This window comes from Takifugu rubripes, chromosome 12, assembly GCF_901000725.2.
Source record: "Takifugu rubripes chromosome 12, fTakRub1.2, whole genome shotgun sequence".
Taxonomy (NCBI): Eukaryota; Metazoa; Chordata; class Actinopteri; order Tetraodontiformes; family Tetraodontidae; genus Takifugu; species Takifugu rubripes.
This window is the reverse complement of record NC_042296.1, coordinates 12274192-12345561: the sequence shown is the minus strand read 5'-3', so window position 1 is coordinate 12345561 and position 71370 is coordinate 12274192. Positions and strand designations below refer to the sequence as shown.

Here is a 71370-nt window from a genome sequence, read left to right as displayed (position 1 = left end):
GCGGGTGTTATCCATGGGCTATTGATCGGGGGAGGGGAGCTGCAAAAGCTTCTCCACGCCGCCCGTGAGTGAGATGCCGTCTGGTTGCGGAGACGCTGCTATTGATCAGCGTGCGGGGGCCCTGAGTGGCCTCTCCATTCTGGTCCCTTGACTGCAACATGTTTCCCAAATGATGCTAATCAATGGAAATGGTTAAATGACCCCGCGCGTTTATGAATTGCCCCGGCATGGCGGATCTATCTTCCCAGGCTATGGGGGTCTGTCTGATGTATCGACCACCCGTGAGGCCACTTATCCTCCCTCAGGATCAACACGGCGTCCAGCTACAGCTGCGCGTACATAAACTATACTCCCAGCGAATCGCTGAATCTCTCGCTGAGCCACAACCCCCATGATGGATTAGCAATATGTGAGCCATTTCCCCCTCCTTTACAATCCTCACTGCTTGTAATCCAGACACATTTTAGTGTGATGGTTGTCAAATGGTAGCTTGTAATCAGCCGCAGACCAAAAATGAATAATGCATCACAATATGTCTGGCTATCATCGTGCTGATTAGTGCCAGGACGAGTCAAAGCGCCATTGTTGAAAGGAAAAAAAGGCTCCGGTCGTACATCCATGATCAAAACACGCGTTTCCCTTCTTCTTCTAACGTTCTAATTTCCTTCAGCTGGTGTCAGAAGTTAGAAAAGCCAGAATTGCAACTGTAATAAAACACAAGAGACGCAAAAGTAGTCAGGTTATCCGTCAGTGCGCTCTGCCCCAGCGGAGGAGACAGCTTGACAAACGGCGCCACGCCGACGAGCGGGATTGATGCAACTGTGAAAGACACCCAGGAAAGCTCTGGACATAATAAAGCAGACCCCGGCGGCAACTGTCAGCACACCACAGCTCACACACACAGCAGTGAGGAAGAAGTAGTGGGAAAAAACCAACAGAAACACACACGGGTACAAATAATCCGAATAAAGAAGTGTGGGATGAAGGGCGGAGAAAGAACTCCCAACCATTCCTCCTCATTCTTTGTGACAGGAACTTCTCACGTCAGCGAGAGTGGCAGAGACGGAGGGTGAAAGGACAGAAGGTGAGAGACGACAGCGGCATTTAGCCGGCGAGCTCGGCGTCGACCCCCCCGACCCCCCCGTCCTCATCCGTCCGGGGCTGCACATGTAGAGATTAAAGTGAATTAAACGACAGTGTTACGGATTCGGAGTGGACACGGAGGGCAAAGTGGTATCAATGTCCACAGCTTGCACATAAAAACCATAATCTGTCCTGACAAGAGCTGACATTTTCATCACTGCTGCTGTAATTTTCCAGAGCCTTATATAACGACAAGTCCTCTTCATTTTTATCCCAGCCTTAATGCCTTTTAGCCCCCACTCTCTGAATTAGCTGTCATCCGGCGCTGGGTTCTTTCTCGTTGCTCCTTTGGAGCTGAAATGAATGAATTAGTCCCTACCTTTAAAGATAATTGCTTAATTGGGGTCTTTTCATATATGGTTCCTAACAGGGAAGCCAAGAAAGGCTCTGATAACTCCATAATTATGCAGCCGTGGTGGATATGGACTGAAGAATGAGGCGACAGCCTTCTGCTCTCTGCACGTCCATTTTATCCACCAAAGAGTGAAATACAGCTAAAGTAGGACCTTTTTCCATAAAAACACATGCAAATTTGTATACTGGGGGGGTCCACTGGGCACTGCTAGTCCTGCAAAGTTCAATGCATCATGAAAAAGAAATCCCTTCAAATCGTGAAGCTTCATAAGTGGCACTTTAAAAAAACCATTTTTACGCCGCAGCGTGTCTTCTCTCTGCACGGGTCCTGGAAACAAGGTGTCATCTGAAGTGGATTCGCCTCAGATGTTTGCAGGAGGAGACCTCATACATGTCGGAGGCTTCTGGGGAGCCTTTTATCCAAAGGCTTAGCTGTCAATATAAGTTTGCTTGTACAAAGGATGAGTGATGCGCGGTGGTGGGGAGAACGCTGGGAAAGAGGTAAATATAGTTATGGACCGAGGTGAGTAACAGAGGGGCATCAGGGGAAAAAGTAGGAGGTAGAGAGGGAATAAGAGAGAGGATAAGAGGCTACCACAGTTAGAGATAGAGAGGGTGTGTGTGTGTGTGTGAGTGTGTGTCTTTTTCGGGGGATTAGTTTTGCTCTGCTAACGACAGATCATAAAAACACGAAGGGAAGCAAAGACGAGATGAAAAAGGGGAGGAGGGGGGATTACTGCCACTACAGGAGTGGCTGCACAGGGGGGTGAAGGAGAGAGGAGCGGGAGGGGAGATGGGAAGAATCCTGGGAGTTCTGTTTGGATTAGTTTTGCTTCGGGGGCCGGGGGATTGAATGGAGAGCAGGGAGCCGTGCGATCCCGCTGGCGTCATGAAAACAAAACCTCTTATCAATCAATTGCTGGCGAAGTGAGACGCAGAATACTCGCTGTCCCCCCTCTCAGCCGGCTCTGGGAGCATTCTGGGATGTGTATATTGACTGAGCATCACTTCCTGCATGCTTCCTATATTCAGACCTCACCGGTGACCTCGTCATTTTCATGTCAAACATCTAATACGAGCAAGAGAAGAAGAACAACTTTGTTGGTTTATATGAATTCCTGAATGTGGAAGGGAACAGAAATACCTTCAGCTGGTAGCACTGTGGATGAAGCATAGGGTGAGGGATTCAGGACATTTACATTCTAATGGAAGCAAAGAGCACAAGATTTATTAGACCTCAGTTAAAGTCAGTCAGATTGAGAAGATTTGGCTACTGGGCGTCTGGTGACACCTACAGCAGGTGGAGCAGCAGTTGACTGTCTGAGGACACTGATGGATCTGAGTGCTGCGTCGCGGAGCATCATTTAATGAAGAACCGGAGTTGTGGGATGTTCTCTGCCTTTACCTGGGAAAAGGTCAAAGCAGATCTGTAACGGTTGGTTCCCTGCTGCATTTAGCACAAACGTGATCAGCAGGAATCTGTAAAAACCCTCAACTGACAACTGTTGGATGAAAAAGCTGTAGGTCTGTTGGTGGCACCTGATCTAATCTGCTTCTTTTGTCCATCCCCAAATCATAAAAAGCCCCCGGCTGTTCTTCTTTTATTCAGCAGGAAATCTTAGAAATTAAAGCTTTGCTGGAGAGATATTTGGTTATTTTACCCAGATTCCCTGTGATAAAGGAAAGGAGTTATTTCTAATGTGCAGACAAACAAGAACAATTAAACTACACAGCAAAGCCTAAAGCGCTGCCAGACAAGAACTCCAAACACAAATGTCCGCCCTTCTTTTTTAAGCCACAGGGAAAAAAACCAAAAACAGGTGAATGTTTCTCTGAAGCGAAGTTTCTTTCTGCTCCGTCCAGACAGGAAGTGATGGGGCATTAAAGGAAAAACAGAGACTGCGAGTGAAAACAGAGCAGCGGGTAACTGCGACTGGCCCATTAGCGGCGCCGGCTGTCAGCAGGCTCGGCTCAGCGTCTGTGGACACCCGGCAACAGGAGCTGCACAGGAATATTGTTAAAAAAAGGAGCAGCTCTGTCAGATCTGGACGTTCTTCAAAGCCTACACGGCTCGGGTCACAGGGCGCATCGTTAACACTGGCAAAAGAGAATAACAAGGGCGGCTCTTTGTACAGATTGACTCTGAAGACCGTCCCAATGTGAATATCAAACCTCCACCATGACGAATAGGCGAAGAGGGCGCCAGATGACCTGGCGGGAGAGAGCTGTGACGGGGGGAGACGCGACTGAAATGATGGAAAGAGGTTGCCGTGAAGAGAGAAGGGTAGTTCCAAATGAGAGAGAGATGTAACGGAGATGAAGAGAGGTGACAGAGCAGAGAGGAAGAAGGTATGAAAGAGACACACAGAGAGGAGGAAGGTTCGTCTTTAATTAGTGGCCCTTGAGAGCTTCTTGTTTGAGCCGAGAAGGAAGACGGGATGCTCTCTAATTGGCCCTGTCTGAGGAGGAGAAGAGAAAGGAGACAGAGAGGGGAGAGAAAGAAGTGGCTGCGCGTGTGCACGAACACTGTCCGGCTGTGTTGTGCTCCAAAGGCCTCCTGCACCCACAGATATGGTGACGCTTTGGATTCAGGTTTAAACTGAAATGTTTGCAAAATTCTTTGATGTAGATTGTTTCAGCCGTGAGATCTCATGCAATAATCTGGCTACAGTTTCAGAGGCTCGTAGCACGTCGAGGAGTGTGGCCTGACGCCGCTCAGCTCGCGGCTATTTTAAAATGTTGGTACACTTCATGTGCATTTGGCTGCGTGGGGTCAAGGAGAAACTTGGTTGCCTTGATATGCAACGGAGAGATGTGGAGAGAAAGCTCAGAGGATATGAATAAAGAGGCAGGAGAGATGGATGAGGGGAGTGGGCAGCAGCGCAAGAGAGACAGAGATGGATGGAGTGAAGTGCCGGGCGAGAGACAGAGAGAGACACAGAGAGACAGAGAGAGAGAGAGACAGAGAGAGACAGAGAGAGAGAGACACACACACACACACACACACACACAGAGGTGGAGAGGAGAACTGTGAGAGACTTCACAAAAAGTCGCGTTAGGAAGTCGGTGGAAGAGGGAACATTATTTCCAAGCAAATGAGGTGCAGCATCAACAACAGATTTAAGCCGCACGTTCGTCAGCATCATTAAGACGGCGGCATTATTCTAACCACAGCCCTGATCAATACCTGTGACAGCATATTGGTGATCAATCAAAGTGCCAGGGCCAAAATTGATGCCACTCAGTCAGCTGTGACACAAACAAGGTCTTATGGTCGATGGGATGTTGGCGATGTTGCAGTGGGAGACAGGCCCTCTGTATCTCAATTAAGGGTTTGATCCATTTATGCACGTTTAAAAGGCCGCTGAGTGACAAATGCGACGCTTTAAATGGTCACGTTGAAAAGAAAAACACCCCGAATGTGGCTTGTCTTTCAATATTCCGAGGAATGACGCGCGAGAGGCGTCGCTGCCGTCTGCTGCAAACAATCGGATAGCAGAGAGCCAGGAGAGGTGCCTTAATTATAGGTGGGAGCCAGTTAAGGCTGAAGCTGCGCCGCGGCACAGATGTCGCCGGTTAATCAGACGGAGCGGCGCCGGGGTCGTGACGAAGGTGCAGGAGGCAGTGGACCCACAGGTGGCTGCCGAGGTCACGCCGGATCCAGACGCTCCTAAACCCTGCGGTAAAGATCCGGTAATTGTGTCGTCGGTGGGATGTAAATGAGGCTGCTGCGATCAATACCCCCCCCCCCCCCCCCACATTCTGCTGGGTGTAATAGACAAAAGTGTAATGGTGATACATGGTTCCAACCATGTTGCCCCGCATCATGGACGACCCCCATAACCCCGTGTTCCGGCTGCACCGGCAATTAAATGCTAATGCGCTCCACAGATGCTTCCAGCGCTGCTGAATTCCACTCGTCTGACCCGGGGGGGTAGCTAGCCGCGGCACACGGGCAGCTATCGGCGCAGTGATGCACCATTATGATATCGAGCGTCCCATAGATTCCCCGTTTTCCCGCCACGGTGCCCCTTCCCCGCCAACTTCCGCCCCCTCTGTTACGATGTCGGTGGAGCAAAACCCAGAGGAAAACGGCAGAAGGGCTGAATTGACCAGATTACCGCCACTAATTGGAGCGATCCCGAAGAAGCGGCTCGTTTAGATGTGCGAGGTGTTAAAGAACGCTGTGGGATGCAAAATGTCGTGTGTGTGAGTCCACAACAGGAATCCCGAGGAGATTTTTATTGGAAAATACATTTAACTGCAATACAAAGGCAGCTTTTCTCAGCTTCTCCTCAATTTTAGTTTTAGGCGACTGTTGTTCTAAACCTTTGAAACAATTATTCTCAGTTCATAATACACATCAGGAAAAGTTTATTCGTATTTTGATGATTACGATGGCTAAAATCCATCATGTCGTGATCTCGCTGGGCGACTGTGCCCGGACCCAGTTTTGTGTGTAACAAACGGTATAAATAAAGTTGAATTAATTCAAGTGACTGAAGAACCCGGAGATGCTTTGGATCGGGTCGGCGCATTAAGAAGCCGCTCACGCGTGAAATGGGCTCCAGGTCACCTCCCGATTCTATCAAATCAGCCCGAAAGCAAAGAAAACTTCAGACGTGATGACCTGGACCGTTGCTCATGGCGCCAACGTCCCTTTTAAGATTAAATAATTTTGCGTTCCATTTGAAAAAATCGAGGTGCAGAAGCCTAAAGGAAGAGCGCAGCGGTCCAAAATCCAATTTCTGTGCAGTTCAGTGTCACCTTTTCACAGCAGCGGAGATTTCCGGTGCCACATTGTCGGCTTTATAAGGACGATCAACGAACATCTCGGGCGTTTTCTTCTACATCTGTTCTAAAAACACCCCATTTCCCCCCGACACTGATGCAGGATTAAGTTGAGTTTCTATAACTAAGTTTTATGACTGCTCACATGTGGCTGCAGCATTTCTGCCGTGACATAAAACAGCGTTGAAGATGTTTAACTTAAACAGCAGATCAGCATCAACCAACATGAGACGGCTGCATCCTCCGCCTCCACTTTGCTTAATTTCTGCACGAGGATTGACGACATAACAACAATCAACAGTGTAAATAAGTAACAATGCAAGATTCAGATTTATACTTTCTATTGACAGAATCATTAGATGTAATCACATCTTTACATGTTAATCTTTGTGCACTTGTGTGTCTATTGTGCCTCTTGTCCTGTTTAAATCCTGTCTTGTAATTGGGCAGTTTGGGTCATGTGACCAAAAGTGTCACGACGCGTGATCCATCAACCACCAAGGAACCTCCCCTCACAACAACTTTTAAGGTACTTTAATTGGTTCCTGAAGCATTAGAATGCAACGATTTGCATGTTTCCAACGATAACTTTGACGTCTTTGGTTGCTTTATGGAGTATTATAATAATTTGTTTGAAACAAATGTGTAAAATAAGCCTTGTTCATCCCTTCGCGCTCCCATTCCAGCAGTCTGGGAGACTTTAGGTTTTTACTGTGCAGATGAAAGCAGCCGGTGGAACCACTCGCGTGTCCATCTCGGCTCCGTCACCCGCTCACCCCTCACGTCACCCCTCCATCACAGGGTGAGGGAGGAGGAACGGACAGCGGTGTCGAAAGCAAACGGAGCAGAAGAGCGAGCAGCAGAGAGAAGAAAGAGGGGAACAGCAAAGACTGGGGGTGGGGGGGGGGGGGTGGGGGTGGGGGTGGGGGGTGGGGGTGGACCAACCCAGGTGGAGGAGCGTTGTCTCTGTTATCCCCCATCACCCTGCCTGTGTTCTCCCTCCCCGTGACTTCCTTCATGGCCCCTTGGTTCCTTGACCCTGGTGTCTGCTGCCATTTCTCAGCCCTCCCCTGTCACTCTTCCCCGGGCCCCCGCTCGGCCCCCGCTCGGCCCCCGCTCGGCCCCCGGCTGTCAGTGGAGCTTGGACCTCACACTGCTGTTGTTCGACAGTGCAGGCCCTGTGACTAAATGTGACAGTGGAGCTGCTGACCTTTGGTCCAGAGATGACGGACAACAACCAGATGCTGCCGTGGCAACACCCGTTCACACATGGGTACTTCACCCCCCCACTGACGCGTCCAGAAGCAGCAGATAAACAGACTCTCGGCTAAAACCGTGCCCGATTTTTTTGGTCTTCATGTTTGGGGTCTCGAACCGATAAAAAAATCTCTTAAGATTGAAGAGCTCCTCACGTGTTGACCCTCCTAATGTGTTTAGAATTAAGGCAACTACAAGCTGCTGTAATAACACATGAAACTAGAGGGAATAAAGGTGTGTAAACCTTTACACAATTTAAACCTTTAAACCTTTTTGACCATGTTATTTACTATTTCAGTGAGCACGAACTCAATGAGAAAATGATTTTTAAACTGTAAATGACGACGCCGTGTTAGCCAAGACGAGCTGCTGAACTTTCTAACTTACCACAAAACATTTGGAACAATTGTAAAAAAAAAAAAAAGAAAAAAAAAACGAAGTTTGTTGCACAGTAAAAAAAGAGAATTTGCTCGAGCTGTACAGCTGAAACACCGCAAGTCTTCATTGGGCTGTAAAGCCACAGAAATAGACCCCAGATCCTCGTAAACATCTTTAATGTATTGTCAAAAATTCTCATCGGCGTGAAAAAGACAACATCTTTTTCCGTATGGATTCTTTGGGGTATCTTTGTTAGCATGACAAAGAACAACAATTAAACCAAAGCTGTCCTACTGTATTTATATTATGTCTGCTGAGTTTCCCTCTCAGCAATAAAGTTCATGTTTAAATAAAAAAACATACTGTTAAAATGAAATAGAGGGATGGTTTTTGTAGGCAGCTGGATTCTGAGAGGGAGATTTTGAGCAGATTAGGGTCTTAAGCTTCTCAGGAAATATTAAGAATAACATTAAATCGCTATGACACAACATTAAAAGGCCATTGTGGAAACCTTACAGACATCTGTCTCAGAGAAAAGGCAACTGTGTAGGAAGCAGGAAGTCACGCTAAATACGAGACAGAAGCCAGGACGGACTGAGGAAATGTCAGTTCATTCCACTGGAAAAAAGCAATAAAATCCACTTTGGGATACGGAGAGTCGCAGAAATCACACGAGCCTCGAAGTACCTTTAGCATTAGCTAGAAAAATGTTCGGCCCCAGCCATGAACCTATGCACATGCACGAGTCGTGTGCTGTGCAATAATAAAACGCGTGTAACGAAGCAGGTCATTAAAAGCAGCCAGAATTTTATAGCTCTGCCAAGTTTCTCCCTGCGAGCCTGGCGGCTAATGCTAGCAGGGTGGAGGTCGCGTCTCATCGCGCGTTGGGCTCGTATGGCGAGAGGATGAGCTGCTGCCCTCGGGAGGACGTTACGCCGGACCCAAAATGTAGGTTGTGTCACTCGAGACGCCGCATCGGTGCAGTTTCATGAAAAATATGCAAAACACCCCGAACATGAGCAACATGCTGAGTAGCTTTAATGCTTTTAATAGCTCATTTAAACCCAACTGGACTTGTCGCTCTCCATTTCAGGGCGTTCCTTTGCCGTGTTTGGTTTAAACCCGCGGCGGCGGCGATGCCGGGGCCGGAGCCGGGGCCGGAGCCGGGGCCGGAGCCGGGGCCGGGGCCGGGGCCGGGGCCGGGGCCGGAGCCGGGGCCGGGGCCGGAGCCGGGGCCGGGGCTCAGCTCCCTCCGGGGGCAATCAGGTGTAGGCGTCTCTGCTGAACCACGGCACTGAACCACCGTTTGTTTTTGTAAATGTCAATTAATATGAATAGGGGGTATAATCCCTGCAGGGTCGTGGCGGCGGCTCCTGGCAGCGGCGCTGGAGAATCCAGAAATGACTCCTGGTGTTATGTGACTCTGCGCCGGAGCGGTCCCCGGGGCCCCATCCCCCCCTCCGGCAGTCATCGGTTCTGTTTCCATCCACTTGCCTGCCTCGCTCATCTACCAGCGCCTCCCTCTCGCCCTCATTCTGCCTTTTATTTCAGCCACATTTCACCTTCATTGCTTCCATCTTTTCGGCGACCCGGTCTCGTTCTTGGTTCTGATCCATAATCGGGCTCTTCATCTCTCTTTGGTGACACACACCATTTACCTGACGTCTTTAACCCCTGCGTCGGCCCTCGAACCCTTTGTTTTTCCCGTCACCTGCATCTCTCTCGCTATCGGATGGGTCACCTGCTCACAATAACTCGTTTCCCCGTCGCCGCGCTTCCTGGCCCGCGCTCGCCACCGCCCCCCTCGGTCCGGCCGAACGGCTTTGTGTTTGTATGCAGCTTTTATTTCTCGACATTTGGTAATTCAGAGTTGCTTAACGGAGCTCGCAGCCCCTCCTTTTGGACCCGGGGGCTCTTTAGATCCAGGAGGAAGCAGGCGAGGAAGAATGTACATCCTTGAACTGCGACCGTCTCGGAGACAAAGAGATCGTTAAATAAAAGAAAGATCCACTCAGGCAGCTCGCAATTATCAAACGAGATGAATGCCCTCAATGGGCAACTTAATAACCTGGAGAGGGCAGGAACTGTAGGATCCCGCTAATGTCCGGGGGAAAAAGCCTCGTTAAGGAGCTAATCTATTCATCTCAAGTTCTATATTCATATTTCTTGTGTTAATAAAAGCTGCAGAAGGACACAGGAGTTCTAAAGTGGCCCGTCTCATTCACGGTTTTCACTTTCAAAGGTAATGAAATTAAATGTATCGTAGTTGAAAAACCTGCTGGAAAATGGGAGGTTGAGAAGCGACGTGAGCGTGTCAGCGGCAGGAAGGAGCTCCAGCGTGTAAAGACGCCACTTTTGTGAGGAGACGTTTGTCCTCGCTCGGGGGAAAAATGGATCTTGGCAGAACGAGTTACGAATTAAAAACAAGATGTGGCTGTAAGTCGCTTCTAAAAATCCCCAGCGAGCCTGTGGGCGGCGCTCCGCTCGTGAGCTGGACGCCGTCAGGCGGAAACGGCCAAATGGATCCGAATATATTCCTAAATACATCATGTTCAGAACCGACAGCTGCTCTGTAGATGAACACGCAACGGCCACGTTCATTACGGAGGAGGCGTCACGGTCAGTGACATGGAAAGGTGCTCTGAGCGTTTGGGCGTTCGGTGACTTGCTCAAGGGCACTTTGGCAGCGCTCTGAAACCCCCGGTCAGTAGGTTGCTCCCATTTCAACACCATCCCTCCAGGCTCCCCAGAACCAGCCCTCCCTTCCCCGCACGAGCGTCTCAAAATCTGCCGACCACTCGTGAAAAGAGTATTGACGTGAAAAGATTTCATCCTAAAGTTAAAACGTTAAAGTTGACGTCTGACCATAAATGAACCGGCTCGTTACTGAACGACTGTTTCACATTTGGCAGATTCAACCTCATCTGCAAATCAGCGCCACCTACTGAGGATTTAGAGAATAAATGGAGCTTCTTTTTGCTAAGTAGCTTAGCTGCAGCATGAAGCGTCTTCTTTGGGTGGTGTTGATCGGGCCGTGTCAGATGAGGTGACGGTTCTCGTCATGGCAACACCCGCCCCGTTCACACAGACCAGGACCACTGTGTCCAGAACCGCTCCTACAGGCCCGGTGACGGCCCAAATCCTGCAGAACCGCTCGAGTTCTCCTCGTTTTTGATCACGTTCCAGGGCTGCGAGCGGCAGGAAACGCGCCGCCGATGACAGTAATGTACGCTCACCCTCCTCCCAGGCCTCTGTGGATCCCCCCACCACACACACACACACACACACACACACACACACACACACACGCTGCTGATGACTCCACCACCCACCCCTTTATGATGCGTTTCCACCCGCGCTGATTCCATCTTCCTGTTTTTATTGTGGGTTAAAGCCTTTTTCTCAGGCAGAAGAAATGAAAGCAGCAGCGTGAGAGGATCCAGCGTAATAAAGTCTCATAAAACTGACACTCAGATTATGGGCTGTAGAGCCAAATAATGCCTAGATTACATTTCCACTCTGAAAAATTGGATTATGCGACAGTAGTGTGATTTGGATTAAAGAATATCAGCCACCAATTGGATGAGGCTTTTTTTTTATAGCAGAATGTCCCAAAAAATAACTGGATAAACGTTGGAATTGATCACACTCATAAGAGCAAAACAATAGCGTGGAATTATTTATTTCTGCTTTTACGATCTTATGGAAAATAACCAAGTTAGTTACTGAGGAAACTAAGAAAATGGACTGTTTGATTGTGTGCAATAAAATCTGCAATATTTTTGCCCCATAGTGATACTTATTATTTAGGAGAGATAGTGAAGGGTGTGTGTGTGTGTGTGTGTGTGTGTGTGTGTGTGTGTGTGTGCAAAATGCTTTTGTCCTGATGTTTATGATGTTTTATAGCAGCTTCAATTTAAAAGTTGTGTTTTTTCACCCTCTCCTATCAGCAGATGTTCTGACGGAACATTTTGACGTCTTCATCGTGCTGTTTGTGGTCAGGTGAAGGTTTGGGAACCGTCGCCACCACCTTCAGCGTGCATGAACTGTTGCTATGGTTACCGACCTGAGGGCCTTTCCTGCGCTCGGCGCTCCTTTTAGACACTTTTGACATTTTCTTTTGCTCAGCGTGATTTTCATTGACTGGTTGGTGTCTGAGTAAATCAGCAGACTTGTGACTCACTAATTAAGAACATTTTCGGTCATTACTCTTTAATTTAAATAAAATCACTTTCCCCGTGACAGCGGAACAGGGGGTTGATTTGGGGATAATTTGAGGACGTCTGCTGATCAAAATAAAAGTAACCATTCGACTTAATTGCATGAAGACTGATTAATTGATGAATTGACGTCACGCTAATCAGCTACCTGCCGGCAGGTGTTCATGTGGGATTTGTAGATGGTGTCGGATGGACGGTGTCCCGCATGGATCACGCAGGAATGTTCAAGCTCAGGAATGCTGGCGTCTTTGTCCCGTCCTTCATTGGTGCAAGTCTTCCTGCCATCCCCCGTGTCCCCCGTGTCCCCCGTGTCCCTCGTGTTTGTCCTCCAACAGCAGATGAACACGAGGTGCCCATACAGCACCTTGATCCACTCGTGGAAGCTGGAGTCAGCGTTCCGTCTGCGTCTGGGGTGAATCCGTCTAGCAGGGACACTCTGAAACTAATGACTAGATCCCGTCCACTCGTCCCGGCTGCACTCCCGCTCCCGCCCTCTGACTTCTCTCTCTTTGTCCTCCTGTTTTTCCCGCGTCCCTCCAGCCCTCCTGGACATCGTCTCCGCCTGCACAGATGGTTTCAGCGACTCCTCTGAGTCTTAATTATTCCATCAATTACTGTGGGAAAATGTGCAATTAAAGTGGACAGCTACTGTGTGCTGCCTGGCTCCGTAGTTAATAGTGTTACACCTGATTTCAGGGGCTTCGCGCCAGCTTTGCTGTCGCCTTTCGCTGTGTTAGGGGCCTCTTGTGGGAATTAGATTTTATTTCCCTAAACTTTTCCTCGGCACGACTCCACATTAATGGAGCGAACGTGAACATGTGGCCTATTTAGGTGTAAATCTGGGTTGATTGTGGTGTTTCCTGCCTTCATATGGATTCAAGCCTGCGTGATGTCTATGCAGACATTGATGTGCCTTCCTGTCTGTTCTAGTTCCCTTTGCTGGCGTCGTCATTTCCCTGGACCGATTCAGTCGGATCACCAACTGGGCGGCGCCCAAACATTTGCGTGCTGCGTTAATCCATTGGAGTGTGGCTCAAACCCAACCTCTGGGCTCACGCGTCTCCCTCAGCGCTTCATTATGAGGCCTTAATCCTGACAGCGATGTTTGACACACAGCAGCGAGGAGATGGACGAACAACGGGAGGCCTGATTACTTCCGACGCTTCCACGAGTGAGTGGCGCTACAGCTTTCAGTGGCCCAGAGACGCGAATTAGCTTTAAGATACAATCTGGTACAGTCCATCAAATGGCAGCATTTATGTTTGAGTGGTCTCATTTTTAAATAAAGTGAAGCAATGAAAACAGCTGGTCCTGCTATCAATCCTAATGCTAATACACACGCGCACACACACGTGCTTATACTTCTATCATTGTGAGGACTCTCATCACTATGACCCATTAACCTGCCTCTTAACCAACCTTAACCAACCCTCATCTTTACTCAAACCCAATCCCAACCTCAGTGGTGTTTGAAGTTGTGACGACCAGCCAAAATATCCTCACAAAAACCCAAGAAGAAAAATCTTTTTTTTAAAAACATCAAAGACCAGATGGTTAAAGATACGGTGCAGCACGTCTTTAACTCCCCATCTCAGCACAGCTCCACCCTTGACTGCGCCCCCCCCACAAACATCCTTGGCTTCCTCTGATCTTCCCGACAAGACTGCAGATAAGGCGGCCGTGCACGACAACGAGGCCAGCGTCCCGTGCACACCCCCAGAGACCCAAGAGACGCCCTCCCAGGGACGAACGGGGAGCGCAATAAATAGCCGGACTCTCCGGACGCCAGACGGGCGGCAGAATTAATCACAGGTTCCTGCGGACCAGATGAGCTGCTCCCAGCTACCACCGGCTCTCCGCACGCTCCAAATGAATTCACACACACACGCGCTCGGATTTTGGACGAGCCGGACGGAGATGAATACAGACGCGGCAGCGTTCAACCTTGCAGGGCTGCACAAACATGCGCGTGGCTCCGGAGCTGCGTGATGGAGGCCGCAGGTGAGAGGAATCTCACCAACTCTCCTGTGCTGTATGTGACACCAGCACGGCTAATGACTTATTATCAGCCCCCCCCTCAGTCACAGCTCCATATCCCTTCCCTCTGTGCTGCCCCCCCCTTGCATGCTCTCTCTCTCTCTCCCCCTCCATTGATTCCTCCCTCTCTCTCTCTCTCTCTCCCTGCTGTCACCTCTGTTACAGGTGCATAAAACACTCTGTGGGGAAGTCTTGAGGGAAATGGGCGCCCAAACATATAGTGATGAATACGTAGGATACGTGCTGCTATAAAGGATTTACGCTAATTAGGTTTGCAACAAGGCGTCATGTATACATAATGTAAAGAAAACATTCAAATGAGGGCAAATCTCTGGTCCTCAAAGGGAAATAGATTAAATCAACACAGTGTGAGGTGCCATCATCAATGCAGCCACCCAATCCAGCACCGTTTCTATTTACCATCTTTTCTATATTCTGTACATGTAGCGCAGGGATGGATCGCCGTCTTCTCGGTACCCTGTCGGTGCACCGACTTTCTGATGCACGTCTGAGCGCCTGACCCACATGAGACGAAGAAAATGATGGCGAAAACAACAAATTCTCCAAAGGAATAGGGGTGAAAGACCTGCGTACGGGCACAAACTGCAATTTATTGTACCTGGCAAACAAAAGCGCGGGAGCTATATCAACGCTGAAGTCGTGTGAAAAACGACGGGGGGGGGGGGGCTGGGGGTGGGAGGGGGGCAGCAGATGCAGATAAACTGGCAGCGTTTTCCCTTCCAGTCCAGCCCAGTGCGGCGCTGTCACAGACCAGTTGGATCAAGGTGTGTGGACGCCTCATGTCTCCCCACCTTTGACTCCGACTTGCTGCAGTCTCACCCGTGTTTCTATGGTACCTTGGGTGAGGTGGGGGGGAGGGGGGGGGGGGCAGACGGAGATTACTGTATGACTTCCAAGAAAACCATATTGTGATTTTAATGTGCGCTTCACCCTATTTACAATAATATTACGTCACCTGCGTGTAGATAGGGTGGATTTAATGAAGAGCGCTCAGTAACCACCTGGGTTAAAGGGCAAACATCTCTTTAGATGCTCTCCTCAGCATTCGCGTTATTTCTTTAAATGCCTGCATGCATTAACATTTGTGTCTCCAGGTCCAGTTGTTTGCATGAATGCCTGCAGAGGTGTATGAAGGACCCGTGTGTGGGCTAATGGGCGCCTTTTCAAACGGCGCTGCAGGGCTGCGATAAGCCCGAAGATCTGATTTCACTTCCCAGCGTGGCTCATTTTCATAATTAATTAAAACGCTGGTAAACATTACATCATGAGGCTGATAAGGATTCCCATTGTTCCCTTTTGCGTCTCTCTTTAACTCACCACAGACCATCAGTAGAATATACTAAAGTAATGTCTGACCCCCCCCCCAACCGCAGCAGAGAAAAGGCCCCTCGCAGCACGTTTCCCTAAACGTTCGCTAAAATGTGGCTTTAAATGATGATGATTTCCTGAAAACAGCGAGAAATACGTTCACAATCATGATTCACTCTCTGCTTCCCTCAGATCTTTTCAATAATGGGCACTAGCAGCAGCAGGAGGAGGAGGAGGTGGAGGAGAGAGGAGGGGGAGGAGGAGGGGGAGGAAGAGGAAGAGGAAGAGGAGGGATAGGAGGAGGGGGAGGAGGAGGAAGAGGAGGAGGGGAAGGAAGAGGAGGGGGAGGAGGAGGGGGAGGAGGAGGAGGAAGAGGAGGGGAAGGAAGAGGAGGGGGAGGAGGAGGAAGAGGAGGAGAGAACAGGGGGAAGAGGAGGGGGAGGAAGAGGAGGGGAAGGAAGAGGAGAGAAGAGGGGGAAGAGGAGGGAGGAAGAGGAGGGGAAGGAAGAGGATGGGGAGGAGGAGGAAGAGGAGGAGGAGGGGGAGGAAGAGAGAAGAGGGGGAAGAGGAGGGGGAGGAAGAGGAAGAGGAGGGGGAGGAGGAGGGGGGAGGAGGAGGAAGAGGAGGAGGGGAAGGAAGAGGAGGGGGAGGAGGAGGGGGAGGAGGAGGAGGAAGAGGAAGAGGAGGGGAAGGAAGGAGGAGGGGGAGGAGGAGGAGGAGAGAAGAGGGGGAAGAGGGGGAGGAAGAGGAGGGGAAGGAAGAGGATGGGGAGGAGGAGGAAGAGGAGGAGGAGGGGGAGGAAGAGGAGAGAAGAGGGGGGAGAGGAGGAGGAAGAGGAGGGAGAAGAGGGGGGAGAGGAGGAGGAAGAGGAGGGGAAGGAAGAGGAGGAGGAGGAGGAGGAAGAGGAGAGAAGAGGGGGAAGAGGAGGGAGAGGAAGAGGGGGGGAGGAGGAGGGGGAGGACGAGGAAGAGGAGGAGGAGGGGGAGGAGGAGGAGGGGAGAAGAGGGGAGGCAGAGGAGAAGGAGGAGGAAGAGGAGGAGGAGGGTAAGGAGCGGGAGGGGGGTTCCTTCATCAGTCTGCAGATGGGAAGACACAGCACTGTTGTGATGCTTCCTTCTGCTCCCGTCAGGTTATTCCCAGACGCTCCAGCCTGTTCCCAGCTGAAGAGCATCTGAACACAGAGCTGCTGAGCGAAGCCTGAACGAGGGGACGGAGGAGAAAAGGATCCGAGGAGGAGGAGCGATGTGCCGGAGCTGCCTCCTGTCAACAAGCAACATCCTTTAGCAGAGAGCCTCCACCTCCGCCCCCCCCATTAATCCCTCACTCCTATTCCTTCCCTCACTTCCTCTTCCTTTCCCTCTTTTCATTTTCCGCTCTCTTCCGCTTCCTCTTTCCATCGTCTGGCTCTTTTCTTCCCCCCGTCTGAGCGGGTGGGCGTGTCCTGAACTGGACGCCATCCCAGATTAGCCCCCCAGTCTGTCTGCTGTCAGAGTGGGTTAGGGTTGAGTCCCTCAATAACCTGCGTCATTAGATTCATTTCACTTCTGTCGTCTGTCATCACAGCATAAAACCATGTTTTGGAGGCACAAAAATCCAAACTTTCAGATCTGTTCACCTCCTAATTTAGGCGTGTGTATATGTGTGTGTGTGTGTGTGTGTATATGTGTGTGTGTGTGTGTTTAAGAGGTGAATAATTATTGCACAGCACACGTCTGAACCATTAGTTAAACAGTTTGATTGGCACAAATGATGGCGATATGGAATACATTAAAAAGCAATGACCTTTGACCTCTGTGTATTCAAGGCCTTGTTCCAGTTCACACCTCCGAGTCCATGTGGGCGGAGCTGTGGGCCTGTTTGAGGCGGAGCTTCAGTTTTACTCACTCCACATTTTATTTATATATGATAATCAGATTCACATTCATCATTTACATTTTATTACACCCACACACACACACACACACACACACACGCACACACACACACACACACACTCTCTCTCTCCCTCTCTCTCGCACACACACACATTCTCCCTCTCTCTCTCACACACACACTCTCCCTCTCTCTCTCTCACACACACTCTCCCTCTCTCTCTCACACATTCTCCCTCTCTCTCACACACACTCTCCCTCTCTCTCACACACACTCTCTCTCTCTCTCACACACACTCTCCCTCTCTCTCTCACATTCTCCCCTCTCTCTCTCACACACACATTCTCCCTCTCTCTCTCTCACACACACTCTCCCTCTCTCTCTCACACATTCTCCCTCTCTCTCACACACACTCTCCCTCTCTCACACACACACTCCCTCTCTCTCTGTAATCACAGAGCTAAAGGCTAATTTAGCATCGCAGGAAGTGCTGCGTCTCTTTACCGTATGTGAAGCACGTAGTGCTACAGGAAAAATGACCTCTATGTTCCATGTTCAGACTCACCCTTCCCTGTCTTATCTCTGCCAGCATTATCACCTACATACACCGACTGTAGGGGAGGCGGGCCCGACCTGCTCGTGTCTTTACACGGCGAGGATTTAAACACTGTGAAAAGTACCTGCAGTAAAAGCAAAGGATGGAAGCCGCCTTCCAGTGCGGTAAAACTCCGGACCAATCACAGAATTATGGCTCTGTGGGGAACACGACCCGGTTCCTTTCCTGCATGTGAGCACCGGCCAGACCTCTCGCTTCATCCGCATTTGACTAATTTCCCTGTTTCATTCCAAACAACCTCTGATTCTGCTCTACCTTTAATTTTTCCTGCTTCTCCCAGTCTTTTCCTGTCATAACCAGGCTAATTGCAGCAAATGGTCACCCAGTTTGCACTCCGCCTCTGAAATTACCAGTTGGTTACTATAGAGACGTGTTTGTAAATGCAGTGTATGCTTCCCTTTCCCTCTCTGCTCTGTCCTCCTCATTTTCCATACCTCTGCTCCCGTCTCCTCCAAATCTGTCCTTTCTCTCATTCTTTTCTCTTTTGTCTCTCTCTCCTTCCATTTATTTCTCTCCTTTCCTTTTGTCGAAAACCTCATTATTTTGTTAATTCCGCCACCAGACGTGGTTTGATTTGCAAGTCTCATAGCCCAGAATTAATGCCTAATTTAGCCAGATGCCCAAATGGGCTCCATTAAAACAGCTTCCAATCTAGGTGTTTACAATAGCACAGGGCTCCTGCCATTGTCTGGCTCTGGGCTTAAACTCCCTTTCTTTTATGATAAATAACTGTTAGCTTCTTTATGATAATTCTGTGTGGGAATGTGCGGCAGGCCGCCGCTTAGCCTTCTACCTTCTCATCCACAGATATGAGATGTAAAAGGAAGTAGATAAACTACAACAACAGAAGCTGTGGGCTCCCTCCTGAAGGTCTAATGGAGAGCTGATTCACGCTCGCGGTTGAAAAAGAAGACAATGGATATATAGGTGTATTTATACCACTCAAAGCAAAGCGCTGCTGAGGCTACGGTTCTACTCCTACCAGGTTCAGGCGTGGATGGGAGCTGATGCACAACAACGGGTTTCTCTTGATATAATGACGCAACATGCCTCGGCTCACATCTGAGCAGTTATTATTAAGTGCACGACTGTTTCTCTGACAGGTTCTGCTCAGCGATCGCTGCCTTGTGACGTTCCGTTTCCCAGCAGACACGGGGAGCCGCTGCCGTGGCGGCGCCGGCAGCATCACGCGGGGTCAGTATGGCATAACTCAGCTGTCACTTTAAACAGCGCATTATCAAAAGAAGAATAAGTTTAGAATCTTTAAATATGAGACTGTGATTCTCCCACAGGTTCTCCAGCTTCCTCTCACAATCCAAAGACACGGATTAGGAACTGGCAAATTCCAGCCATCCCTTTCACGGAATGGGGCGGGGCTTATCCCCTCCTGGTGGGCTACACCCTGGAGAAGGGTGTAACCCACCATCCTTCTGTCCCCCATATTCATGTGTTCGGACTGCAGGAGGAAGCTGGAGTACATGAGAGAACCCACCCAGGAGCAGGCAGGACATGAAAGCGCCACACTGGAAACCGGAGGTCCTGGTTGAGATGTTTTCAGACCATCTTTAGGGGCTCCAGGACGTAGTGGCGCTGGACACAACCACCCATCAAGGGTCAGATAACTCCTGATACGCTAAAGCACATCCCATGGACATGGAACCCCATTCAAACTGGACCTTATACGTGGGGCCTCTGCTTCTACTTAATTATAATGTAAAATCTAAAATAAAGATGGAATTTAGGCAAGCGTGCGGGCGTCTGGCGCCACATTTAATCATCTCAATTTGTTGCTTTCAGCAGAAACTGGAGAAGTCGGTTGTGAAATTGAAAAATGGTGACAGGAAGATAATGTCTCTAAATCAAACATGTTGTCTGGGCTGCAGACGTGGGTCGTTTAAACGCGCGGCTCCATAAATCCCACCTTTTCCTTCCCTGGAAACGGACAGATGCTGCACCGCTGATTGATTCCCTCCGTGACGCTTGCAAATGTAGCGACAGTCTCAGGCAGCGTCCCGACGCCGTCTCCATTTCAGGGGGCGATGGCGGCGAGCCGGCTGGTTGATGAGAGCGAACAAGACAGCGAGACGCACCGCCGCGGCGTGGATGGCGCGACACGTGTCGCCCCGCCGCCGTCTCGCTGCCATTTAGTGACGTGGCGCTCTGCCCTGGACCCTCGCTGTAGTTCTCTGCCTCTTCTTCTGGGAATGTGATGAGGCGCCGTAATTTGTAAAAGACTTGGCGGCGACTCATCGAATATGATTTGTGTGGGAGCTCATAAAAGCTCGCCGAGCGTAACTTAAAAAGGAGGGAAAAAAAAGGAAATGGAGGAGCCGCGATCCGACTCCTCGTGTCGCATTGCAGGGACCATAAATGTGTCCCGGAAGATCCGAGCGGGGAGAATTTTCTGTGCGTTTCTAATGACAGACCCGTTCGGTGGCCAACGTGCGACAGCTCGTGTGGGCCAGAGCCCCCCCACCCCATCCCCTTCCTGCCCTTCAAAGAAGTAAATAACAAATACTTTTAATCCTTTTAATCGCTCCAATTGTGCTCCCATTTAAATACGTTTAGATAAATCCGCCACTGTCTCTCTGCCATGAAGCATTTAGCTGAGCAAATGCTAATAAACGGTAGCGCTTGACCTGCCGGATCAGCGGGGGGGATCTCCCCAGCATCACACACACCTACGTGCACTACCACACTCCAAACACACACCACTGAGCCACACCCTGACTATTTTCTACAATAATTACATCCTTTTTGGATTGGGGATCAAACTCAGAGTTAATTATAGCAGTTTAATGCGACCACGGCCTGCTGTGCGCAGGATAATGTGATGGAGTTTTCTGGCTTATTTATCTTCTTCCTCGTCCACCGTTTGTTCCGAGGTTGGACAGTCCATCTATTTGTCCCTCCGTCTGCGAGCATATTAGTGTGATTTGATATCTGACGCTAGTCTTCATCCCCTCGTTGCTTCTCATCTTCTCACCTCTTCTCTCCACTTTCACTCTTTTTAAATCTCTGCCTGTAAATGAAAGCCAGCTTCATGTCTCTCAGGGATGGAATAACCACTTTTTTCCCTTTTTTTTCTCCCCAAAGTGTGGATTTAATTGCGAGTTGAAAGTCTTTGAGTCTTTGGCTGTTCTTGAACTGTGCTGCTTTGACTGTCATTTGGAAGTCAACGTTCTCTCCGTCCCTCTTTCAGTCTCCTTTTCTCATTAGTGAAATTTTTCCTTCATTACCCTAATGTCACAATTTTGTCTCTTCTTGCTCTTTTCAGAAGGTTCTAATTGGGCCTTTTTGCACGGCGGCGAACGTCTCCGTATCTGCGGCTTATCAAATAACCACTGGGGAAATTTCACTGGTGGAACATTTGAAAAAGGTTGGACAGCTGGAAATTCTTCTACCCTCTAAGTGTTTCTCAATCTAATCCGGTCAGATTGGTTCAATATTCTGCTCTGTGTGTTGGAACCAGTCGTTATCTGGAGCATCTGGTGAGAATCCATGTGTTTTTCTGGAGGCGTCGTGGAGATGGGCTGTATATGTATCGGTGGCGTGGTCCTCTTCCGTGTGGCTCCAGGCGCAGCATCTGCACACATCTGCACACATCTGCAGAGCGCCGCGTATCCCCCGTTGCCTCGTTATCTTCTCTAAGGCTGCTTAGTGATTTATTTACCTGCTCACCACATGCCGCTCAGGCAAAAAGGATGAGGGGAATAATGGGAGAGAAGAGGGTGAAATATGGGGGGAGAGGAGGGAGGGAGGGAGGAAGGGAGGAAGGGAGGGAGGGGGCTTCGTTTAGGATGGGTGAGGAGAGACAGAGGAGAGTGAAAAGAGGTAATAAGCGAGAAAAGAGTGTTGGGGCGTTGATAACATGCTCATGATGAGAGGAGCAGGTGGAAAGACACATCCAGCCGTGGCTGACAGACTGAGAGAGGCAATGAAGGGCCGGAGGATGAGAGGAGGCAGGAGGACCTCTGAGGACCGGGGACGCTCGTCCTAATCCCCCCCCCCTCCTGTCCTGCTCCCCTCTCAATTCTAATAAGGAGATTTGGTTTGGAGGACATAAACACAGGCCAACCTTTAAGTGTTGCCAGTTCACATTAGATCAGAGATCATCATCTCTGACAAGACATGATGGAGAGACGGCAGGTGGCCGAGAGCGAGTCAAGGAGACGTGACTGTGGAGTCCAGGGAGCGCAGACGTCCGCTGAAATGATAGCGTCCATGATTAAATAGATATTTAGAGAGAAAGTAACGACAACCCGGCATAAAACACACGCCTTTGAGTACACGGCGACCTTACTGCGCCTCTTCATGCCGTGACTCTCAGTCTCTTTTAGTTTAACCATAATTCACTCCTGTTCTCCTGAAAACATCTAAAATGGAAATGATCTATATGGCATCCATATACGTGGCTCTGTATATAGGGAGTCCTTTTATTCAGGTTCATGTACATTTCCTTTGTTGCTAACCGACCTTTGCAATGTCACGGACTCAACGATCGAACTCTCAGGTGAATAAATAGCATTTTCCATATTGCTAGCTTGCATTTGTTAACGCACATGCTTTCCATATTAGTGGCACTCAACCTGTGTGATTAGAATAAATATACAGTTAGGAAATAAAACCCAGAGTGGTCCATTTCGAGGTCATTTTCTCTCCATTTTGTAGTGACGTGTTTACCGCCATCACCGCGTCTATAACGAGCTGAGGTGTCGGCCAAGGTCAGCCCTGGGGTACTCAAAGATACCAGCACTTTTATCCACAGCCAAGGCTCCCGCTGCTCCCTGGAGCTCTGGCTCTCCACCCCCACCCCCACCCCCGCCCCGCCCCCCCTCCCCGTCCCCTCTGGATCTCCAGGCTTAACTAACTCAACCGTATAAGCACATCTCCCTGAACCAGTGGAACCAGCCTCTGTGGGAGCCCTTGCTTTGCTTTGCCACACAGTATGCACCTAGCATGCCCTGCCGGTTTTACTGGAAGCCAGACAGACATTTATGAAGAGCCCCCCCATCTCCCAAATCCCCCTCCTGTGCTTTCAGCCCTTTCCCAACCCAGCGTGCCGGTCTTACCCCGGAGCTTTGGTGCCAGTCATGTTGCAGCCAAGCCCAAAATCGTCTGGGGTTCTTCCGCTGATTTCAAACGGGTGCTTTCTTTTGGTAAAAGGGTGAGGCGGGGGGAGGGGGGGGGGTTGTTCAAACCAATCATGATTTCCAAAGATAGAGCACTCAATGGCCCCTTTAATGCCACCGGGGAGGAAAAACGGGCGATCTCTCAATTTGGCGTGAGCCCGTCTGCGGCGGCGAGGTAAGAAGTTGATAAAGTGTGGAGGTTTTTGGCGGCAGGAAACCTGGTGACCTTTCCCTGTTTTCTGACGCGCTGACTCGATTGCCCTTTTGAAAATGCTAATACCAAATAGTTCCCCGCAAAACAGGTCCTCCGAGAGAGCCCTTGGCATGTGGAATAAAAGGGTGGAGGAACAGCGAGCGCAGCGTGTGTTCAAAGGGCACCGTGTCAACTGGAGGGGTTAGGGCGGCCGTAATGGGGGAGTCGGCGTGCGATTCCATAGCAACAGCTTTATTAATCACGCTAAAAAGAAGCTAATTTATGATGAGGTCGCCGTGGTCCAGGGTTGGGGGATGTATTTGTTCGTCCGAGCTGCATTTGGCACATTGCTGCTTCGTTTTGTGACGTTTGCCGACTCACAAAATCAATGACCCGAGGAGTAACTTAATTATTTGCGATTTTATTCAGTCAATGGGCCGTGGAGGTGTGCACAAGGCAGGAGAAGGCATAATTATCTTAATGGAAGATTTAGATGCATAACCTTTGTAACACAAGCACCTCTTCACAGCCAAATCGGTAGCGTGCTATTCAGCGGTGCCCTCAGCCCCAGAGTGGATCGCCTCCGTCTCCACTATTGAGCGCTGATCATCATAATAAGCTGCTTTGATGCGAATCACATCGCCACAAATAATGAAGAGGAGGGACCGCCGTTACCCTCCTCCCACCCCGATCCCAGCCCTCACATCAGCCGGTTTCCCCTCCCGCTGTTCATCAGCTTTCCAGCAAGTCAACACTTGGACGTCTGACCGTTGGCAACGCGGCGTGTGCGAATACGTCTCTTGTCTCCCGAAGTGCGGGATTTTCCTTTCGAGATGGCAGCTATTCGTTTGGGTCGCTCCCCCCCGTCGCTAAGCTTTGGGTAACAATGCATGGCGATGTCAGCCGTGTCACCGCGCCATGAGCGAGTGACACCGATTGCTCGCCCCATTACCCCTCCTCGCTGCTACTGGCTAGCGTTAGCCCACCAAGAAGTTGTCATTTGTACGAGCGCTCACAGCACAGCGGACTGTGACGCTCTCAACGACCCCCCTGTGGCTCGTACTGGCGCCAGGGGAGCGGCTTGAGCGAATTACCAGATTCAAACAGTGGCGGAAATGTCCTCGACATGTGACCAGGGGCAGAGCCCAACGTGTGGCTTCCTCAGATTACACTCGCACACTAGACTTACCTAACTTTTTTTTTTTTGCAGCACACTAAATATTTAAAATGCATTTGACACACACAAAGCAAATATTGTCTTTTTGCTGGCATCCAGTAGTTGCATCTTCAATAATTAACTGGTTCTACAGGATCTCTTGGACGGCTGCCCTGGCCTGAGATCACTGAAGCAAACGCAGCAACGGAGGCTGTTGCATTCAACCCTGAGCTTCCTGCAGCAACCAGTGAGACATGCTGGAATGTTTCATGTCCTCCCAGCGACTGACCATCTGCTCCTGTAGTCACCCCTCTGTTACACACACACACACACACGCACAGGCTGCATCATAACACACACACACTAACACGTATGCATCCAGATTAGCCAAACTGGTGTGTGGTAATTACTCACACAGCTAATTAGGTCAGTCAGCTCCTTTGGCTCTGCAGGTGGAGGACTGTGCAAGATGGTCAGACCTGGCATAGTGACCTAATGTTGGCACCACGAGCTGCGCTTGGTCCAAAGCCAGAGGATGAGCGACCCAATCGCTGGTTGGACTCATGATTGAAGTCCTAATCACCACGTACAGACCTTCTGGACACCCTGGCACGCGTCTTTGTGATGCTCTCGGGCCACCACAACCTCTAGCGTCCATCTTGAGGAACAAAAAAAGGACATAGATACAAATGTGACGAAGCAGAAGCTCCGTCTAGTTCTGACAAGGCTGCTGGCAGACAACCACCGTTTCCAGGTCCAATCTCATGGAAGAATGAGAAATGGGATGGTGCGTTCAGCTCCAAGTGAAAAACCCAATAATAGTCGATGGGATATTGTTGTAATCTTGAACCTGAGCTGCAGGAACGTGCGTGTGGGACATTTGGTGAACGTTCTGCAGCAGCTGCTTGGTTCTGCCTAAGAGGCTGTAATAGCCTGTAATAACCATAAAACCATTAGATATGATCTAGAGCTATTGGTGTCACGATCCATACGCAACCTCTCTTCCAATTCATCCAGGTCAATGTCCACACTGTTAAACTCTAATCCCCTTTCCCCCCCAGTCTTTCATTCCCTAAAACCGCTCACGGCAAAAGGTCGATGTCCGACACTCGCTCCAATACTGATTGTGACATTTCTCCTTCTCCCTCTGGGGCCTCTCCTCTCCCCCCCACCTCTTCTCTGGGAACCCTCCCTTCCAAAATGCTCTGGTTCCTCGGGACCAATATCTCCTGCTCACCGAGAGAGAGGAACAAAGGTCACATGCTCCATTATTTCTGCGTGAACTTTTGACCCAATATTTACGGAGGAGGCGGAAAATAGCTGTCGACGGGAAGACGCAGCAGGTTTTAGCGTGACTGTGTATTTTGGGATGAGAGGTACACGGGTAGGTGAACGGGCGTGGTGTGTAAGGATTATTGTTGCTGGATAACACAGAGCTCCATAGAGATGAGGGATCACGCACGTGGTCACACATTGATGTGAGTGTTCCAGCCACATGGACTGTTGGAAGCGGTGCTACGCTAATGATAGCTTTAATCCCGCCACATTATGGAGGTTGAACATGCAGCATCCAGCCAACCCTGGAGGCAACAATGCTGCTGACTCAGGATTCGACCGGGATTCGCCCTGCGAGTGGTGCTGCTATTCCACCTTTGCAGCTTCTTAGTAGAGCTATGGGGAAAATTCTGATGGGATGCAAACCCAACATGGTTGCCCATCAGTGTGTGGGAAAAAACCAAAAAAGGCGGGTTATTCTCAGTGGTCGGTGCTGATGACTCCAGCCTGGTTATTGACTTGTGCTGGTAACAAGTTAGAAGTGAGAGTTCTTTTGGAAGTGGTCACAGATGATGTGCACACACATATGGCACATCTAGCCATATGTCTTAGCCTTTACGTCTTTGTTAGCGTCGGGAGTTTGATTTCTGTACGGACACTATTGTATCACAGTTCTGTTATTTGTCTCTTTGCCTTCCACCATGGACATAAGTGCATGCTAATATTTTCGCCGAAATTATTTCACAAAAATGGGTAAAGTGACTTAAGTCACTCGAGCCTGGATGGAATATTACCAAAACTCTGCAGGAACTTTTCAAATTGCCCATTAATCTCATCAGCATTTGAACCCGTTGCTCTCATTATGCACTCATGTCTGCTGTTTTAAGTGTTTACTTGCCTTTTCCATTTTGTAATGACGCATTTCGAACCCTCTCACTGTGGTCTGCACGGCATCACTTTCTTTCCTGCTCACTTTGAGTTAGCTGGAATCAAACAAACTGACATTCTGCTTTCACAAACCATTTGATTCCATCAGTCATTCAAACAAATTGACCATTTTAAGAGCAAAAAAGAGCTCCCTCCCTTTGAGCTGTAATAGCTAGCATGTGGCTGATTAAAACTGGTGATTCCAAGTGACTCAACTTCTAATGATTCTTTCATCATTTGGACATTTTTATGCAAAGTGATCCATTTAATTATCAAAGTCTGTCAGCCGTGCACAAGCTGCCTATAAAAATCCTGAAATGAAACAGTCGCGATAGTAATGAAGTAGCAAATTAGCTGCAGGTGACAGCGACGACTTTGGAAGCGCAGCCAATCCCAAGATTCCCTGGCTCCTTAAACACGGCATCTTGACACTGAATATTATCCTGAGCAAGTTTTGCTGTGACACTGCAGCCGGAAAAGCTGCAGAATAACAGTCGGTTAGCTCAGCAAGTCAGCGAGTTTTATTGATTTGGACTGTTGGGCGACAGAAAGACGCGTTTAAAAAAAAGCAAAAGCAAAACTACTTTCCTGAACCGTGAGTGGAAACAACGGATTCATGCGGCCGAGGCATCGCTGAAAAACAGTCCAAAAACGAAACGTGGATTAATAAGGTGACGTTTTCACGAGGGATGTTCTGACCCGAGTCATCTGTCAGAAACTAGGAAGGTTCCACAAAGGTTCTGGGGAATATTCCTCTCAGTCATGCTAATAATTTTACCCTCTTTGCTCATCAGACACACGCTGCTCGGCTCTTGTCTTCCCTCTCCTCTTCTCAATATTTCATGTCTCAGAAAGTGCATCTATTCTCGGCGTTCCCGCTTTCCCGCCACCAACTGGCTGTCAAAACATAATTTCCGAACATTCGACGCCCCGCAGGTGCCGACCGTTCCCTTCCAAGCTCCTCTGCCTCGTGGCCGCGGCTGCGGGGAGGCCGATAAGCCGACCCTGGGTCTGCTTCTCAGCTTAATATATAATAATAATACGGCTTAATTCACGACCTCTCATATCGTCTCACCAAATCTTCCACCGACACGTTAATGTTTCAGAGAGACGTGAAACCATGAACTCGCTGCGTAACAATAACAATGGACATTTTCCTCTTCCTCTCTGAACTCAGAAACGTGCTCATAATCACCCACTATTCCCTATATAGTGCACTAACTAGGGTGCCCTTTTGAAGCGAGGACTGCTCTACCCTATATAGCTCACTCATTGCTATCCCATAATGCATTGTGAAAGGTTGTCGATGACACCCGCTAATTAGAAATACATCCCATTATTCTTTCTGGTTGCATGGCTCATAACCGTTATGTGATGCTGTGATGCTCTTCAAAGCGCCCGACTGTGTCCGGAGGTGGTTTCGGGTGCTAGCGAAGCTCACTGAACCCTGCTCCCTACCTAGTGAGTAGGGAAGAGGGAACCAGCTGTGATCTTGGATGAAAGGATGAAGGCAGGAGTCTCTTCTCCGGTGTTCTGCTTGCATGAGAGCAGCAGCTCAGCAGGCGTCTCTGGACGATCGCTTTATAACTCGAGTCAAGACCGTGGTCAGGAAATAGAGCAACACCAGGGGCGAAGGATGGCGGCGCCGGCACAGCCGTGGTGGCAGCTGAAGGACACAGAGAAAGGAAGTCTATTTGTGCCTGCTCTCTCCTGGTGAGGCCTCTGAGCTCCACAAACACTCCTCCAGTTTCCCACCTGGCCACATTTCCCTCTCCAGAGGCTTTGTGCCCCCTAATCCAGGCCATCGTCTTCATAACATTAGTTTGTCATTCAATCTCTCTCCGCTCCTCTAAACAGATTGTCCTCAGCTAATTTCCTGGCTCTTCCGTCCTCTTACGACCATTTGCTCCCACTTCTCCGCCGTCCCGGACGGCTCGGCCCTTTTCCCCGCGTCTGTTTCCCGCTGCTCCTCTTTCATCATGTCTCCACACAGCAACATTGTCCTTGATTGCTCGGCAGATGCTATTATCCTGGGCTTATATCTTTGCAGTCACATTAGCCATTTGCACAGCTTGGCACTTAGTGAAGTGAGACAGGTGAGACCAGGCTCGGGAGGGGGGGTGGGGTGGGTGGGGGGCAACTGGAGCTCAGGTCTGGAATCCTCTCAACACCATTAACAAAATCACCGTCCTCCATTTTAGCTAATACTCGCGCGTCTCCTCTGATCCCAGCAAACTCTCTGAATTTTCCTTTCAACACGGGCAGTTACGCCAATGTATCGATGTCCTCATTCATAATCCAGCAAACCAATCCTCTGAAGACATATATAAATATAGAGATCCCCGACCTCGGAGCCAGCTAAACCTTCTGTCTTTAAGATCTGTATTTAAGGAAGCAGAATGTTCACGTCAAAAATATATTCCCACACAGCAACGGTTGTGCCGCTACCACCCGTAACAGCAACGTTAATAACTGCAATAACATAAAAGGGGGGACGCGTTTGGTCCACGGTGCCAGGGCAGTTACATTTTACACATTTGTGGGGTCTCTGCAGCCTCAATTTTCACTCGCTGTTGCTGCTTTTGTCACATTTGCTTTGACATTTCACTGAATTACCTGCTAAATCAGATAAATCCTTGTTTACAGCCACCGCCACCGGACATTAAACTCCATCAACACAACGTCAGCGGGTGCCATTAACACTAAAGCTGCGATTACTCCAAAGCAAAAAACAAAAAAGGTGGGAAAAAAAGAGAAATGAGATGTTTGCGAGAGCAGCGTGGCAGCCAGGAGGAAGCCACTGGAATGGTGCCTGTAAATGAATAATTCCAGAGTTATCCGAAGCATCATGAGCCTATAGCTACTGTTTATGAATTAATCAAAAACAGGAGTGAAGGTAACGAGCCAAGTTTGGTCCAAGCGATGCGTCGCCTGCAGCAACGCACAAACAGCAGCGGCGGCGCGGCGAGCACCCGTAAACAGATGATGGAAAGTCAAAAGAACAAATGTGTTCAATAACTTATGACACTGGGAAGCTTCACTCTGGCACACGCCTCCGTACGCGCGCACGTGGAGCATAAATATGCACCGGTGCCTCTGCTGGTTCGGATTAGGACCTGGAAACATATTAAATGCCACTGCCGGTATCTCCATCTCACTGTTATTGGCAGCGTGGTCGGAGCGCACAACAGGAAGTGAGAGATTCAGGTTATGAGGAGTGCACTTCCTATATGCACCCCCCCCCCCCTGTAAGACGACAAATGAAAGACAAGTGTGAGGCGAGATGGAGGGAAGTGATTCATTGGAGCCACGCAGAAAAGGTGGTGGGATAAAGAGACGGAGACTTGGGAGGACGGAGGGAGAGAAAAAGGGATGCTGCTCGTTCTTTCATCCGCCCCTTTACTCCAGTCGCCAAGGCAACGTGCCTGCAGGGCACCGGCGCATAATCACGGGCAAAACAACCGACAGGGAGGGACGGAGAGGGAAGGAACAATAAACACGGCGAGGAGACGAGGAAAGAAGGAGGCAGCGGATCAGCGTCCTCACTGAGGGAGGGAGGCGTGTGACCTTCAGGGACCCGTCTCAGAAGTGTAATGGAAACTCATCCGTCAGTGGACCTGGCTCAGATTAATGTCGGAATCCCTCCGCCGGAGTTTTACCGACAGGGCAGCAAGTGCGCTCACGGCTGCGAATATCGCTGATATCGGCTCCAAAAATGACGCTATTAGAAGATATGAAATTGGCGGAGTTAATCAAACCCAGGCTAACTCTTGATATTTGGAATTACCTCAGCCATTAATACCGCCGGCTGCTGTTAGCAGAGATAGAGTGGTTAAATCCACCGGCGGCAAAAATTAAACAGGTTAATTAAAGTCTCACATTTCCCCCGCGCTCCCATTCTGCCTGGCTTTCCTGTTCCCGTGCGTGCTCACGTGCGCTCAGGACCTGTGGCTATATCGAGACGTGTTCATTCTCACCACTGCCCTCTTTTTACCTCTGTAGCAACATTTCGCTTCGCAGATCAAAATTTCTTTCCCCTTTTTAACCGAACGATGAGCTCAGTCGCCCTGGTGTCACGCCCCCCCCCCCCCCCCCCCCCCCCCCCCCCAACTACACATTTGCTTGCTCAACCCCCCCTCCTCCCAAAGAACCCTCATCATGCATTCCTCAGTTCATGTCCTGATTACTGTAATTCACTCTTCTCTTCAGCAGACTTCTACACCCCCCCCCCCCCCCCCCCCCCCCCTTTTTTTGGTTTGGGTTTTGGGATGGAAGTGACCCCTGACTGCCGTAATGGTTGTTTAATCACTTCGAAGTCTCCGTGTAGCCGCTGATGCTCTGGATGCTGCAGTTACAGATGCAAAGTGTAGCTAAAAAAGCAGGTCGGTGCCCTTTATTACCGCTGACGACGGCAAAAGGTGGATAAAACTCTTCCGCAGCCGAATCACCTCGAAATTGAATGTGAAACCCTCTTCGCTCCGTAATTCCCCCGAATTTCACGCCAACCTCAAACCCTTCATTGGGAACTTTGGAGTGACCGCGGAGTCATTTCTTCCTGAGATCCGTTGAGCGTCTTTTGCAGCCCTGTTTTTAATCCTCTGCGCATCATCTCAAAGACGAATCCTTTGCCATTAAGATCCTGGAAGAGTCGCCGGGGCTCCCGCGGGTCCACCGGTACAATCAGCCATCATTTCCTTTCATAACGGTTGACATCACATCAGCGCCGGTCGAGCTTAAACACACCGGCATCGATGAAACAAAGCTTTTCCTGGTCGCTATCAAAGCTCGGATTTGCCTTACATCATTGATCGGATCCCTCCTGGATGAGACACCGATCCGAAGGTGCACCTCAGCCTATTCCAGCAAAATCCCAGACATCAGAGCAGCTCTTATGGGATGGCACCATCCTCACGTCTGATGCGTCTTTCTACCTTCTCCTTATGTTCCTCTCACTGATTCGTCGTGGGTCGGGGTAACTTCCATCCCTTCGCCGGTTTAACGATGAGCCTTGCTCCTCGTGGCCTCGACTCTCCCACTGAGCTCACCGGGTTGTTATGTTTGCCTTTGTTGGTTGCTGAAAAGGTTTTTGTGGATTGTTTGTCACAGAACGCTCACATCCCATAAGCTACCGGCGTCGGCGTGACGATTCTCAGCCTCCCGCTGCACATTCGTCCCAATATTAGTAGCTGTGCGCAACATCCATCCCGCAGCACTTTACCAGACACTTCTGAGCTTTCTTGGATGTTCTCGACTGCCTCCGCGTGTACCAATCCTCTTTCATGTCATCCTTAAAAGGCCGCGTCTCACCCAGCCGTCTGCGTGTTGCTGTTTGCTCCAGATCTGCGTCTGTCATGGCGAACGATCCCAGCATCAGAAAGTTCTCTCCATCAAAATCACGTTGATCTCGCCTTTGTCAACCCATTTTCATATCAAACAACTTCTATTTTTCCCCCCACGACTGTCGGCAGAAATGCGGATCTCGTGACTGTGTAATGTGTAATGATAATAATGAACGTGTGCGTTCGTCTAGTAAAACCAGAAGCAAAGAACAGAGAGGAAGAGCAAAATGTTGCGTGTCGCTGCGCTTCGCTCCGCAGCTTTCATGAGTTTTGAAGCGCAGCCGCTTCAAACACAGCTTTTAACTGCAGTTCCCACCTTCATCCAGGCGCGCGATTGTTCTTAATCTGCCTTTTTGTGTTGTCATGATTATTAGACCTTTCTTCGACACCGGGGTGCCGCGCACACGCACGCGCCTTGCAGGTTTGGAGGAGGCGGGGCAGGAAAGTGGCTGGACGTGGGAGCGCGTCTCCTCCATCAGAGGGCGGGCTTGTAGCGCCGTGCGCGCCGCGTGTGAGCTCGCTGCCGCCGCCGCTGCTGCTGTTGGTGCTGCTGAGGAGGAAGATGACGATGATGAGGATGCTGATGATGAGAGGAGCGGCAGGGCCACGCAAACCTTTCAAAGCGGAGCCAAAGCAGCAAACGCCGCCCTGAGCCGTCAGTTGTGAATGTGGGAGCCCGCGTTGCCTTATCCAAGAGCTGCCTGACACACACACGCGGACACGCACTGTTAAAAGTGCGCGAAGGAAAAGAAAGTGAGGAAAGAAGATGCTCGTCGCGATGGGATTTGAGCTGAGCACCATCCAGAAGTCGCCCTGATCGAGCCGGCTGCTGAGGCGAACGGGGAACTTTAATTACAGGACGCCACTGACCGCTGGGATGTTGTGATCGACACCGAGGAGCTGGGAAGAACGGGACCCGGAGGGACGATGGCTCTCGCGACGCTCTCCATCAGCCTCATCACCCTCGCGCTCTCCAGCGTGCACCTGTCGAGAGGCAGCAACCGGCATGCAGTGTACTGGAACAGCTCGAACATCCTGTAAGTCCAGCAGCTTCCTCCTCCTCCGTGTTAACAGCGAATTCACTAATGCGCGTCTCTACTGACGCGCACCTGTGCGGATCAACTCGCGCGCAAGTCGCCGTTTACGCAGCAGGTGATGGCTGATGTTTGCAGCTGGAGCTCATGTGAGCACATTATTCAAAAGAGGCCCTGAACTACCTCGAAAGTGAGTAGAAAGTGTGTCTGATGCGTCCTGCACGCGGAGGCTGTTGCGTCTCCGCACCTGCGGTCACGTGATTCTAGCTGAGCTTGAATCCGTCTTTACTGCGGCCACGCACCGAATACTTTCCCATTTGACGTCCACACGCGCAAAGCACCACGAGTGTGAATGCTTATCTGCGGATAAGGTAGCAGCGCACTCACGCGCGCACGCACACATGTGGGCCTGTTTTAGGATGCTGATTCCTCCCTGCAGCGGCCAGGTTGCTTACCTCAGGTAAGCGTAGCCGGGCCCGCTTTACCTGGGAGCGATAAAGCCGCAGCTTTGTGTGGGGGCAGAGATCGATGTGGGTTCCGCTGACTTTGTCTCCTCATTAGCCAACAGTAAATCCATCTTTCTCCCATTCTTTTATCTCCTCTCCTCACACAACCTCCCTCTTTGTCCCCTCTCTCCTCCTCCTCCATCAGCATTACTCCCATGGCCATTTGTATTCCGCTCAGATGTGGGTCTCTCCTATCGCCTCTCTCTATCTCGTACCTGGTTATTTTCTCCCCCTCACTTCTTTCTTTGCTTGCCCCCCCACCCCAGTTTGCTTTTTCACCCCCCCCTCCTGCATGTCATTACTGCCCACCCCGCCGCCTCGTCCACCGCCCACGGCTCCTGACTGCGGGTACACATACAGTCGATGATTGGAATTAAAATGACATTAAAGTTATTTCATCGTATGGGGGTGTGGGATAATTCGAATATTTGAAGGTTTCCTCGTGTCAAAGAGTGATAAAACTGCAATAAACGCTGATGGAAACGGTCAAGGCGGCGCTGCAGCGCCATCACGTCATCATTAATAATAATATTCGAACGGCAGAATCGCATTTATTTTACATTTATGCCCGCAGTTATTCATCGTAGTGTGATATGAATAATGGGGGGTGGGGGGGGGGGGGGTATTAATAGACGCGTTACATGCATTTAAACACTGCAACAACAATTGCCCTCTCAGTTTAATTAGACTTTCCTGATGTGCTCCTCATTAAATGTTTCTCAGTGTGGTTTCCACTCAGTCTAAACCAATGAGGTGGTTTGTGTGTTATGCGTGTGCACGTGTGTCCAGATGTGTGTCCACATGACCGTGCGTGCAGATCTTCCCTTATCGCCACGGTCAGATTTGAAAAAAAAAAAATCCCCTCTTAAATAATGCAAAAATTGACCCAGTTTGCAGGTAGCAGGCAAATCCTCAGAGGCCATGGGCAAGAATACTGATGGTCATCAAGCTTTAAACGGCCCGAGGCGCTCGGCCACGTCTCCACCACTCAGGGAGGAGCAGCTGTAGGTCTCGGTTCTCCAGCTGGAGTTTCACAGACACGAGCAGAGGACCAGAGAGCGAACTGGTCCGAGGGCTGAGCGTCAGCGCGGGTGTTTGCGGTGCAGCTGCGATTGTGTTCTGCTGCAGTTTGGACCAGACGGTGGCGTTTGTTTGATCTTTGCAGGGAAGCGACATCAGCGGGCGGACGGGCGATTCGCCCCACTATGATGAGGCGTCTCGCAGTAGCTCCGGGTGCTTTGATTACAGCCCCAAACCTATCCCGCCCCTACTGCCCCCCCCCCCCCCATTAGCTTGTATCAGTCTCACCTTTGGTTCCGCTCTCAGCGGTGCGCCTGGCCAAGTCATTACAGATGTCCCTGCTAATGGCTCGCCGAGGCAGGAGAAAACAGGCAACACGCGGGCCATTAAATCATCTCACATCTAAGGCCATCTGCCAATTAGAGGGGGGAGATGTGGAACATCTTGAGAGCGCGCGGGAGCAGCGGTGCACCGCGGTAGCCTGGCCTACCCAAAAGCGGCGTCCCTGCGCCTCGCCACGTCCTCCCGTCGGGTGTTTTGGCCCCTCGTCAAACACGTTTCGTCTCCGTAATTGGACGCCCCCACGTTGGCGTGATCAAGACAACTGCGCCGCTTTTCCTTGACTCTGCCGCCCCCCCTCAAAGTGGCAGCAACTCAGTAATGGCTTTAGCTTAGCAGGGGGCCAGAAAAGCGGCCTCAGCCAGGCGTGGGGGTGTCGGCTGCGTTTATTCGCTGAAATCCGGAGGCCGTTTGGCATTTTTCGCTGGGGTTTTTGGGGTTTAACGATCCGGCTCCCCGACCAAATGAAAGCGAAATACGACACGTTCTCGGACTCACAACGTCTCGGGGTGCAAAACACGCGATCACCTTGACAAACAGGTTCCCTGAGAGCTTGAGTCACTGAGGTCTGGTGATCAATGCCGCCGCCCCCCTAACGGGCTCGTTAACCGCCAGGTCAGCGCGTGTGGGCGTGTGCAGCAGGAGCTGGGGGGTGCAGGCGGCTCCCTCCAGACGCAGGCGTAAATTACCTTTGTATTCCCTTTCTCTTTAACCCTTTCGTGGTAAAGGAACGCTGTCCTCCGGCTGGAGTGGCCATCTTGCTGCTTCTTGTAGCAGAAATCTGAATATGCGAGTCTAGATTGGAAGCTACACATGTGCGAAGCATTGCCGCTCCTGCAGGCGTGTTGTCAGGTGGCCCCTCATCTCCAGAAGGAGCGACTGTCACATCTCGACCCCCCAGGAAACAAGATAAGTGAAGGAAAGCGAGCGAGCGATGAAACTCCGGCTGAGAAAGTGTGAAAAAAAGGGGAAAAATACGATCAGTGTAGGGAAGACGTGGGCGTAAGGACGAGATTATGGAAGAACGTGGCGGGAAGGTGAAGAGTGGAGCAGACTGTCGGGAGACCGACGGCGAGCGGGGTGAGTGACTGAGGGGGCCAAAAGCCGGGAGGGGGGGGGGGGACCGGATGTGGAACGCTGCTGTTGCTGAGGAGATGATTCCACGGGGAGTTGATCTGTGTTAAAGTGGACACGGGCCGGGTCATCGGTGTGGACCGCTGCCCACAGACAACAGCGTTCCACCCGCCCACGTGCAGGCGCGGCGTGCAGGCGCGGCGTGCAGGAGGGGCCGTCGGGTGTCACGTTGCCCGTCTGCTAGGGTCAGGGTTGGGTCTCCGCCACTTCTCTGGAAATCAAACTCATTTTGTTCGCTGCTATTCAATTTCCTGCACTCACCGAACCACAAACAGCTGATTGTGTTAAATGAGAGTTCCAGAGTTTTCTCCTCCGTTGAACTGCTGTTTGGAGGCAAGAAACAAGGAGAGGCCTTTCAAAGAGGCAGTTAGCGTTATCGCCAGGATGCTGTGTGGCTGCTAGAGTCCATTCAGAGGTGCGCTAAATCATTTTTAGTTCCCGGGGATATGCTGCGAGTCACATGAACTGGCTGAAAGGATGTTTAATGGCTTACAAGGATCCGGGCGTGGGCGCGCGGATCGATTCAGCAATACGGCCGCCACACGGGAGGAAGGTGGAAGGACCCTGGCTGGACAAAAACACAGCGATCAATCTGCATCCATCCAGAGATCAATGTCCAAATGCATTTTTAATTGGATTTGACGGGGTCTGTGAAAGTGCGGAGCGGCATTTGGCGCTCAGCTCCGGACGCTCGTCCTCAGCGTCGCCTCGGATCCTGAAGAATTGATTTCAGACTTGTCAAACACTGCTCAAGGGCTCAGGCTCCTCGGAGACCTCAAATATGTCATTAACCACGGCCTTGGTTTACTACTGGGGGGGGGGGGGGGTTCAGAAACCCTCTGGATGCTGATCACAGGACAAATACAGCTTTCCAAAATTTGGAGGAAAAAAAAAGCGTGAGCCAATGAAATGAGTCAGTTCAGCATGAAGTTACATAAAATGAGTTGGTGTCATTTGTGACCCAGTCTAAAATGACACCAAGGAACTAATCAATGCATTTCCTGTGCACTGAGGCGGCCTCTAATGCGAATTTAGTGTTTCGCTTTTTTTGTAAAAAGAATCCCCCCCAGAACCCCCCCAAATCACGCTTATTCTCCTCTTCATGCATTAACAAATATATGTAACTTTGCACTGACATGAACCGAAATTAAATTAAAATGTCAGGGTCGGGGAGAATTCACCAAGATCAAAACTTAATGGAAGATGGGAAAATATTTGACTAAAGGCTATTAGGGGCCATTATAGCCCATCACAGGCTCAGGAAAATGCCAGAGGACATGCAGCGGTGCCCCCGGGTGAAGTGGAGGGTTACTGTTGTAGGAGTTTAAAGATAAACATAGTTAAGCCCTTCATCACAAGATATTAGCATTTCATTAGCTGGGAGGTTATGAAAACGCCTCCTAAAGGACAGGGGGAACCCAGAGGAGGGGGTCCTCATCCCAGACAGGTAGAACCAATTTCAGACTCCATGATTTCAATGCAAATTCTTACCACAAAGCGGGCTTTCCAACTTTCCAGGGGTGGATCCCCAGAACATTACGCTGGGAGGCTGCACCGCGGCGGCTCTCACCCACTGGGAAATCACATTACGGAGATGATGGAACCGGCTGCCACGTAGGGAAAAAAGATCAAAGCTGTTGATAGGCGGATGGTCACCGGCTAAAGTTGGATTATTCCAGAAGTGGATCTCGTTACGCTACACCTCCCGGAGAACGATGCGGTTCTTCTTCAGAATAATTCATTTTGTTATTGAAGCAGGTCTGAGGTGTGGTGATTGGGGGGGGGGGGGGGGGTCGTTTTGAGCATGGCAGCACCTCCAGGGTTATCAGTGTTCCCACACAGAAAGGGCAGCAGGTGAGGACGCAGGTTAGTGCTCCGTCATATCTCCTTATCTCCTTCCCTGTTGGCTCCGTTCAGGTGTGGAACCGTCACAGGTCGTCGGGGGCTCAGAGAGAAACTGTCTGGACGGGCGAGCGGATGATGGGGGGGGGGGGGGTGTTGGAAGTGAGGGCGATTTCAAGAATCGGTAACGTCATAATTAGGTGTTCTGTCATGATTGAGATTTTTTCCCCTCCGTTTTGAATTGTAATTACATGAAGACGTGAGGCCCCTTCAGCAGCCGCCATCTTCGTAATGAGGCTATTTGAAGTAAATTGAAATTTCTCTTCTGTGCAGTGCATCCACAGGGGCTAAAAATAACCCGCCCCTCGAGCGGCGGCCCGCCCCTGCCTTAATGTATCCCTCCTATAATGTCTGAGCGGACATTTAAAAATCTTCAAGAGAAACGATTCAGCTGGAATTGCGATAGCAAAGCCCTGAGAGAGCGAAGAGCGAAGTGAGTGGATCAGATGAGCGGCTGGCGGTAATAAAAGGACACATATGCTGCGCAACCATTCGCAGTTAAAGACGAGGGGCGACGCAACACTTTGGGAGGAAGCTCACAGTTGTTGTAAACTTTAGTGCCCCTCCTCTGCATTTGCCAGCCAAGTACCCCCACAAGTGCGGCACTTTGTGACCTCGTGAATCGGGTTGATTCGGGCTCCCTCAGCGGGTCAGCGGGTCTCTGTTCTCGCTCTGTCTGTCTTGTTTCTACAAACTCCCCAGTTTCCTCTCACACTCTGGAAACACACTTTTTCTTGATTGGAGGCTCAATTTGGAGCCAAGCGAGAGTTAGTCGGGGGGGGGGGGGGTCTTGGGGGTGCTGTGATGAGCAACAGCCAGGACTGGCTGACCCCCCCCCCCCCCCCACACACACCACACCAAATGTTACAGTTCCTGCATTGTTGTGCAATATATTTATAATTTATTATAATTATAATACATATTTATAAAGCACCTTCAACACACCCATGAAGGGTCCATCTTATAAAGTACATCATCTTTTTTTTTTCAACACGACCTTACAACAGGTATTAATTCATATTTAGCAAACAAAAAGTGTAATTTCCTCTCACTAAACGGCTACAAAAGTATTTCACGGCAACAGACATCAGATTTAAGGCGTTAGGAGACGACCGTAATTACACAAACCTCAGAAAGTCGTTTAGGTGCGTTTATGCTTTACGTGAACGTCATCAAGGTTAATCAATCCAATTTCAGCCCTACGATTATATTTCATTATATTTCACCAAACTGGGGGGCAGCATGTATGGCGTATATACTGTGTGTTTACTTATCTCTGTTGCTAGTGAAGCTATAGCATGGTGCTAAGAGGTCTCAGGTCCACGTTTGTCTGTAGGACATTGAGTCGTCGTTAGAATCCTAATTTCTGGAACACTCGTACGCAGTCGCAGGGATCAGAGCCCCCTCGGTGGTTACCGCCCTCCCTTTTGTCTGCTCATTCAAATCTTCAACCTCATCGTTTAATCCAGTCCCGTGTTGGTCCGCTCCAAAAGTCCATTTGGAATTCATTTGTTGCCTTGATGTGTAAATTCAGCGATGGTTAATACATGAGCGACAGCACGCGCATAATCGCGTCTCTGTGCTCACACCATGCAGCGGCTTTTTTATTATTCCCCCTCTTCCTGCCGGGGGTTCTCACCCATTGATTCATACAGACAATTCACGACTCGTCTCGCTGCCGGCGTCCTCCATCAATGGGTGCTGGTGCTGGTGGGGGGGGGGGTGTTCCTCCCCCCACCTCTTCCTGCCTCAGCATGCTGCATCAGTAAGAAAACCAGGTTTACACACATAGATGTCGACAGCTTCACTATTAGTAATTGGATAACAGAGAGAATAAAAGCCAGTGGCCAACACGTGCCCCCCCCCCCCCCCCCCCCCCATTAAACCTCCTCTGGCTATGTACCAAACGGCTCCAGCGCTCTGTTTGCTGAGGTATTTATTGGGTTGGTTCAGCTGTGTTTTGGAGCTTTGGGCTGTGTACAGCAGGCATCTGTGAGTGGGGCTCTAATGAATGTAAAGCTTCACTGTACATGACACGTACTCCGTGTCTGGGATAGGTGCTGGGAAGTGACTCCAAACTGTTGTTCCCTTCGTCTTCTTAACACCCTCCATAGTGTGCGGAGAAGAGTGTAAAACTGGGAGACACACAGAGACAAGCCCAGATCCTCACCATGCTGTGTGTGGGTGTGCAGAATATCAATGTCCTGCTGAGCCCTTTCACTGTACGTGTGTGTGTGTGTGTGTGTGTGTGTGTGTGTGCGTGTTCGTCTGGCCAATATTAGGTGACATTTAAGGCGTTTTCATGCCTGTCTGGGTTGGTGCTTTACGTCTCATTGATCAGCGCTGAAAGCGGAGATTGTCCCCATCTCACGTGAGGCTTCTCGGCCTCTTTCGGCTCCAACGTGATCTTTTTCTCTCCGAAATGCCGTTTGAAGTGTTCCCACTCGACCCTCCGTCCCTGCTCCGCTCTAACCTTGTTGGGAGTCAATGGGAAGTCCCAGAAGGCTGCGGATGGGGTGGGGATTGCCGGCTGTTTACCTCCTCTTAATTTAATGCTCGATGGCTGTGGAAAGTGATTAGCATGTCTTGTATTTTGGAATCTCAATCACTCCCCCGATTGTGCTCCTCCTCCAGTTTAAGAGCACGAGCGAAGCTCTTGTTTGGGCTTTCCAGAGTCTCTCTCGCGATAGAGGTAAAGCGAGATGCTTATGATGAATAGATTTGCTTTCACAGCGTATAAAGTGATTCTGTGCCACTTCCCAGGAGGGAGAGGGGGAAAGGGGGGGGGGGGGGGGGGTTCTGGGAAAAGTTACAAATATAACGAGAGGAGCAGGGCGAGAGCGAGGTAGGGGGAAGGACACTTTAAAAAAAACATAAGCAGAAGAGGGAGATATAGGATACAGAGATGTAAAGGCAGCGGATGGATTGGAAGTGGGGCTAAGGGAGATGGAGGCGGTCCGTGGAATATTAATGGTGTTTCAGGCCGTTGGGAACGTTCAAAGAGGTTCGGCTTTCTCCCGGTGCTCAGGTCTATCTATCTATCTATCTATCTATCTATCTATCTATCTATCTATCTATCTATCTATCTATCTATCTGTCTATCTGTCTATCTGTCTGTCTGTCTGTCTGTCTGTCTGTCTGTCTGTCTGTCTGTCTGTCTGTCTGTCTGTCTATCTATCTATCTGTCTGTCTGTCTGTTGTCTGTCTGTCTGTCTGTCTCTGTCCGTCCGTCCGTCCGTCCTGGAAACAACCCGGTGGTGGAGTTCTGTGCCACAGGTGAGATCCAGTGACAGGAGCCCAGAACCAACCTGTCAGAGACAGAAGACGTGAGGAATCATGGGAAATTAACCCGAGCGTCCCCGTATGGACACGCCAGAGACGCCAGAAGGCGCTACAGGCAGCTGGGACGTTAGCGAGCGTGTTGCCGTTGCAGCGAGCGCTGTGAGCAGGACGAGAGGTTTGAGGAGTTTGTAGGTCAAAGCTGGGGGGCGAGGTTGTTGACAGCTTCTGTCAGTGGTTCTGATCCGGAATCTGGGGTGATCCAGGTGTGGCTCCTGCCATCAAACGCCGTCCCTGCTCGCACAACCTTTTCCTCCAAGTCCTGCTTTCGTGTAACAAATTCTGACTTGGCATTTGCGAATCATCTAAATGGCAGTAATCCCTAATTAGCCCGATTTAATTTCCCTAATGGGGATGAACTTTTTGACAAATTAGCGTTTCCGTGAAGATTTGATTCGTGCCTCCTGCGCCTGCAGTACGGAAGGTAAATGAGTGTCACGGAAGCCGCGTCTCTAACTCATCTGCAGTGCCGCGGAGATTGCAGCCATTTCAAAAATGCCAGGGACATTAGCATTCCTGCGGCGCGCCTTGTGCACGAGGCCTCCGTTTTTAAATCTAGAAAGAAATAAATAAATTGCCTTTTGTCAGCAGAATTCCTCAACGCCCTCCTTTTCATTAGACATCAGCAGGCTGTGTTATTTACCACTCGAGGCCAGTTTAATTGAACCACTTTAAGTCATATTTTGGTGTTAGCGTCAGTCCTATTGTGAGTGTGACACACAGAACATATTAAATCTGCTGTTTGCCCCCCTTCCCCCCCCCGAGCTCCTGCTCGCTGCCTTCTATGCAAATCTCAGCCATTTTTCAATCAACCTCATGGTTCATTCTGAGGTGTTAAATATAGATCTGGACTTCCACAAGGTAAATTACCCACAATTCATTTGACCTCTGGGGTCACTTGGTAGAAAGACACCTTTAATCACTCGCCTTCTCTATTTTTGTGGCCTGCGGAGTCACAGAGGAGGTCACTGTACGTAAACTGGCTGCCAGTAATGGCGGTTCTGGTGGCACCCTGGAGCCGTTGGCACTACTGTCTGCTGGGTAACAAGGAAACACGGCACACAGGTTGGTAGTTTGAAATATTTTTGCACTTATTTTTGCACTGAATTGGTCTAAAGAATTCAGCAAAAAAAAAAAAAAATCTTAAATGTCAGAGGGGAAGGAAGTGAACAGGAGAGCATACATTATAATAATGCAGAGGGCCAAATGAGGCGTTCGCTGGCACTATAAATCCTCGGAGAGCTCCAGTGACACACGCATTTGCATGCACAGATAAATGAAATAATCTAATTCGTTCGGTGCAAAATATCCAAGCGACCAACCCGTCAGGGGGGACGGGAAGTGTGTTTTTGCTGAAGTCGGAGGGAAAGCGAGAGAGGAAATAAAGGTAAATGGGTGTTGGGCGAAAATGTTGCCTCACTCGTTAAGGACACAAGTGCAGAAATCAGTTTAAAATAAATAGATACCAAAGCTATAAAACCCAGATTGGCTGGAAAATCCTGGCCCGAGTCCGTGATTAAAGCACAATAAAAAGGCTTAAAAAGATGCTCACGAAGCCTTGAACGTGGCATGGATGAGATGGAAGTTCCAAGTTCCAGAGTGTGCTTGGAACAGACGTCAAGTCAAGTGTCAGTAAAGTCACACGTCACGATTTTATCATGGAATTGAAATGTTACGTCAGTTAAAAAACACGGCATCTAAAACAATGTAACCATGTGAGGAGCAATGCAAATATCAATCCTATGTGATTCAACAACCCATTTTCAGGGTTTTCTTGTTCACAAATATACGATGTTCACCCCCCCAAGATGGTCAAAACAGGTTAAACTTTGCTTTCAAAGACAATATACCCGCATTAGAACCTTAGTTATGTAAAATGGGACAACAAAAAGAGGCTTTTTTTTTTTTTAAAAGGCTGTTGAACCTTGGCAAACTGCGTTTTCCGATGCTTTTGCACACTTCCATGCCAGCACAGGGGCTGGCCTGTGTACATCAGGGGCGCTCTGAGCCGTGAAGATAGAAACCGTACACAGAATAATTCTTCCCAGCCTCTCTTGACACAGGTAGCTTTGCAGCAAACAGAGAATTGTTAGCCAGGAGGTGCAATTGTACACAACTGCGAGCTGTAATACGTCCCATCCTTCTCAGCCGGTCGGGAAGCTCCCATGTGCTAGAAACACCTTAAATTTTCTTTCTTTCCTTTTTAATCCTGATACTTTGGTCAAAGTTTCGTCTGTGAGCTTTTTTCTAAATACAGGTTTAACTACAGTAGCATTGATTAGCAGGCGCAGGGAGACTCGTACCGCCAGTGTGGTCCATCCCTCCTGCGCTCCAGCCCATCATTGGTATTCATTTCCATCGCCTGATCCCCCAACAGTACCCCCCCCCCACTTGACAGAGGACCGTGGGTTAAACACCGAGGGGAGTGCTCCATCACGACTAGATCTGATCCAATTAAATACAGATTTAATCAGCCCTGCAGTCAGAGAGGGAATAGAAAATCTTATCAGGCCCGTGGTGCACGGTGGCCCGGCGGTGCCGGCGCCGGGTTGCAACTTCCAGTTGGACCTGGGACTAATCCGGTCGGATCCGACCCACCCGTCCAGCGGTATCACAAGGTTTGGGTTCACCTTTCAATAAGGTGGTAGCGAGTGCGGATCCGTGTTGTCTCATCTGTAACTTGGCTCCCCCCCTGCCAAAGACTGAAGACCCCCCCCCCCATCGGTGGTCCCCACTGGCCCCAGCTGCTAATCGCTGAAAGCTTTTCCTCAGCACAGGAAGCGTCCCTGAGATATGAAGCAGGGCTCCCCAGCGCCCCATCAAAGTCCAGTGTAACTGCTGTGTCACCTTCAGAGTTCCAGAGGAGGGTTGTTCACCGAGCTGCTGCGGCCCCTTCTAATGAGAAGTCATTGGATTCTTCTGATTATTCCTCACAGAGCTGGGGGGGGGGGGGTCATTTCAGTCACAACATGCGACTTAATTACAGGTGGGGCAGTTTCGAGCGGGGGCGGTTTGATTCTGGCTCGTTAACGAGCGGGTTTGATCAGCCCGCCACATAGGCGTGCTAGCGTAACGCAGCGTGGTATTAATTGCAGTGTTTAGAGTGTGAGGCTGAGCCCCCACGCGTGCTCCCGGGAGATGAACGAGAGGAACGCCGTTCCGTGCGTCCTCCATCCCTGCTTCTACCAGGGAATTATGCTATCGGATCATCTGCGTTTGTGGGTTATGCTGTTACTCGGAAAAAGCATTTAAAAGCCGATCCTGAGAGAGCGAAGAGGCTGGAATTTCCGTCAGGCATCTCAACGTGTTTCTTAATGAAAGAGGTGTCATTAGTTAATTACAGTGTTTCCTGTGAGCGTTTCAGCCACGTCCTGCCCCTGGGATGGACATCTTCTCTGTTGCGCAGCCTCATTAATTGCGTCTTGTGTTTGGAGGAAGACTCTCCTCTCTTTTGTTATTTCCAGGCGTAAATGAGATGAGGAGAAAGGTTACCCTGAGCCCCACAAGGCTGTTTAGCCATTTTGGGCGGTCTAGCGCGCTGACACCTCCACTGTATCTCTGTTTTAGAGGTGCCTGCTCACTTCCTGCCCTCATCCAGGCCAGTTCTGGAGCTCGTTCGACTCCAGCAGCTCCTCTCTTCCCGCTTTTGTATTTGCATACCGAACAAACAGGAAATTGTGTTCATTTGTATGCAAATGTGTTTGTCCCCAAGGCTGAGGTTTTGAATTAAAAGTTTTACCATCCCATTAATTCCAAATTACACACAGGCACTGACACGGGCCTCTCCACTGGGCAGGAGGGGGATCCGTCTTCCCATCCAAACGCATCTCTGTCAGTTTGGGCTGTTTAGTTTTGCCATCTGCGAGACGGAGAAGGATTTTGGATTTAATCTGGTCCGCTGATTTGGAGATTGATCGTCTGCACCAGGCCACAATCTCCTCTTAATTATCTCGTGGAAATATGCAGAGAGTTTGCTGTGATTGATATTGGAGGATACCACAACAGACAGACGCGCGGAGGACTCGGAGTGCTTGATTGGCAGGTTTGTGAGGAAGGAGAGGCTGTCCACTCGTGCCCGTGTAGCACACCTCATCAGCCCGGCTCATTAAAATACATGTGCCACCTTATGAAAAATGCATGACCCCCCCATCAGTGGCGACTGGCATGTTTGGCTTGATCCTGACAGGCAAGGAAATGTGATATATGAGGAGCTGCGCGTCTTTACGGGGACCTGAACTCCAACTCACTTCCATTTCTTATTTGCTCTCGTTCCTGGAACACGCGACCAGCTGGGATGTGAGGCGGGAGCAGCGACTGGTAATTACAATAATGCTGCAATAACTCTGGATGCAGGAAAAGATTGATTAATTGCACACCGCGGTGATGAACGATCTGATCTAAATTAAGGCCCGCCAACGTATCTCCAGTTAAAAAAAAGGTTGGGTTTTTTTGACGATGAATAAAGTGGGTGGGTTCCAACCTTCTGGTGTAACTGAGGTGTAATAACAACCCGAAGCCTTTCCCTTGGTTATTGAGGCTGAATCAAATTTGGCCCTGGTTTTGCAAAAGTTTTGCATTTCTTGACATGAACATCACAACCTTTGGACAGATCACACATACACACGGTGCCGCTGACAAATGCATAATGCATGTGCACAAGATGTGCACATGCAGACTTTTGGCAGACGCCCGATGACTCTGAGTGATGAGCCAAGGGGGACACATCATTTTTGTCTCTTCCAGTCAGAGAATCACGGCGGCTGAGTGCTCGCTTGCCAGGTTGGGTTAATGAAAGGAAGAAGAAGAATTAAGCTTCCTGTGTGTGTGTGTGTGTGTGTGTGTGTGTGTGTGTGTGTGTACGGCCTCTAACTCCAAGGATCTGGTGGCTGACAGAATTTTAAAAAATGACTTTGACAATGAGGCCGAATCACAAATGTTGCCACCTCATCTTTTTTTCCTTTTAAATTAAGGACACTTTAATCGTCTTACAGAGTTGGAATTAATTGGCCTCGGGGAAAAAAAGTGTCTTGTTAAATCTTGTCGTTGTCAGTTTTGTCAATGAGGCTTGTCGGATAAAAACATTAGGATCATTTTCGACGTTCTCAGATAATTCGCTTTGCATTTTCTATTACCTTAATAAGAAAATGGACTTAAACATGATTTACAGTGACGACGCGTGTGCAGTGACTGATGGGTAATGGACTTTGAAAAACCCTCTTTGTGTAATCTCCCTCCATCGATTTTGCTCCATAAGTGTGTCTAATAGTGAATTCGGGCTTGTTTTTCTTGTATCTGGGTGCAGTCGGACCTGAGACCGAATCTGTCGGCAGACGCTGGTTTGCACATTTCAGCTGACGTGACTGGAAAAATCGATTTGAGATTCATTAAAAACAGACGGAGGCAGGATTGTTTTGCCCCTCGGCGAAGGCAGACGGCTTTAGACGATGTCACAAACCCCAGCTGACGTGCACGTTTAACATGTGACACCATGTTGCTGTTTAATTTAAAATAAACCTTAATTATTGGTACCTCGATTGTATCCAATATTTAAGCCATTGCTGCAGCAGATGTTGGAGGACGAGGGCAAAAGTTAGAGATTAAAGATTATGTAGATATTACCACGCAGGATTAAGTCCTAATTCAAGTGGGCTGTCTCTGAATTTGAACAGATGTCGCCGACAGGCCTGCAGCCGCGCACGTTTGGGCAAAGACGCGCGGAAAATAAGATGCAGCGTGAATCAATCAGCCGGCTGCGCAAGTGGCAGCTGATTAATATTTGTCAGAAGAAAATCCTGCTGTGTGCTTCCAAATCCAAAAGTAACTATTGAACTCTTTTCAGCGCCCGTGTGCGCCGCCGCCGCCGCTGCGGGGGTCGTTTCTACCGGCCTCTCGTTGAATGAAATGTCAACAACCGGAAGCTTTGGAGGGTTTTTCCTTTGAACCCTCGACACCCTGATCTGTCGAGGGTCACTTTTCCTCTCTGAGCCAGTTTAAACGCATCCGCCTCGTCCGGGTTTGGCAGCGCCGCTTCGGAGAACACGGCTGTAATTTGCTGTGGAATCACGGTAATGGCTCTGGTATCGCCGCCGGTTTCATTATCTTTAACCACAACCAGTCTGTGTTGCGAAATAGTGAGCAAAAGTTTAAAGTGGGGGGGGGGGGCAGGTCCCCGTTGATGGACGACCTGTCCTTCCGTGCTTCGCCCTTGCTACCAGTGCTAAATTGTGGGAATGGAATTCTGTCCTGGCTTTAAACCCCGACTAGATTGTAGCCGCCAATGTCTTTCTGCCAACAAGCTAGCGATGGGTTGGGGGGGGGGGGGGGTGAATGGCTGGGCAACAGTCCTGCCCTGGGGGGGGGGGGGGGGGTGGGGAACACATCTTGGCAGCTTCAACGCAGTCTGATAAGCCTTAATGGCACCGCCACAATGATTCACACTATGTTAGATACACACCCACACAGGCACTCCGCACACACGCACGTGCACACGCACGCGCACGTCTAACCTCTAGCAGGCTTGTGAGGAATGATTTTGGGACCCTGGATAAATTTGCAGTTGCAGGGAGTCTCTATTTACCAGTAATTGCATTTCTCTGCCCTCTTTCAGCCCTGCCTTCAAAACTGTGGCTCAGGAAGCTGGAGGGGGGGGGGGGGGGGGGGGGGGGGGGGGGGGCAACAGAACATGCTGCCGGCCTCACACGATGCTCCGACACCAGTTGACAGCTTATAGGCCAATCTGTACCTTGCACGGATACAGGCTGGACACAGGGCAGGCGGAGAGGTGGCACCAACTCCAGCAGCCTGCTGAAGCCACTGTGCTGGCTGCTCATTGGTCTGTTCACTGGGTTCACTGGGCCGACCCGAATATGGACGTCAGATCAGGTTTGTGCTCACTACAGCTGACCGGTCGAAGCTTTCCTGCTTCAGGATTTTGACCAGGATAATGAAATGTATTGTTCAGCATCGGTGCATCAGTAAAGGGCGCTTAGTGACACCAGTGGCCCCCAGACACATAAAAATCTACTTTTAACACACCCAAAAAGTGTTAAACCACGGGAGGCAGCAACTCTCTAATGACATATGATCGTCTTCTTTGGCTCATTTGGGAAGCTGCTTAAGCCAAATGCTGCGTAATACTGGATTTGCTGAGTGTCTGCAGCAGGCAGGAACTAATAAAGTTAAAAAGAATGCTTGTCTCCATGGGTGTGGGGGGGGCAGGAAGGGGGCTCTGCTGCAGTTTTAATCCCAGCATCCTGAATCTGAAATAACGCTTCAAAATGAAACACTTGCATTTAATCACGAAACCAAAAATTATTTATTTCAAATGAAGGCAATTCTGAGGCGCCATTATTGGGTGAGTGTGTCCATCAAAAGGAGGCGCTCATCTTCCTGATGCCAAAAATGGCCACGTTTGAAGAGCCGCCATCCTATAGTAAGTGGAAAGGTTTTAACGTCCACTCATCCGTCTGACAGCTGACGTCTCCGACTGAGCGGCCATTAATCTTCCGGGCTCCGTCCCCTGCTCCCCTTTCCCTCCGGAGCAGCACGCTCAGCCCGGACGGGCCTGGAGTTAGCGTGAGGAAATTTAAATCCAGAAGAAAAGCACATGGATTTATTCTAACGTGGCTCCATTACCACATTACCTCTTAAAGTTAATTAAGGGAAACATCAGCCGAGGAAGCTGCTGGTTAGGAGGACGCGGCCTCACGGAGTCTCCTGACGGGACGTTTACGGATCCGAATGTCCGTCTGCGCCGCTTTGATCGGGGCTTTTTTCTGGGTCTCGTTTCCGTCAACGAGGCCGCGGCGCAACAGGCACAAAGAATGGAGCGAGCGTGCGGGGGCGTGAAGGTCGCAGGGACGCCACGAACGCCTCGTCGGCTCTCGCCACGTTGGGGGGGTCAGTGTCACCGTGCTTACATGCACTTCTAGGGATGCTTGTTTGTTTGCCTCTGTCAGAGATGGTGCCCACCCACGGGGAAGGGGGGGGCGCTGGTTAGAGACACGAGGTTAGCAATAATAGCACCTGTCACCTGTCAGCAGGAACAGCCTGAAGAGCCTGGCCCCCCCCCCCCGTCAAAACCCTTTTCTCTCTAATTGATATGGGCACATTCGCAGGATCGCTGGTTTCATTCTACTTTATGCTGACGACTCTTTGTTCTCCACTTTATTGTTTCCTTGTTTGTGTGCACACAAATGTCCTTTTGTGTTGCCAACCCAGCGATGGAAAACGCCCGTAAAACGTGTGAACCAAGTACCGATGGGAACGCCACCAGGACGCCAGATTCCATTTAACACTGGCAAAGGTCACGTGACTGTGTTTTTAAAACTGGACGTAAAGTCCCCAGAAGTTTTGCGCCGTTACTATCAAACACATGTGGCTCCGTCACATCTGCGACCCCCCCCATGAGAAGTTACTTTTCTGTCACGTGTGTTTGTCCACCGGAGCTTCAGAGGGCAGAAGCTGCTCAGTGGGGCCTGACGGTCCACAGAGTGGAACGTGTCCAGTTTGTTCTGCGCGGCGGCGCCCGCTGCGTTGGGGGGGGGGGGGGCAGCGGAGGAGACTGATCGAACTGGTTTTACAGCGGGGTCATCAGAGGTCTCCGTGCTGCTGCCAGAAATCGATACAAGTCTTAAACTGCAGCCGCTCGACTGAAACTGGCTGCAATTTCCTCCCAAACACGCCGTCGTCCGCCTCTCTCATCATGAGCGGTCCGAGTCGCCCCCCCCCACCCCCCCCCCCCCCCCCACCCACGGGCTGGAGAACACTGACTCATGTTGTTCGCGCACATTAATAATGCATTCTTGCATGTAGCAGCGGGTAATTAACGATGCTGCTAAATACGAGCTGGGTGTAAAGCGCCGTCCTGTCAGGATGCTGTTTGCTGAGAGTGAGGAAACGGGCTGATGACTCAGCTTTCTGTCTCTGTTGTGAATGATTACAGGCTTTACACCTGCTTTTTTATCCCCTCTTCATTATTTCAGTGCTGCAGTTAGACGGAGCTTCCTTTAAATCGTTCGTTTTTATCAGAAATGATGCCTGAGTATGGAAGTGCAACGAGCCAGTCTTTGTTTTACCAGAACAAAACCTCAGCAGCTAATTTTATCCACCACGTGTAGTAAAACAATGACCCATTAGCAGCTCCGTGCGTTCCCCTTTTCTCAGGAAACTGCAGAGATTTGGGTAAACTGTTAAGTGGTGTTTTCTTTTACTGTATCATGATTAATTCATTTCTTCCTTCCTCTGTGCTGTAACTGGTCCAGATCGTGATGAAGAGAGCGCCGCTGTCTTGCTTGAACGTGCACACGGCCACGTTTCGTTGGCTGCACATTACAAATAGATTAATTCTCCCACCGTATTCTGCCAGCGCCGATCTAAGCAATGTCCCCATCTAATTGATCACTTAAACATAATTGGAATCACTCCAGTCCATGTTAGCCATGCTTGGGTCCCCTCTAACGCTGCCTCCGTCCCCTCGCCATCCCTCCATCCCTGGCGGTTCCGCTCGGCTGCGCTCCCTCCATCTCCCCTGCTTGTTATTGACGGCATGAGTGCGAGGCGCTGCTCAGCCGGCGCTGATGTAATACTGGGCATTAGCCCCTTCCACTGCCCTTAATCTCGCCGTAATAAAGTCACATTTGCTTTGGTGCCATTGTACATATATTTGTGGCTGATATGTGGGGAGAAAAGAGTCGCTCGGGGGCTTCGGACCCCCGCTGCACCTCCTGTCACAGTCTCAGCGCCAGTGGCTTCGACTTGCTTTTAATCTAAATGTAATTGGAGAGGCAGCATCGATCAGGAGTCACAGTCAGCGGCGTCCTCCCTGATACCAAAGCTCCCATGTTTCCCACTCACCGACCTTCCCTCTTCAACCCCCCCCCCCCCCCCCCCCGCTCTGCTCCCGTAAGGAGGACGTCAGTCATGTGCAGTGGGGCGACACCAGCGAACAAGGCCCCCAACCGGGGCCGAATCGTACGGGCCAACGTTCGCCTAAGGTGCTGAAACAAGAGCTGTGTGGGGGGGGGGGGGCTTAAAGGGAGGGGAGATTAAGAGAAAAAGGTGGGAGCGGTGAGACGGAGCGCAGCAGTGGAATCATTTGTAATAGCCTGCTCGCTCTGTTGCGCCATTTCATCCAGCATTTAGTTAAGCACGCTTTGTTTTGTCCTGCCTGCGCGGCTGGAGATGCTCGAGAAAGTCGATTTGTTGGCTCATTTGTCAAACGCCGGACTGCGTCAGTGACTTCTCAGAGGCCTCGCGGAGCACAGAGAGGCTCTGTGACGCTGCTACAGTGGAGACGAGAATCGGGGGGAGGGCAGGAGAACTGGTACGGCTGAGAGAAAGCTGCAGGAGGAAGGCGGTGGGAGGAAGTAGCGTCTGGACTCACCGTGATTCTCAAGGATGTGTTGGTTCATTTTCTAAATGTCCGTCAGGGAATCGATCCGCTGCCTTTGGGGCGGGAGGCAGCGACCATCCTGGGCCATCACAGGCTCCACTATAGAATAACAGGTGGGGGTTATAGCTGGACATTAAACTTTAACGAGACATCCGCGTATTAACATCATTTATCCTGCACATGGTCACAAAGGGGCCGTGGAGTTAGTGATTGGCTCATATACAAGCTTTTTCATATTTCATATTATTTCATTTTTCATATGTTTAGAGAGGGAATGTGCATTATGGTATAGACAGACAGAAGCTGCGCACGTCCTCCATGATGAATGGAGTATATGTAAAAAGCAGTAATAGTAGCTTCCATACAAGAGATATATTACTGAACATTATTTATTCTGTAAATACACACGCCTTCTATGATATAATCATTGAATTTGTGCTTTACAATGATTTATGTCCATCTGCGTTTAGCTCAACGGAACCAAGGCAGGTCAGGAATCCTTGGATATTCATCAGACGTCCATAGTGACATGAAAATGTGATGGAAAAGAGGGGGAATTGAATCTTTGAGAGCGATTACTGACGAGGGGCTGAGAACTGATGTCAGAGTTGGCGAGAACGAGAGTAAACATAAGCCAACAGTGAGCAATCAAACAGGCAAACACAGAGATGGGGATGAATGAGGAGCCGCAAAGGAAAATTAATGAGGGGGGGCTGGTTTGGGGGGGCTGGTGAGGAGGCTAAGAGAGAAAGGCCAGGGAAGGCTTGAGAGGGTTGAGATGGAGGGACGACGAGGGAAGGAGACGAGGGAAGAGAAGAGAGGAGGATGTTGTTTTAAGATCAGTATGGATGAGTGCGTTTCCCATCTCTGGGGAGGGGGGGCATTGGCTCTCTGTGCCTGTTGCTCCACTTGTTTATGCCTCACTTCAAGAGAGAGAGTGTGTGTGTAAGTGTGTGTGTGTGTGTGTGTGTGTGTGTGTGTGTGTGTGTGTGTGTGAGTGAGTTGTAAATTTCCAAAAATGTAGCAGATTCATGAACTCTCGTCCTTTAATGAACTCCAGATTGAAGAATTGTTGCTTTTTGCTCAGTTTAAACTGTGAAATCTCGGTCGAGCTTAAATATCGCAACAATATTCCGCACGTTTGTGCAAAAGGAAATAATAAAAACCACCAGTTCCACCAGAGACCTCACTGGTGTTTTTGAACCTCAACCTTCTCTCAAATCTGGTTGAGGCTTGTGGGAAATTGGTAGAGTAATTGTACAGTAATGACGGGTAATGACGCGCACGTGCACGTGCACGCGTCAGACGTGCCGGTCGTGACGTGACGGTGGTAACCAGCCTGCCGCCGCCGCTACAGCTCTGTCAGTTATCATTGTTTTTGCAGGGAGGCGCGCCTGTCGCCCTGAGTGTGTTTAGCCCAGTCGCCATGAAGGTTATCAGGCCGGCGCACAACCTGGGCAGGAGGTGGAGGGGGGGGCGCCTGTGGGGGCTCCCCACAGGTTAGGAGGCATAAGTATGCAGCTGCAGTTAGGTGCTTATTCTACCTGTGTGTGTGTGTGTATGTGTGTGTGTGTGTGTGTGTGTGTGTGTGTGTGTGTGTGTGTAACCTCTCTGTTGCTCTGATGTCATCCCGCCGCCGTCCTCCGGCTAACAGCCAGCGGCTCGCTGTCTTCCACCCTCCTCCTCCCCCAATGTCACCTTTCCTCTCTCCTCCCTCTCGCTCGCTCCCCGCACGTTTGTCATTTTTCATCATCCGTCCATATTTGCTAATCTCCCTCCTTTCGCTGCTCGCCGTCTCAATTCATCACCGCCACTCAGGTCTGGTGCTGAAGGTTACGAATCGCTGATGGAGAGAAGACAAGATGATCATAAAGACTGACAGAGAGGGAGGAGGCAGGTTTTATCTCTGGCTTTTTGGTTTTTAATATCTCCACCCCTTTCTCCCTCCTGCCCCTGCCCTCCTGATCTCTGCCCCCACCATCTGCTTCTTGCTGTCACTCCTGTCCCGACGCCGCTCGCCCCCCCCATCCCGCCCACTCCCTCCCACCAGTTCAGGTACGCTGACAGCTGTCACTTTCAGACGGACTGACAGGAGAAGCTGCATGAGAAGCTGCATGAGAAGCTGCAGGAGAAGCTGCATGAGAAGCTGCATGAGAAGCTGCAGGAGAAGCTGCATGAGAAGCTGCATGAGAAGCTGCATGAGAAGCTGCATGAGAAGCTGCAGGAGAAGCTGCATGAGAAGCTGGAGGAGAAGCTGCAGGAGAAGCTGGAGGAGAAGCTGCAGGAGAAGCTGGAGGAGAAGCTGCAGGAGAAGCTGCAGGAGAAGCTGGAGGAGAAGCTGCATCAGAAGCTGCAGGAGAAGCTGCAGGAGAAGCTGCATGAGAAGCTGCAGGAGAAGCTGCAGGAGAAGCTGCAGGAGAAGCTGCAGGAGAAGCTGCAGGAGAAGCTGCAGGAGAAGCTGGAGGAGAAGCTGGAGGAGAAGCTGCATGAGAAGCTGCAGGAGAAGCTGCATGAGAAGCTGCATGAGAAGCTGCAGGAGAAGCTGCAGGAGAAGCTGCAGGAGAAGCTGCATGAGAAGCTGCAGGAGAAGCTGGAGGAGAAGCTGCAGGAGAAGCTGCATGAGAAGCTGCAGGAGAAGCTGCAGGAGAAGCTGCATGAGAAGCTCCATGAGAAGCTGCAGGAGAAGCTGGAGGAGTAGCTGGAGGAGAAGCTGCAGGAGAAGCTGGAGGAGAAGCTGCAGGAGAAGCTGCAGGAGAAGCTGCAGGAGAAGCTGCAGGAGAAGCTGCAGGAGAAGCTGCAGGAGAAGGGAGCGTCTGCTTTGTGCCTAATATGATGTGAAGCCTGTTAGCCAGATAAGGTCACCGCTTAATCCTGTTTGCTTTTCTGCTTTTAACCGCACGGTTTCACCTGCGCGTGCGACACGCGGTCAGATCACCTTTCTCTTTCATGCTTCAGGAGGAAACCACTCACACACACTCACACACACACTTCATTCACCTGGAAAAGGGAATGAAAAAATGGTTTAAATCTCTGATCTGGTTCTGATTTTTCCAATCAGATAACGACTGAATGTCCCCATGAGAATAAATGACATGCACGCTCTTTCATATAGCTAAGATAATATATAGCGTGTATAATATAGCTAAGATAATAGAACAGGACAGACGACTGTGGCCTAAATTTTAAACACTAATGTTGGACAAACAAGTCTGAAAGAAGAAATAAACGGCTTTGTTGTTATTAGCCCAACAACTTAGGGTTAAAACACGAATCGATCATCCACCCTGTGAGCAGACGCACCTGTAAATGAGGGAAATTACAGCATTATTTAGATAGATATTAACGTTCCCAGCCCCACCCGTCTGCCCAGTCACCCCCCCCCCCGTGACGTGTCTTTGCTCCCTGTACATTCAGCAGCTCCGTTTCCTTGGTCAGGCCTTATTTATGCTTTACACACCTTTTCTTAATAATCTCCCCGTCTCATCTTTCAATTTTCCCTCCTTTGCTGCCCTCCCTTGCCGCGGCCCCTTTTCTTCCGCCTCGCTTTAGGCGTTTCACCTCCTCACTATCGCAACGCCTGCCCCCCCCCCCCACCCCATCCGTCTCACCTCTTATCTGGCTCTCTATATTCCTTCAGCCCTTCCTTTCCTCTCCTTCCTCCCTTTGCCCTGCACCCCCCCTCTGTGAGCCCTCCATCGCTCCTGCCTCCTTTCCCCTGCCCTCCCCGTAACTGAAATTAAGCCCCGTTGGGGGGGGGGGCCCGCTCTGTCTCCATCTCCCACCGAGTCCCCATCACAAAGCCACAAGAAACGGACCTTGAAAACACAAGATAATGCAGGTCAAAGCTGCAGTGGGTCCGGCGCCGCGGCCAGGGTGTATTTTTGGACCCCACTTTACATTTCTGCCCCCGACCTGCTGCAGCCAGGCTGTGTGTGTGTTTTCCCTCCTTCCCTCCTCTGTCTGCTTCACTCCATCCCTCCCACACTTCCTCCTCAGACAGGCATTGTCGCAGTCTGATGGCGAGCAGGTCTGCAGTGATTACCGATGATTAAAGTGTCTAACAAGTCTACATTTCATTCTGATGTGATGTGTGTGTGTGCGTGTGTGCGTGTGTTATGGGGGTGTGTTAATGTACCGATTGCGTGTCTCTGGGTGCGTTTTGGCCCACAAAGCCGTCACTCATCTGCAGAAAAGAAGCTCAGCTGCAAGTCCTGAGTGGTAGAGGTGTGTGATTAATGGGATTTTTGCATTGCTGTCTGTGTGTGTGTGTGTGTGTGTGTGCAGCTTGTGTTTATAGATCACAGCGTACAGGAAATACACTCCCCGCCGTTTTGCACAGACTCTTTGTTGTGCTGCCACTTGGACCGTTTTACCAGTAAATTGGAACAGCCAGAACCTGCAGCTCATTTCAGCCTCCAATCAAGTGACCGAATCAAATCTGTCGTTCTGCCCGGAGAACAAGAGAGTCCCGATGTTTCATTGTTTGCTGTGTGTGCGTTAAGGCTTTTTTTTATTTTAATAAAGTGTGACGTGTGAGGGTGGACGTTGACCTTTGGGTTAGGCTCAAGGTCAGGTCCCTCCAGTGGATGGAACATGCCTGCAGAGCACGGAGCATAAAGAAGAGCACGCTCACGTTTTCAGCTCAGAACAGAAACTCGTTCAGTTCTACCTGTAAAATAATGAGGCGCTCCCTTGGCAACAGGAAAATATTGTTATGGTTGAGTGAAGGAAAGGATGCTGAGTTTGGACACAGAAGCTCAGGCAGGAGGAGGTGTCTGCGCGGGTTCCTCGGTCTCGTGTGGAGGTGCTGAGCCAGCGTTTGAGACGCACAGATTCACATCGGACGCGGCCGCCCAGGCCATCAGAACAACTCCATGAATTATAAAAGCGGCGCTGCTCCACCGGGGCCGGAGATGGAGGGAGGGAGGCCTCACGCTCCAGCCTGGAGGGAAGCAAAGTGGACGGAACCACAGAGGATGTTTGTCCTGGAGCGACGGAGGAGGCGCGCGTGCACGTTTAGGAAGGACTTTGCATCATTTCTAAATCGAACCAGCTGTGCGAGCATAATCCTGGATTTCAGCTCATCTCTGGTCTAAAGACATCATACCGTTGAGCTCCGGCTGCACGCCGGCGGCGCTCAGACCTCAGCACAAAGAAACGAATGGTCACTTCCTTCCTTTGGCACCGACTAATGTGCGGTTTGGGCGGGGGCCACCCCGCTGGGGGAGTGTGGGGCAGTGAAGCCTATAGAAGAAGGAATGGCATTAGGAGACGGCACGAGGCGGCGTCCATCACTGACCACGGTCAGACGCGTCGCCACATGACGGGGACGTCGTTGAATTTGATTTGATTCCCCCAGAAGAACCTGTGGCTCATCTCAGTGTGGGGGGGAGAGGGGAGGGGGGGGGCTTCAGAGTCAGTGTCCATACACGAGTAGTTTCATTCTAGCAGCATAAAAGTCTCTGTGCATCTGGAGCGTCGCAGCAACTGTGACGTAAGCGTGAACAGCCGTCGTCTCCGAGACCTTCGCGCCGGCGTCCTTGAAGCTCCACGTTCCTCAGCCTCTTGTCAGAAGTGCTTCCAGAGTCTCCACCAATTACAGCACCAAACGCAGCGGCAGCCTCGGAAACCGTCCTGAAGGAAGCGCTCACGCTGAAAGCCTCTCCAAGGATGCCTGACCCCCCCCCCACCACCCCCACCCCCACCCCCACCCCCCCACACCCACCCAGCCTCTTTATCTCCTCTGTGACACAAGTGTCTATATGTACCTTCACAATTCGCAGCCTTGAGAGACCCGGCGTGATGGATGGAGGCAGAGAAATCACATGGATGCGTGTGTTACTACGGAGGAAGCAATCGGAGCGGGAAAAGCGGAGAACAAAAGGCGGAGCGGCGCCGCGCCGGCGCGTAGTCGAGAGGAGCAGAGCGAGAGAAGGGTCAATTATTCAGGAGGAAAGAGCGCCCTCAGATCTCAGGAGCTGCTTTGAATGTGTCTGCATGGCATCAGCTGCTAATAACTGCTGGATTGATGTGCCGGGGGTCTCCCCTCCACCCCCCCGCCCCCCCGCTCTGGTGTCAATAATTACTCCACCAGCTCAGGCTGCTGCTTGTGTTCGTTAAGACAAATTCGTAGGTTATATTTTAAACGGGCGACGGGTTATTTTAAGAAGCGGGTGAATCATTTGTGGCGGCCTGAGCCGGTGTTTTCTTTCCTCTTTACGTGAGAGCGTTGAGATGGTCGTCGGCGAGGGTGCCGAGGTTTGATTAGGGTGGGCGGCGGTCGGGGGGCCTGAGCCCAGACTGCTCCACTAGGTTGGACGATGTTCAGCACCAACCTGACCCAGACTGGATCCTGCACCCCCCCTTTCTCTTCCTTGTGCCTTTGTTCTCTTCCCTCGCTTTTGTTCTTGTTGACAGAGGTGTGCCAGCCGGGGGAGGGGGGGGGGGTTAAAGATGGGTTTTTTGAAAGCGAACTCCCCGCCGTGGTCGACTTCCTGCACGGGCAGCGGCCGAGCCCCTCACACGCTGAGCTACAAAAGGCAGCAGACCAGAACGGTCTCAGCTTATGAGAATTATTTGTCAAGTGGTGTCAGTTTCTGATGAAGAAGCATTAATATCTGTAGTCACTTTAGAATAGAGCCTAATATAATGTGGGTCCTTGAGGGTTGTAATCCAGCCGGGTTTCTGTCCTACCTCAGAGAAAAGAGGAATCCCAGGTGAAGGTGGACCTGGTAGGATAGAAGTCCCTGGAGGACTGGATTCAGCCCCCCCCCCCCCCCCCCCCCATGAAACACTGTCCATTATTGTTATGGTTCATTATCCATGTATGAATGCGGGACCTTTGTCAGAGAACACGAGGGAAGGAAGGAAGGGAAAACGAAGGATGAATAATGAACGAGAGGCAGTAATTGCGTTGAGTGGGCTGCAGCAAATGAGAGGCGAGCGCACGGACAGAGCTGGAGAGCAGATGTGGCCGATCAAGCCTTTCATCGGGAGACACAATTAGAGGTTCACCTTGAGGGAGATGGACTTTTGTTTTTACAGCTTGTCACAGGGTGTAATCACACCCCCGCCGGATGGATGGCTTTTAAAACTGGCCGACGCTAATCTGACCTCTCTCCCGTAACGCCGTTTAACATTTCAATATTTAACGTCGTTTGTTTCTTGTAAGAATCTGAGAGAATGATGAATATTTTAGCGGCTGGTACTCTCAGTCGTCCTCAGCGTATCGGACTGGAAGCTGCAACATTCTGTAGGATATGTGGCCTCACAGGACCCGTCCCGGAACCAGAGTGGCCAATTACAGCCCCAAAACAAGTGGTCCTTGGAAGCATTTCACCACGCTAGCGCTAAAAAGTGCCCTGTTACATTTATTTTATGCAAAGTATGTGGTTGGACGAGAGCGGCGGTGTAATATTCAATGGTGTCATCCATATTTCTGTTTGATATTTAAGCCTCTGTGGATGGAAAGAGGATCTCAAACCACACAGATCAATCAACGAAATGCATGCCTGTGGAACAACCTGGCAGCAACCCATAATGCTTTGCGAGCGACTTAATGAGAAGTCGGGGGGGTGTAGGAGCAGCCAGGACAATTGGAACCAATTGAAATAATCCATAAAAGGAAATAAGGCAATTTTCAACCATTTTTTGGAGTTTTCCGGAGAGAAAAGTGACTTTGTAGAATGAATAAATTGCACTTATATTGATGATAGAGGCGATTTTTCCCGTCCTTTTAACGGTGTGCGTTGATTTAAAGGGGACGTGTGGCGTGAAGCCCTGACGCCCATTTGTAGCCCCCCCAGCTGGGCTGTGCTTTTGTTTAAGCCTCCTCTGAGGCCACTCATCTCTTCATCATCTCCTCCGCCACGACCTGCCTGCCCCTCCCTCTTCCTTCATTTATGTCATTCAAGCCCCCTCATACAGTCTTTACGTTAGTTTCCCCGGTTTTCCACCCCCCCCACACGCTTCTCTGAGCGTATGCTGACAGTGAGATGGGGGGGGGGGCACCCAGCAGGCGAACTGCTCGGAGGGCTTCCTTTAAGTAAAACATCCATTTTTCAGGGCCGCTGTTGCCAAGAGTGAGCTCAAACGAGCTGCCGAACGCGCTTCTTTAGCACCGCGGCGTCCCGTGGAGACGGAGAGGCACGTGTGTGTGTGTGTGTGTGTGTGTGTGTGTGTGTGTGTACGTGCACGTGTGTGTGAAAGATCAATGAAAAACCATCATTTCCTGCATGTTCAGCCTGTTCAAACTCTACATTTTACCTCGCAGTTTGGGCATTGTCGGCATTATCATGACCAGGCGACTGCGGCTGACCTCCAGATCCGCTCCCAATGGATGCACGTAAATAAATGATAAATAAAGATGAAAGACCGCAAGGACCCCCCCCCCCCACCACCACCACCACTGCCACTGCCACCAACCCCACCTTAAATAAAGGCAGAGCACTTTCGATTCAGCACAGCTGAGGCGTAAGCTCGGGGAATAAGCTGTGAACAGGAAAGGATAAATATAAAAAAGCTAATGTTCCTCAATTTTCTTCAAGCCCGGAGTCGACCGCGGGGGGGGGGAGCGGCAGACGACTCCCGGTGGCGTCGTCGTGGCGGGAGAGATGTGCAGCGTTAGCCTCTTTCCTCCGACTGCCTCAGCACTTGTTCCGCCCTCAGTCGTCCATTTTGGATCGAAAACCCTGTAAAGCGGGCCCTTAATCGCGCCGCTAACTCAATCAACGGTGACTCACCGGAGATGGCGCGCACGTGCGCACGCACGCGGGGTCGCTCAGCGTGCGCGCGCGCGTGTGCGTGGACGAGTAATGAGTTCTGGTGCAGAGGTACGGATTCAAGACGCGAAGGCCCGGCTCGTCCCTGTCGGGGGACCCGACTCGCCTGGGGTAAATATACGTTGTGCAGGTGGCATTTAAAGCTGTGCCATTTGGTGCACGAGTAATTTATCCTCCTGATGAGGCCGATTGATTACCCAGGGGAGGCTTTTTAAGGTCAGCGATGATGATGCTGTGCTGACCTCATCACTTCCAGGAGAGCTGGATTTCTGCACCACTTCAGCACCAATGAGGGATTTTTCTTGGGTTTTTCTCTTTAATCACTTTGACAATTAAGTGATGGTTCGAGTCAGCAAGGCGGTAATTAGGCATGGATTTCTGAAGGGCGGATGTAAATGTCGATACTTTAAATTATATTGAGATAAAAATGAAGTCCGTGGAGGCCAGTAAAACCAGAACAAATGTTTCTTTTCCGGGTGTGTTTTTAATGGATGAGGCGGCTCTGAAAGAATCCCCAGGTTTCCTTTTAACGCCTCCGCTCATGTCAGGGAGGAACAGCGGAGGAGAGGTGGAACGTTCCTTAAAAGCCAGTGGCGCTCCTGTCTTCTCTTTGATGGGGGGGGGGGGGTGAAATGCGGCGTGCTCGTTTCATCTCTTATATAAAAAGATTAATATCGCTGATGTGAAAAGGACAGAATGTTTAATTCTGCTCGGTTCCTGTTCACATTATACGGCGTGAATCTTGTCCGAGCTCTTCCTGTTGGCTGTTTTACTGTTATTTCCCGATAACGACGGCGGGAAAGGTGTGAAAGGCGCAGAGGTGCAGAGGTGCTCTTCCCCGCTGGACTCCCCCGGCTCTCTTTGGCGCCTCATGAGGCAGAAGGAGCAGCGAGCGAGCGGGAGGGGCAGAGAGGGGAGGTGGGGATGGTGGTGCTCCGGGAGGCGGGACAATGAGAGCCATCAGTCTTTCTGATGCACTTTTGCCACATATATGTTCGTCCTGGGGGGGCACTACGTCTCTGTCTCCGCCTCGGCATCTTTCCCTTTGTTGCCATCATTTCCTCCGTCTCCTCCCACCACCGCAGGTTATTGGATCCCCTCCCGCCGCCTCCTCCTCTGTGTCTTCTGCTCTTCGCCCTCCAACCTCTCTGTCCTGTGCCACTAAGTGGACGGCTTATATAACAACGTGGACCTGGAGGGGCCCTCTCACCCAGCCACCCCCCCCTCCAACCTCCAGTCCTTTTCTGCTGTCAACATAACAACATAAAGTAGCAAAGAAAGAGGAGCAGAGAAGAGAAAGACTTGTGTGACACGGGCCTAATTTCCAACGAGCAATCTGAAGAAATCGGGAGCTTCCCCTTCAAACTACCAGACATTTTATCGTTGTTATTTGCGGCTGCAAATAACAAGCCATGATCCCGCTCCCTTTTATCTCCTGGCTATTTACTCTGTCCCACATCCACTGTACCTCTTTATCTCCCTCCCTGCGCCCCTATCTTGAGCCCCCCCACCCTCGCCACTAGCCCCCCTCTAAATATAGTCCCTTTGAAGCGTGGCTGTGTTGTCTCTTCCTGCAACGCTGCAGGACAAAAGTCTGTCATCTCACATCTGAGCGGCGAGACTAGAAAGCAGATAAGATTGATGGCCCAAAAAGAAACAGTGGTTAAGAGAAGTGATATTCATCTGCCTCGTCCTGCGTGTCTGTGAGTGAATGAGACGCACCAAAGGGGTGTCGGTTTTTATTTTTTTTAAAAGGATGACAGAGGAGGACAGGCTGCAGGGGAAAAAAAGGAAGAGCGAAGAAGGTGAGACAAGATAGCTTCTTTGTTATTTGTCATCCACATTTTATGACAATAACAATTTCTCTGAAGATCTGACAGCAACGTATCCTCACTGTATGTGCACAGTCATTGTGCTTGTGCCTGCATGTACATGCACATGCACACAAAAGGCAGAGCCGTGACCGTGGCAGCGTGTAGAACAGCGTGTGTTTGGACACGGGGAAGAATAAGAAGTGCGGAGGTGAAGGAGTAAAGCGTTGCGCTTCAACCCAGTACAGCGCAACAGCCCCACCTAGTGGCGCGAATTGGTCATTACCCCGTCCCCGACTGAGCAACCAGCGCAACCAAAGTAAAATCCACATCCCATCAGCTCACCTGCAGGAGTCCTCTTAATGACAACTACTAATTACACTTGTGTTATTTACAGGATAGGTATACTTTAGTTTAATTGACAGCAAAGTTACGCAGTGTTAAGATGTCGTCATCTCTGTCGGTCAGTGATGTAAACTCAGAAATATGTAATTAATAAATGACAGTATTAATGACAGTAAGATGATATTACAGAGATTATTGTACCATTGTGTACATTGCACACGATTACTCCTGGACACGCAGCAGTTGCAGAGGGGCTTTGCTCCACAGAAGTCTGGGCAAAAAATCTGCTGTTGCTGACCCAAGAGAGCCAGACCATGTTTCTAAGACTCAGACCACAGTCTGTGAGGCCTTTAGTGGAGCAACAGTGTTCCTCCACATGCACCAGAGAGAAGAAACGTGCCTAATCACGCTGGCGCTCGCCATAATGAAGATGTGAAGTAGTGAAATGTGATTTTGCAGATTAGTTGAAGTACAAACGCATGAAGCAGCAGTTACCCCGGTCAAAGACAACATTTCCCATAATTCCATGCTCTCTTGTGTGCTATTCCAGGTTACGGAGGGAGGGGTACACGGTGCAGGTCAGCGTCAACGACTACCTGGACATCTACTGCCCGCACTACAACGCCACTCCGCGGGGGACGCTGGAGCGCACGGTGGCCGAGCAGTACATCCTTTACATGGTCAGTTACCGCGGCTACCGCATGTGCGACCCCCAGCAGGGCTTCAAGCGCTGGGAGTGCAACCGGCCCCACGCCCCGCACGCTCCCATCAAGTTCTCGGAGAAGTTCCAGCGTTACAGCGCCTTCTCGCTGGGCTACGAGTTCAACGTGGGCCAAGAGTACTACTACATCTGTGAGTCTAATGTGGAGCTCTAATGCTTCTGAACAAAAGAAATCTACTTCTGCACAAGTGCCGCGCAGCGTGAGGTCCCGCCGTGAGGAAAAATTAAGGAAATAAACCCCAAGCTGTTGTTGACATGGCATCTTATCACATTTGCCGCTCACAGTTGGAAAGCGACCAGAGAAAATGGCCCTCTGGGGACCATTTGTTGGCATGGGGGCCTCCACAGGTGGCTCCTTCCAATAAAAGCGATGGGAATTCTGCAAACGGGTCTATTAAATTCATATTCAGGCATTTGTGTCTCTCTGCACATTATAAGATGGAGGCGTAGGGACGCTGCAATGCATTCTGGGTAAAAAAACAGCTCTTTTTGCAGGGCCTTAGTTCCTCAAACGCTCAGATCCATCCCAGTTCTGCCTGTGATTCAGGCCGCGGCGCTTTTATTGTGACGGATGGAAACAGCCTGAAGACGCCGCACATCCCGCCTCCGGCCTCCAGCGGCCGCCACCCACACGGGTCGCTGATGTGCGGGGCCGCCGCTAAGAGATTCAGGAAGTTCCGCTGAGGACGGGCAGCCGCTCACGTTCAGCTCGGCTTCCACGGCGGATGTGCGGCGGCGCCGGCCTGCAGCACGCTGATGCTTTTCCTGTCTTATCTGTCTCTCCCTGTAGCCACGCCCACCCATCACCACGGCCACAGCTGCCTGAGACTGAGGGTCTACGTCTGCTGCTCCACGGGTGAGACCCGGCGGCCCTTCCACCCGCCTCCGTCCCGCTCCTTTCGCACCGCTTTACCCGCCTTCCTGCGTCGATTCGCCGCCCCACGTGCCCCATGCAGGGACGTGCGTGGGGCAAATGGGGCGATACTGCCAGGCGCCGCTGTTACGGCGAGGGTTCGAGGGTTCGAGGGTTCGATAGCTTAATGTGTGTCTCGGTGTTATTACGCTCTCCCTCTCACTGACACGCTCTCGTAAATATTACACAAAAGATGTAGAATAAAAGCCCCTAGTCTCAGTTTAAAAGCCCCCCCATCTTCTATCCCCCCCCCCCCCGATGCTCTCTACAGAGCCTGTTATTTTTACCCCAGCAGCCCTTTGATCAGGACACCCCACGTTGAATGCCCCCCCACCTCTAACCTTGTCAGCACTAATACGTCCCACACTCGGGCCAGTGTCAGCCCCTGTGTGGCCATCAACACCCCCCCCCCCACCGCCATCGCCACGTCGCCGTCCGTCTACCGATGCCTCCGTTTGCTTCCTCGTGGTTTGAGCGCTCGTGAATGTCTGCTCGCATATTTCACATTCTGCGTGTGTGAGTGTGTGAGTGTGTGTGTGTGTGTGTGTGTGTGTGTGAGCGTGCGTGTGCGTGAACGTGCGTGTGTGTGTGTGTGTGTGTGCGTGGGTGTGAGTGTGTGTGTGTGCGTGTGTGTGTGTGTGTGAACGTGAGTGTGTGTGCGTGCGTGTGTGTGTGTGTGTGTGCGTGTGTGTGTGTGTGAACGTGAGTGTGTGTGAGTGTGCGTGCGTGCGTGTGTGTGTGTGCGTGTGTGTGTGTGTGTGTGTGTGCTCGTTTTTGCCACTGTAGCCTGTAAAAGATGAGAGAGCTTTGTGAATATTCTTACTCACAGCTTTTCTTTCACTTCTCCTAATGCCCCCCCCCCGACCCACCCACGCCCCCCCCCCCCCACGCCCCCCCCCCCCCCCCCCCCCCCCACCCACCGACCCACCCACGCCCCCCCCCCCAGCTGCGTACGCAGAGCAGAAATCAAAGACGTATTATAAACCCGGAGCACGCCAGAGATTACACGTGCACTTTAGCGAGCCAACGTTCCCGGCCTGCTTTGAAAATGTGCCGATTCTGAATTGAATTCCGGGTGTGATGCGATCAGGCGGCCGGAGTTTTTCCCAGAATTCCTTCACTGGATCCAGGCCGGCTGTTGAGCTGCACTTGAGCGTTGCCTAACTTCAGTGTCTTTCTGCCCCCTCCACCTCCCTCTGCCCCCCCCCCCCCGGTCCATTTCTCAGTTTCCCAGGCAGATGATGACTCCAGTCAGACTCCTCCCGACTACACGGTCAGACCAAACATCAAAATACACAACATCGGTGAGTTGCTCCACGTGACCGGACCGGAACACCAGCCGGGCGGGTCTCCATATTCGACTCTGTCTGTGACTCATTTTCCCAGTTTGCAGCAAACAAATCTTTATTTTAATCCCTTTGAGGCTTCAGGAACTTTGGTTTCAACAATGAGCCGACGCAGCCGGAGAGGCAACATGGACTTTGTTTACCCGCATCTGTGGGACAAGATGAATGTCCCAGGGTGGATTCTGGTCTTTACCATCACAACAATACTGCAATTTGTGCCCACGATTTGGACTTGAGAGCCCTGATGAGAGCAAAAGTTCCAGAATCCGGTCACACTGCTGCTTCTCGGAGCTCCCTGCTAGCATGAGTCCTGACGCTGATGCGGGTAATAAACAGCCAAACACGATCACGAATGCCCACTTTTGGCTTAAAAAGGCAGTTTTTTGGTTCACCTGGCGGGCGTTGTCAACGTCGCCCGGCTTTGTTTGTCACTTCAGAAGCGGCTCCTTTAGCTGCCGGCCAGGCTGCAGCATCTGAGCAAGCACTTCCAGAACCATCGCTCCTTTTAGTACGGAGCTTCCCAGAAAAGCTGGGGGGCCAGAACCATATGGACTGCTAGTTCAGCAGCCTCCTTCACAAAGGAGGTAAAGCTCCAGGGACATGTAAGGGAGCAGGATTACACCCCCACATCCTAAAAAGAACTGCATCATAGCTCTTTTTGGGTTATACAGGGGTTTTGTCAGGGCATAAACACGTTTAAACTTCATAATGCAGTCCTGGACGCACATGCATGCAGACAGCTGAAGCCTTTAGAGCCTTAAAGACTTTAATCTAAAGTCAGCAGAGGTCTCGTAAGAAGCGGAAGGTCGGTGTTTACCGAAGGGGAACGCGCGTCAGTGAGCCAGTCACTCGTTACGTAAACCCTTTATTTTCTGCCCTTCTCGGTTCCCATCTCAAACAAAAGCCTCTTGCCGGGAATGGTTTTGCGTGCTCGTTGGTGGGAGCTGTGGGCAGCCTGTGAGGAGGGCTGAGGGGGGGTGACCCGCCCCAGACGGGAACAGAGACCCCGCGAGCGATAAGAGCCATCAGCCATGAGCAACTTTGCAGAGAAGCACAAGAGCGAGAGGAACAAAGTGGAGGAGGAGGAGTGAAAGAGGAGGTAACAGAGAGAGAGATGGGCAGAAAAAGGCAGGGGGGGGGTGCAGAGCGAAGGAGCTCAGTGGGCGAACGGCTCAGCGGTTACTCAGGCCTGAGCTCGTCTACAACTGAACATAACAGACCGGTCGTCAGAAAACCAGAGGGAACTCCTAAACCTCTGGTTTATCCCTCCAACGTTACCCCCGGGGGACCAGAGCGGCCCCTGACCCCCCCACAGCTCCACCAAGGAGCCGTCCCCCTGTCCATCCGTCCCTCCGTCCTCCTGCCTCTGCGGAGCGCCAAGATGGTCGTGAGGGATTCTAAAGGCAGGCGGGACCAACAGAGCTGCTGAGATTTTCCTGTCAATCGTTCTTCCCGGAACTGTCCATAATTCCAAATGAAAACACTGAGGCAACAGTTATCTAAACGCTGCCAGAGCCCATTTTCGGGGGGGGGGATAGTACTTTTAAATGGATGTCGGTCATTCGTGAGACATGAAGCCTTTTCCTGGGGAAGGAGCGGTGATGAACGGCCTGAGGCGAACGCATGGCGAGCTTCCAGCCGGGGAAATCATCGCGGACCCCTACGAGAGGCCCTGATTGCGCAACGTCACATGAAACCAAAAGCAATTGATATCACTGTTTTACAATGCCTGGAAGGTCTGCGTGGGGGGGCCACGGAGGAGGCAAACGCTAACGTCCAGGCCCCGCCCACGACCACGGGGTCCCCAGTGGCCCCCCGACGCGGAGTGGCTGCACCAAATCCTTGTTGATGGTCTGAATGCTGGAGCTCAGTGCTGCAATTACATACGTCAGTGCTCTCAAGGATGTCTTCCCCCATGACTGCCATGGGGGTTTAATCATTACAACCTGCTGTTTTAAGTGAAATTATCCTCTAAAAAAGCCCTGAATGTCTTTGTCTGTGCCTGAGAGCGCGCTGTCGTCGTATCGATGCCGGTTTGAGTTCACAAGGTTGCCGCCACAGCGGCGTCTGCCGCGGGATTAATTAGCTTCAAAGCTAGCCGCGGACGCTGCAGACCTCTGGAGATGGAGTCCATCCGCTCCTGCTGCTCACCCACGGCGCTACAGATGGAACGCCGATTTATCCGAGCAGACAACCTTTTCCCACTCTCCAGGATTCTCGAGCCCGTGCTTCTGAACTCGTTCTCAACGCCCGGGGCGTCTTTCTGTGGACAGGAGCGCCGGCCCGGCCCGCGTGTCTGTTGTTGTAGCCGATATAGACGAGACGAGCCCAAGCCTGTGTTGTCGGAAATTGATCGCCGCGTCCCACGGCTGCGCTGTGATGCTAGGTGTCGTATACTGCAGACCTTTGATAGCTTGTTATGGCCCGAGGCTCCCGGCGTCCTCACAATTCCTCTTCCAAGGGCAGCCTCCATAAATAGCAGGGATTTGTAGAGGTGCGTGTTCTGTTGGCGGCCGCCGCAGCTCTCCACGCCCACCAGCCAGTCTGGAACAAATCACTTCAGATGCACGGGTTTGTTTACGCGGAGGTGAGGACAGCCGAGGAGGCCCACCTGAGGCGGGCGGCGTCCTGAAAAAGACGCCCGCTTCGCCTCCCTGACGCGGGCTGGTTGGATGGTTCGGCTCAGACCTCCGCTTTTCATCAGCTGACTCCAGATTATGGACGCGATCGTTTATGAGGGGGCAACATTTGAGGGCAGAGACAGAGACGGAGGTTGGACATAAAGACGCCTCACAGGAGAGTTCTGAGCATGTTTGCCTAAAGCAGAGCCCCCTCAGCGGCTGGTGGACACGCTGTCACTAAGCCCCGCCTCCTGCCATTATTTTAATCAGGACTCCTCGTGCATCAGGCCAGTAAATCGGTGGTTAGATGGAGTACTACCAGTCATTAATGGCACAGTTCGTTAACCACACTAACTCAAAGAATGTAGAAGAATTGTTAAATGTCCCCACGTGAAAGAGGCTGTTTTTAGTGCTGTTCGGTCCAACGTTATTTTCCCAAACTGGGAAAAGTTTACCGAGCTAAACTAAGCTAATCTGAGCGCAGCAGCTTTGGACTCTTATTGCCGCGACCTCTTCATCTACGTCTCCTTTCTCTGTATAATGCAGCCTAATGTGACAGTCGTGGGGGGGGGGGGGGGGGGGGGGGCAGCCTAATGTGACAGTCGTGGGGGGGGGGGGCGCAGCCTAATGTGACAGTCGTGGGGGGGGGGGTGGCCCTTAAACTCCTGACGGATGTGAAAGCAGCAGACAGTTTGGTTTACTTTTCCGTTTTATAGCACTTCATTACCCTCTTGATATAATGGCTGCATTATTTCCAGGCGGTGCATAATGACTCGCCGCAATCTGCTTTTTAGCAAATATTACAAAATGCGTCCCCCCCCCCCCCCCTCATCTTTGCCCCCGCGGCTAATGTTCTGTTACGTCTAATCAATGGCGAGGCCATAGTAATTTGGTTTGATTGAAATCCCTCCAGGGTGAAAACATCATTAGCGCGAGAAGAAGAGAACAGCAAAAAAGAGAGAGATCAGAACCAAAAGTGTTCTTCATTTACCTTCCCGGGGGGGTGGGGGGGGGGGTCGGTGCCGTAGCTTTGCTGATGATAATTGAGGGTTTGTTGATAACTGCATCTCTTTCTCAGCGTATGGAAAAGCTCCATTTGTTGCGTCGCTTGGCTACTTTAGGATGATGAATTAATAATGAAGTAATGCTTCGCTACCTTCTTCACTCACCTTCTTCTCTCTGCCCCCCCCCCCCCCACCCCCCCCAGACGAATTTAACCCCGAAGTTCCCAAACTGGAGAAGAGCGTCAGCGGCAGCAGCCCGTCGCACGACCGCGTCCTGCTCAGCGTGGCCACGCTGCTCGTGTCTTTCGTCCTTCTGTCCTAGCAGCCGTCGGCGTCAGTGACACTTGGACCGTCTGGACCGTCTGGACCGGCTGGACCACCAGGACCAGCTGGACCAGCTGGACCGCCTGGACCTGCTGGACCAGCTGGACCGGCTGGACCGCCTGGACCAGCTGGACCAGCTGGACCGCCTTGTCCAAAGGGCTTTGGACGCACCTGAGCATTGGCAGGAACCCAGAAGAGAAGGTGGAGGGAATTTTGAAGGCCTACCTTGACTTATGATTTTTTTTAAAGGGGGAGGGGCCTTTTTTTGCCGCCGTGTTCGTGTGCTTTTCTTCCCATGCGTCGTAGGACAGAATCTCATCCACGTGTGCCACAAACGGGACGCCACGACCACGAGCCGGTCCAGATTCACCTCAGTGCTGCTGTCAGCGAACAACCAGTAACATCTGGACCTCGCAGTTTCATTGTAGCACCGACTCCCGGAGCTGGTCCCCACCGCCAACAAGTGAATTTCCTGAATGCCGACGGCGGGAAGAGGAAGGTTCCGGAAGGTTCCGGAAGGCTCCGGCGGCATCAAGATGGACTTTTCTGGATTTCTGCGGACCTTTCCAGACTCCAGAAGTGTCCCCGAGGCCGTGACTCCGCCCTCTCCGGCTCCTTTGTCTGCATTTCCTGCCTTCGCTGCGCAACAACCCAAGAAAAACACCGACCCCGGACCAGTAATTTGCCAGCACTCAGACTCGGAGAGTGTGTGTTTTGTTCCGACGCGTTTGCCTTCAGCACTATGTGTCCTTTTTTCTTTTTTTTTAAATGTCAAAGCTTTTCTCTGCAGCAATCAGCAGATCCATTCAGAACGCCGCTCATTTGCGCCTCTTAAACGCCTCTCCGCGGCAAGGCCCCCTTTTTAATGCAGGACGGCCTTTTTTCCGTTTCCACTTCAGAGGCAACCGTCCAATCAGTGCTGATGGCCATCACAGCGGTCACCATGGAAACAGCCCCGTAACAGTCGCCGGAGCGCGGCAGGTGCCTGAGGAGAACTTGTGCTTTGAGTCTCGCAGTAACGCTGCCGCCATTTTGTTAAAAAAAAAGAAATAAAATAGAATTAAGAAAGGAAAGAAAAAACCTAAAAAAAAATACTCACACACATGAATGTTCGATTTAAAAGAAGCTCACTTTTTCTATGTTAATACAGAACAACGTAGGATGGCGTAAGTATTTTTTTTTTCTTTATTTCATTTTCAAATGCACTCATGGTAATATTATTTATGTGCATTTGTGGGCCTTTGCTCGATAAGCTATTGTGCCATTTCTTACTGTTTTTTTTTTTTAAGTATGGATTTTACTGCTTCTGTAGATAAATAGATGAGGAGAAAACCATGATGATGCTGGTGGTGGCCGGTAGTGACGCTCTAAAGTAGCTCCGCTTTATAATGTGAACCAGAACACGTCGTAAACAACTGTGAATGCACAGAAAAACAGAGGATGTCTGGTTTGTAATGTATTTCAATGTTCCATGGAATGTATGTACGGGAGTGTGCAAGAGGGCGGGAACGGGGGGGGGGGGCAAGCGGAGCACATGTGTGCGCGTGCATATGTATCTAGAATGTGTTTGTCTGCGCTTTTTCTAAGTATGTGGCATTTAGGCAACTCGTCCCCGTTCGTAGGGTCAGAATGTGCAAGCGTGCACGGGGGGGCGCTTGTTTAGGGTCACCTGGGCGTCCGGGCTGAGAGAAAAAAGCATTTACCGATGTTGACGACAACCACGAGAAATGTGTTTACTTTTGACAGGAAGGAAGTTTCATGTAAATTGATCCGAGGGCGAATAAAACAATGGCGATTAAAGAGTTTTGCAAATTTACTT

The 71370-nt window shown here is 50.7% G+C and overlaps 1 protein-coding gene across 1 annotated transcript; it reads left to right on the top strand.

Moving 5' to 3' along the window:
* The first annotated feature begins 32491 nt into the window (after window positions 1-32491).
* On the top strand, window positions 32492-69638 carry efna3a (ephrin-A3a). Its single transcript, XM_029845571.1, has 5 exons — window positions 32492-33056; window positions 63173-63474; window positions 64134-64199; window positions 65483-65560; window positions 69431-69638. The coding sequence occupies exons 1-5, from the start codon at window positions 32947-32949 to the stop codon at window positions 69547-69549; spliced, it is 675 nt and encodes a 224-aa protein (XP_029701431.1). The 5' UTR covers window positions 32492-32946; the 3' UTR covers window positions 69550-69638.
* Window positions 69639-71370: the final 1732 nt, after the last annotated feature.

What these genes read in the sequence shown, in the direction of transcription:
- efna3a (XM_029845571.1), top strand. Translation starts at nt 32,947, where the DNA reads ATGGCTCTCGCGACGCTCTCCATCAGCCTCATCACCCTCGCGCTCTCC. An exon ending in TGGAACAGCTCGAACATCCT is followed by an intron (nt 33,057 to 63,172) that starts GTAAGTCCAGCA and finishes GTGCTATTCCAG; the next exon opens with GTTACGGAGGGAGGGGTACA. An exon ending in CATCAAAATACACAACATCG is followed by an intron (nt 65,561 to 69,430) that starts GTGAGTTGCTCC and finishes CACCCCCCCCAG; the next exon opens with ACGAATTTAACCCCGAAGTT.